This window comes from Nuphar pumila, chromosome 13 (genome assembly GCF_984573655.1).
Source record: "Nuphar pumila chromosome 13, dmNupPumi1.hap1.1, whole genome shotgun sequence".
Lineage (NCBI taxonomy): Eukaryota > Viridiplantae > Streptophyta > Magnoliopsida > Nymphaeales > Nymphaeaceae > Nuphar > Nuphar pumila.
The window spans coordinates 59,187,541-59,259,629 of NC_143261.1; the positions used below are offsets into that span (position 1 = coordinate 59,187,541).

Here is a 72,089-nt window from a genome sequence, read left to right on the forward strand (position 1 = left end):
AAAATTTTTCTTGTCTTCCCTTCCTTGCGAAAGGGAGAGGGAAACGCTTTCGCGATTCAAACTTGACCGGATTTTGGAAAATGTTTGAAATACTCGCCTCCGTTTTGAAAATTGCGGGAAAATCCATGGGATGGAGCTCGACCTGTCGGTACGAGGTTCGACCGTTCCTGCCGCCTTTAACAGGGGTAATCGAACCAAGGACCAAAATTGTGCTTGACTTAGTAAAATCATCGAAATGGTGTTCTATCCTAAATGCACAGAGAATTCAGGCATGTGCTATGCAATTTTGTAAAATGCAAGTTGGAAAATATGATGTATGCTTAGAGAACACTTGGAGTTGAAAAGCATTTCTCAGGAAAAAGATGGAAATCAATCTCTCAGAAAAACTCAGACGAAGAAGGTTTGAAATCTCGGGAAAGTTTATAAAGACTTAGAAAATTTTGAAGAAGTGAGAATCTTGAGAAAGTTTAAATGAGAATCTCGGGAAAATTTTGAGAAAGTTTATAAAGACTTAGAAAATTGAGAATCTCAGGACAATGTTGAGAAAGATTAGAAAGACTTGCAAAAATGAGAATCTCAGGAAAATTTTGAGAAAATTTATAAAACTTGGAAAACTATGAAGAAATGAGTATCTCAGGAAAATGGGAAGAATTCCTGAGAAAAGAGGATCATTTGAAAAGGAAAGCATTTGTCGGGATAACTCGGACTTTGAGAATTTTCTCAAGGAAATGATAGAAAATTTATAGAATTTTTTTTTTTTTGGAGAAAGAAATTCAAAACTTAGGAAGTTGAATTCCTGAGAATCTTGTCTTTGAAATGTTGGAAAATCAACTTGGGTTCTTGAGAAAGATGAAAAATTCCTTTTGAAAAGAATCTTAAGAAAATAACATTTTCAAGAAAAATCATAGGAAAACTTTGATTTGGAAAATCCAACTCCGAATATCATCATAGTTTCTTGAGAAAATCGATTCCATGAAGTGAAAATCTTTTGAGAAAATTATGAGAAAAATAAATGATGCAGATGATGTGAATGAATGAATGCACTTTTGAAAAGATTTCTGAAACTTTTGTTGGAAAAATGTGAATTAAGCCAAAGTAAATCCTTCATATATTCTGACTGTGGCCATGAATATATTCATAATTTATTTGAGTTAATTCACAATATTTTGAAAACATTGGAAATATGCGGTGCATTTTCAAGATAGCCTATGAGTGTAGGCTCAATGTGACTGGTAGAGAGATGATGGATCTGGGTCTCGTCCATATTCCGACTAGGGCCGTAAATATGGACTCCACCAAGTTCATCAACTCTCTAAGAGTTGGTGCACGTGTCATTCGTGTTCATCCACGGTGAATTTGGAAAATTGAGATATATGCATCATAGAATCAGGATATTACTGAAATCAAACTATATGAGATGCGGCCTAATCTAAGCAGTAAAAGTAAATCTTATTCCAAGGTTTACATTGGGTTGTTACATTGCATAACATAAAGTAAAAGAAAATTGAAATGGAGGCAAGGAATCAGCATCTTCTAGATTTTCCTGCAAAATGAGAGTTAGTACAAGATAACCAAGGAAATGGGTATATATATACTATATACAACAACAAAAAAATACTTGAATTGATGATGAATGATATATAATAATGAAGATATATTTACAAAAAGTAAAAGAAAAGAAAAATATATGTGATAACCAATGCACATGGAGGGATATATATATATATATATATATATATATATATATATATTATATATATATATAGATAGATATAGATATAAGTATATATATATGTATATATATACATATATATATACATATATACGTATACATATAGGTGGATATACATATATATCGATATATATATACCTATAATAAGAAAATATACATGTAAAGGCAAATTCCATATAATGGGTAAAATCAGAAAATACAGGTATATACAGTTTCTGTAGGGGATTTTACACAGCCGTATTTCCCAAATTACAAGATAATTTTCAATAAAAATGGATCTGGAGCTTCCCTATATATCAATAATAAAGTATGCAAAAGATGGTATAGAGATCATGAACGGATATAGATATATCCGTTCATGAAGGTGGCTGTTTATCAAGACTGGATACCTGCAGAAAAAAGAATGGTAAATACCTAACATAGATAATATGCAGAAATTGTGCTACAGAAGCACCATGGATTGGCTTTCAAGGGTGCTGTGAAAAATATAATGGAGATATGAAGATACTATGGAAAGTTTAGTGAGAATAAAGAAAAAGATGCAAGTGATGCTACAATAGGGTGATGTTATAACAAGTGGCAACAACAGGAGTGCAGGAAATTGTAATAGAAACCAAACAAAAAGAATAGGTAAGGGGCATAGATGCTGGATTTATCATGTACATGAGATGTTATGTGCAGATAATGAAAATATAACCCTGTCAGTGAAAAATATGTATAGATAACAGGTATTGTACATCAATTCAACGTGATGACGTTGTCTATATAACAACGTATGTCAGTGTCAATGGTGTACCTAGTGTAAGGTGTCATGGATATGGCTGAAAGCACTATGGAATGCACAGGGGAAAGCATTATATTACAAACCAAGAAAATATAATGGGAGGAAATGAATTGCTGCAGGTATGTAAAAAATAAGTTTATCAAGTCTCAAAGTCTGGACAGAAACATAAAAGAGGATATCCTCATATGATTGACATAATGTATACATAGGTGCCTGTTTGAGATCAAGATCTCCTTTAGTCATACAAATGATAAAATTATGCCTTGATTTGCATCTAGAGAGTAAAGGTCACAACATCCCCAAAACAGGAAATACAGAGTATATATTGTTCCTGCAAGTAGATACAGCTTAGTGATTTTGCTACAGCCGTATTAGCAATTCAGGGAACCCACGATAGAAACCCATTTCTAGGCGACTGAGTAGATAATGGATCAACATAAATACCTTCTGTTTCAAAAAAAAAAAATGCTCAAAAGGTAGTAAATTGGTATTCAAAACTAATGTGTAATCAAAAGAAACAAACAACCCTGAGTTGGATAATGCTTCAGAACATACAAAGAAAAGGGGTGAATGCTCTAATGCAAAGGAAGAAAAAAACGCAGGAATTCATTGATGTGCAAAGAAAAGAAATTTTTTTTTTTTTTGACTAATATGATGAATCAGAAATAGGGACGTTATCAAGGCATATGTGCAGAGTGTAGAAATGGTGCTGGATGACGTGAATGACTATGCCTAATAGGATGTTGAATGAAACATGAAAATCTACCTACAACTAATGCACGATGGAATGAAAATACAGAGTGCAGGAAAAAAAAAATTGGATAAAGTAATTTCATTGTGTAACCCAGCAGAAAATACAAAGGGAAATCACTATTGCATAATGCTAATCAGTGCTGCTATATGCAGACTGATATTGCATAGGATGCGTTAATGAATAGGGAACAGAGAATTCAAGGAAAAGGAGATGTTGATCAAGAAAGATCCTGATTCTTACTTTGGTTTTACTGAAGCTGAAAGCAGGGAAAGACTCCTTCTGGAACGCTATTGCTGCAGGAGTTATCTTCAGCCGATCAATGAGGGGAGGAAATCAAGGGAATACAAGAGGGAAGAAGAAGATCCCTCCCATTACAGGTCCGATTATGGGTTTTTGCCAAGAGAGCTTCAAGACTTCAAGGGGCCAGCAGTGTTCCGGAGATGGGATTCCAAGACATCAGATCCATTTCTAAAGAAATCGCAGATTCTCCTCTTCTCTTCGGCTGAAAGGAAATGGCTCCAAGCCTGGTGCCTCCTCTGCGATTAGGCTGAAGGTGGATGTGCGTTGGCTGGCCGTTGGATCTTTGGCTGGTGGATTGAAGGCAGATGGTGAACACGCTGGTGGCTGGGCTTTCCTACTGTGGCTGGATTGAAGATGGGGAAAACGGTGGTGGCTCTCCTGCGGCTGGGCTGGAGTGGTTGAAGGATGGCGCCGGTGGTGACTCTCCTCCCTCACGCTTCAGAGCCTCTCCTCTGCAAAATCCCCAAAACGAGATTTCAATCCCCCCTCTTTCGTGAATCCTTTGCCCCTTTTTAAAAAGAAACTTTCCCCTCTTAAAAAAAAACGCAGGTTTTCCTTTCCGTTACCCTTTTCTCTTCCCTTTTTTTTTTTTTTTTTTGAAAACTTTTTGAAAGTTTTGTAACCGAATTTTTAAAACTTGCTATTTTAAAAAAAAAAAACGCATCTTGGGTTTTTTCAAAACTTTGCTTCATTTACCTAAGTTTTAGGTAAATTTATTATATTATATATTTTTTTTTTTTTTGGAAGTTCGGTTGTGCCACTTTAAGGCTGCCTCTTTCTAAAAAAAAAAAAAAAATTTATTAAAACAAATAAAATAAAAAGGAAATAAATGAGAGGCTTTTATGGAAATGCCACCTCAATTCACTTTTAAAATCCTTTTGAAAATAAAGCTTTATTTTGTTTTTGCAAATCTTTTATTTTCAAGTGGGGTGCCACATGTGTGTGGGCCCACTAACTAAAAATGAATAATATTGAGAAAAATAAAAAAAAAAAGAAAATTTGCAAATTGGTATGGATTTCGGGTGGGTCCCGCTCCATTTATTTGAAGATACGAGATAAAAACCTTATTTGTTTTTTTTTTTTTTTTTTTTTTTCAAGAATTTGGAAAAATTGGGTTTTCAGGGCAAAAATATGGATAAATGTAAAAACAAAATTTGTAAAGAGATTTAAAATCTTTTGCAAAAACAGTTTTGAGATAAAATCTTTAAAATCAATATCCAAATATCCAGATTGTTTTGTTGAGAAAAATTTTGTAATTCAAAGTCCTGGGGGTAAAATGGGAAAATTTGGTAGTTTTGAATACCCAGGGTTTTAAAAATCAATAAAAAGTTTAAACATCAAATCTGGATGGATAATTTTGCAAATCAGGAGTTCTGGATCTCAAACTGATATGCTATGTAATGAAATGATGCAAAGTGTTCATGCAATGCGATGCAAAGACATGTTTCAGTGAAATGTCACTCTGAGCTCGGACTTGAAAATTCTAACTTTTGTCCAGAAAGAGGATTTTGAAATTTTGCAATTTGAAGATGTCTCTGAACCTAAATAAAGAAATTTTGAGGCTCAAGAATGAGATTTAGGACTTTCTTCAAGGTTCAATCTTGGAAAATGACTATTTTGCCCTTCATTGCTTCTGGAGAACTGACACGTGCCGATTGAGGGCGATGTCGAGAGGGTGAGTGAAAATTTGGGGTGTTTACAGATGCCCCTCTTTGCTACTAAGCCGGCTTATGGCCGAGCTTAGTGGCAAAGAAAACACACCAAATTTGGGCTATATAAAAAAAATGCCCCAGTTAGAAGGATCTGACTGGGTGTGAGGAAATTAGCCCGAGGAAAATGGTAGATATGAAGCGAAGAATGGAGAGAAAAGACTCACTCTGTGAGAGTGAAATTCAGGTTTATGCCCTTAACCTGGATGGGATAGAAATATCTCGTATGGAACAAAGCTCAGGTTTCAACCCTTGACCTGATTGGGGAATGGAATATCTCATCGAAGTGAGACTCAGGTTCGCACCCTTAACCTGATTGGGCGAAAAATGAAATACCTCTTTGAATGAGGCTCAGGTTTATACCCTTATCCTGATCGGGTGGAAAATGGAATACCTCCTTGAATGAGGCTCAGGTTTATACCCTTATCCTGATCGGGTGGAAAATGGATGGAATCCTCGAAAGAAGAGACCATGATGGAACCTTCGGATTTTGCACAATAAATCCGACAGGGGTTTTGCAAAAGGAAAGAAAATGGGGTCCCTAAAGCTTGAAAAAGGATTGATTTTGGGTGTCTCATTGCTGAGACTAAATAGCTTTTGAAATTACCTTTTGCGACAAATGATTGTTGGTTCGACCTCGAACCGAAATGGGACTGTCTATGATGGGACAGTGGGGACACAGGGAAGTGTGCAATCTGAGAGTTCATGCTCTCAAAGAAGGGAAGGAATCAAGTCCTTCAGAGGGATTAAAATTGGTGTCAGGATGCATCGAAAACGAACATCAAGCTCTCGCTTCACGTCAGGATGACTAGAAAATATTGTCAAAATGTTGGAAATTTTGCTGTTGATTCGAAATTTTTGAAAATGTTGCACATTGTTGCAAAGATATTCTTTCTTTTCTACCCAAAGTATTACCTCCAAACAAGGTTCACTTCGTAGAATCGAGACTTGAAATCCAAATTGCTTGCAATTGACCTTCTTCAAGGAAGCTATCAATTTCCTTGATATGAACAAGAAAGAGAATTTGATATTGTGAAAGCAGTTGATGAAAGAGTATTGATAATAGAATTTCACAAGATTAAAGAGGATTCTTGATAGATTTGGCAGTTTGATATCCTGAGAGCTTCTCTCTTGATAATCTTTCTGCACTCTTTTGGGCCTCTTTGGTGTTTTGGCTATATTCTTCTTCATTTTGGAGATGTTCTGACTTTCTCTCTGTCTCTTTTTCCTTTCTTGCTCTCTTTTGGGAAGGGTACGTCACAAACTCCTTCAACTTGGAGATGTTTCGATCCTTCTTTGACGATATTGGCTTCTTGGCTAGAGATCTTTGGATGATACCTGAAATTAAATATCTTTTAGGGATTGTCGAGAGGTTCATCGCATCTGCCTTCATCTTGACAGTGCTTTGGACCTTCCCTGGAAGGATCCGTCACAAACTCCGTCATCTTGGAGATGTTTCGAATCTTCTTTGGCCCCGGGGGTCTACTCGCCTAATTCGCCTTCATCTTGACGACAGGTGAGAGATCCCTTTTGCGGATACTTAATTGCAGCTTAGATGATTCTGAGGAGACAAGGCTTGGGTAAATGCTCTCTTTTCTAGCACTCAGGATATTTCAACTGCCTCGTCTTTACAAGAATAGCCTTTAAAGATGCGCCATTGACTGCGATCAATATCGATCATCCATGGCTTTGCAAAACATTGAATTTTCTTTGCTGGCCATATCGAGGATTTATCCTTCATCCTTTTGGCTGGCCGATAGAAAGAATTTGAGTTTTGAATCTCTTTTCGCGAAAGCTTCACTCTTTTGGAAATGATGCTGAAGGTAAACTGAAATAAAGATTTGTGCAATAAAGATTCTGAGATCAACAATTGATTGACAAATTGACAAAATTTTCTTGAAATCCTTGGTGAAAGTGAGTATTTAAAGTCCGGTTCAACACATCCGTGACGAAGATTCTCCTCTCTTTTTCCCCAAAAAGAGAGACTCAGGCTTGGCCCTTACCTGAATGGGAAATGGGAAATACTCCTCTCTTCCCTGAAGAGGAGGTGTTTGCAAAACGAACTTTCGAAGAGAAATTGAGCTTTCGTCAAAGCTCCCTAATATTAGGCTTCTCTTATGGAAAGGGGGCCGAAAATAGTGAGGTCTGAAAATTGGGTCATGAAAGGAACGAGTCCATCACACTCTCCCTGCAAAGAGGGTCTTTCATGACGAAAATGGCCTAGTATGAAATTGGGGGGGGTCACAAGAAAAGCGAGTCTCCGTCAAACCTCTCCCTTTAAAAGGGTTTCTTGTGTGAAATTGGAAATTGTTTTGCAAACGGTTCACAAAGACGCGAGTCCCTTCAAACTCTCCCTGAAAAGGGGCTAAGTGAACGAGTTGGATAGCATGCAAAAAGAATGAGCTCCCTCGAACTCTCCCTAAAAAGGGTCTCTCGCAAGAGAAAATGATTGAAATTAGATATTGATATTGATTGACCCGAAGGTCAAAGTTGGATGACCTGACGGTCGAAATTGAGAATTGGTTGACCAAAAGATCGAAATTATGTGACTCGAAGGTCGAAATTTGGAAATTGAGTGACCCGAAGGTCGAAATTTGAGAATTGGAATTTGAAATTGAAAATTGGGTGACTCTGGGGTCAAAATTGGGAATTGAATGACCTAACGGTCGAAATTGAGAATTGATTGACCCGAAGGTCGAAAATTTGGAATTGGTTAACCAAAAGGTCGAAATTTCGGAAATTGGGCGACCCAACAGATCAAAAATTGATTGACCCGAAAGTTGAAGGTAGGAAATTGATTGACCCGAAGGTCAAAATTGGAAATTGGTATTTGAAATTGAGAATTGAAAATTGGGTGACCCAGAGGTCGAAATTGGAGAATTGCCTGATTTGAATATTTAAATTGGAATTTAGAGGGCAAAACATCGAATTTTGAGCAACTAACAGACTCTGATGATCGAAATAACTTGGATAAACAAATGAGAATAATGAATTCGAGTCAAAGCTCGAATGAAATACAGAGATCACGAGTCGGAACCCGGATCAACCAATGAAAATGATTTGAAATAAAACCCGAGTCGGAACTCGGTTTTCTGAAAAATTGGGATTTTGAAAATGTGCCAGTTTGAGTATTGGATTTTGGAATAATACCAGTCCGAGCGCTGGGTTTTTGGTTCAGTATTGGTGATGACCTTTTGATTTTGAATCGTTAGGAATTGTGATGGGACTGTTTGTTGAAATCCCAATACTGACTGGATTGTTGTTCATGCAGTTGAATGCAAATGAATATGAATTGATGCCTATGAATGCACAAGTGCATGAAATGAGAAATTTGTTTATCCTGCCTGCATACAGAACAAAAATTTAAAAATGCCCCCAGTGTAACTGGGAAAGAAGGTTGGATCATTATCTGAAGGAAACAGGAAGGATTTACAAGAGAAGAATAAATGTTTCAAGTATAAAACTTTTTCAAATGTCGCGCGTTAATAGGATCTGGCAATTCTACCCCATCGGCATTGATGAGCCGATATGCGTTGCGGGGTAATGCTTCTTTGACGACATATGGGCCTTCCCAATTTGGCGACCATTTACCGCCAGGATGATGCTTGAGATAAGCTGTGGATCGAAGCACTAACTCATTGACTTTGAATCTTCTTTCGATGACCGACTTCGCATATTGCCTGGCTACTCTCTGGCGATAAGATTGAGCATGCTCTGCTGCTTTTAACCTTCTCTCGTCGAGTAAGTCTAACTGTACCAGTCGCTGCTGCTGGCATTGATCAAGGGGTAATTGCAGAAGCGATGCAAATTTCAAAGCGGGCTTTTGAACGTGTAGCGGCAACACTACTTCTGTTCCATAGACCAGTTCTGATGGGGTAGCATTCGTTGGTGTACGAATGGTGGTCCGATAGGCCCATAGTGCGTCGTGGATTTTCTCATGCCAGTCACGGCCTGTTTCCACAGTTCGCTCCAAAATACGAATTAAAATCTTGTTGGTGGCCTCTGCCTGACCATTCCCTTGAGGATAATATGGAGCGGAAAAATGGTGATAGATCTTGAATTTTGAGCAGAATGTTTTCATCTTTTCATTCTTGAAATGACTGCCATTGTCTGACACAATGTCATGTGGGATGCCGAAACGGCAAAGGATGTTCTTGTGAATAAAAGAGACCACGTGTCGGCCTTCTACTGTGCGAAGAGTGATAGCTTCTACCCACTTGGTGAAATATTCTGTTGCAGCAAGGAAATATTTATGGCCATTTGAAGCTGAAGGAGTGATGGGACCTACGACATCGAAGGCCCACATAGAAAATGGCCATGGAGAGACAACAGACTGTAAATAAGTTGCCGGAGCATGGATGGAAGGTGCGTGTATCTGGCATTGCACACACTTCTTCACATAATGATAACAGTCTTGTTGCATAGTCTTCCAGTAGTAACCTGCTCTGATGATTTGCTTGACAAGGGTTTGGTAACCGACGTGGCCACCACAAATGCCTTCGTGTGCTTCTCGCGCGACTTCTTTGGCTTCATCTTCGTCTAAACATCTGGAATACTCTGAACTGAATCCACGACGATAGAGGACATTGGCCAAAATAAAATATCGAGTAGACATACGCTGGATTGCTCGTTGCTCTTTCTTTTAGAGTTCTGGAGGAAATTCGCCAGTTTCTATGAAAGTTTTGATGTTGTAATACCAAGGCTTTTTCCTTTGCTCAGCTTGGTTTACTTGTTCCGCTGGAATGAAAGCAGGTTGGTCAAGTCTGCCAATTTCAAAAGAGCGACAAGATTCTCCATTTTTGAATGCTATAATGGAGCCTAAACTGGCGAGACTATCGGCTACTTGATTAAAATCTCTCTTGATGTGGAATAACTGAAATTCTTCAAACTTGCTGACAAGAGCTGAAACAATCTTTTGATAGGGAAACAACTTCTGATCTTTGACCTGCCATTCGGCTCGAACTTGATTGACAACAAGTAATGAGTCACCGTAGGCATGTACTCTCTTGACATTGAAGTTTAGTAGAATCTTTAGACCTTGAATTAGGGCTTCATATTCAGCCATATTATGAGTGCATTGAAAATCTAACTTGAGGGAAAATGGAATCATCTCCTTCTCAGGAGTGATTAATAAAATTTCGATGCCTATTCTGGCCATATTCTTAGAACCATCGAAAAATAGATTCCAGACTGGAGATTGCTGGATATTGCAAATTTGCTCATCAGGGAAGTCATCTTCGGCTTTCACCTCTTCTACTAGAGGAAAATCTGCCAATTGATCTGCAATTGCTTGGCCTTTGATTGATTGTTGTGAAACATATTCTAAGTCATACTGCATCAATAAGACTTGCCATTTGGCGACTCGTCCGCTGAGAAAAGGTTGCTCCAAGATGTATTTGAGAGGATTGAGTTTAGACAAGATTTTGACTTCTGATGCCAACAGGTAGTGTCTTAGCTTCTGACACATCCATACCAGAGCTAGGCAGGTCTTCTCTATATGAGAGTATTTCTTTTCATAATCTATGAAAGTCTTACTCACATAATAAATGGCGTGCTCTATCAGGCTGCCTTCTTTGTATTGTGCCAAGAATCCGCCACATGCGACTTGATTGACTGAGATGTATAACAGAAGAGGTTTTCCCAATTCTGGCGGCTTCAGGATTGGAGGATTGAGAAGATACTTCTTGATTCTATCGAACGATTGCTGACATTCTGGTCCCCATTCGAATTTCACTCCTTTTCTGAGCAAGTGGTTGAAAGGTTCACATCTCATCGCCAAGTTAGAAATAAATCACCGGATTGATTGCATGCGTCCCTGAAGACTACGCAACTCTTTGAGATTTTTCGGGGGTGGCATATCAATGATAGCCTTGGCTTTGGCCGGGTCAACTTCAATTCCCTTTTTACTGACCAGAAAACCCAACAGTTTGCCTGATTCGACTCCAAAGACACATTTTTGCGGGTTAAGCCTTAACTTGTAAAGAATGAGTCTCTTAAAGACTTGATCAAGGGCTTCGAGGTGATCTTCTCCCTCTTTAGATTTCACGAGAATATCATCAACATACGCATCCATGATTTTGCGCATTTGATCATGAAATATAACAGCCATTGCCCGTTGATATGTTGCTCCAGCATTCTTGAGCCCAAAAGGCATAACCGTATAGCAGAAAGTGCCCCAAGGCGTAGTAAAGGAAGTTTTAGATTGGTCGCGGGCGGCCAACTTAATCTGGTTGTAGCCGGAATATCCATCCATGAAGGAGAACATGGCGTGTCCTGCCGTGCTGTCAATCAAAAGATCAATGCTTGGCAGTGGATAGTCATCTTTCGGAGTTGCCTTATTGAGATCTCTGAAGTCTATACAAATCCTGACTTTGCCGCTTTTCTTTGGGACAACGACGATATTGGCTAACCAATCTGGATAGTCAATAGGTCGGATAAATCCTGCTTTGAGCAGATCTTCAAGTCCTTCTTTGACTTGTTGCTCTATTCTAGGATCCATTTTTCTCAGCTTTTGCTTAACTGGCTTAGCATCCGGCTTCAAAACGAGTCGATGTTCAACCAATTTGGGATCTAAACCCGGCATATCTTCATATGTCCATGCGAACACTTCTTCATACTGCTTGAGAAAATTTGTAAGTCTTTCTTTCTCTTCCGGACTTAGACTGATACCGATCTTGAGAATCTTGGGATATTCCTCTGAGCCGATATTGACATCTTCAGTAGGATCTTGTACTACAGCAGATGGTTCATCTTGCTTCTGAACTGAGGTGAATTCTGGTAATTCCTGAAGAGACGGGTCAAATTCTGCATAATCATCTAACTGCTTTGCAACCTTGCTGTCTCCTGTGCTTGCTTTGACTCGGTGAATTGCTGCCGATTTCTGGAAAACCTTTGGATTGATAACGAGTTTCTTGATTGCTCGGGAAGACATTCCTGAAATTTTGGATAAGAAATGTGATTCAGGAAAAATCGTCCATCATACGACAAACCCTCAAAAAGAATTATGCATAAAATGACATTGAGTTATAAAATGAGAATGTAGAGACAAAAGAGGCAGATGGCACCCAGATAAACAGAGAAAATTGACATTTTATTGATTTGAATTGATAAAAGACATGGAGACATTTATTTTGAAAGGAATAGAAGGAAATGCAACAACGATTCTCAATGTGCCCCTCTGACAAAAACAGTCTTCTTTGGTGAGTTTCCGCCGAAAAACCCTAATCCTGCTCTGTGGGGACGATGCTTTTGGATTATTGGCTCGACACGACCATCTTCATTTTTGCCCAGTCCTTTAAACGGTTGATAACCATGCTTCAGAAGTAAGTCAAATCCCTTTCTTGCTTTCATGAATTGTGGAAACAATGGATGATCTTTGACAGTGTTGTAGCTGACACGACCTCCAACTTTGAAGAACTTGGGACCTTTCCATCGGGTCATGGCTACAGTGTGCAAGGATAATTCTGATGTTGCCTGGAATATCTCCTGACTTTCTTTGAGACTGATTTCTTCATTCTCTCTGATGCTAGGAATATCTGCAGTAAATGATGGTCGAGGTATCATAGGCTGTGGGAGCCTTTCTTCTGGGTCCTCTCCGAGCACAGTTGTAATCATTCCACCTTTTGACCATTTTACGCATTGATGTAAGGTGGAAGGCACTGCATTTGCATTATGAATCCATGTCCTTCCGAGCAGCAAATTGTAGGTGGGTGGCACATTGACCACATGAAAAAGCACGGAATGTACCGAATAATTAATGAATACTTCCAGGAATATCTTCCCTTTAGCCGTCTGATCATGATTGTCAAACCCATAGATGGTAATAGGGTCTGGAATGTATTCTTCTTCCTTAATGCCTAGCGCCTTTGCGGTCATTTCAGGACATATATTGAGGCTGCTACCTCCATCTACTAGCACATGGGGTACTGTCATTCCCCTGACCCGAACGACGATGTAAAGAGCATTATTGTGAAAGGAATGAGGCTTTGGAAGGTCCTCATCTGAGAAAGTGATCGGCGCATTAGTCATGGCTGAATTCACAATTTGTGCCATGTCTTCAGGAGTGGTACTGGGCTTAACTTTGATTTTTCTGAGCAGATCGTCCAGTACTTGCTGATGCTTGCAGGAACTTTTGGCCAAGTCAAAAATGGAAATATTGGACAAAGCGGTCAGAGGCTTCTGACTTGAATTCCCCGGCTTGGGCTTGATGATTTGATTGAGAAAATCAGGAAGTCCCTTTGACTTGGGGACTGACTTTACCGATGCTTCGGAGACTTTCATCTCACCCAATGCTGAGATTAGATCCATTTTCTTAGAATCAGGAGTTGCTTGTCGAAGTACTGATACCTGATGTTGAACTTGAAGATCTTGTGCAGAACATGGCTTGATGCGCTCATGTGGCAGAAATGGTTGGGCAGATACTACTGCTGTGGTGTGTGAAGGAAAAGGCTGCTTAAGAATGTCCATTTTTTATTCTTCTTCTCCTTCTACCAATAGATTTTTATCGATAAGATCCTGCACAATGTTCTTGAGAACGAAACAATTCTCAGTGCTGTGTCCCACTGTTCTGTGGAACTTGCAGAATTGATCCTTCCATTTCCCCATAGGCACAGGGGGATCAGCCAACCTCGGTAATTTGACCATTTCCTTCGACAACATATACTCGAGCACATCTTCGAGTGATTGATCGAGAGGAGTGAATTTTCGATCATAACTCCATCCTTCATGTTTAACTTTTTCACGCAATTTAGGCCCTTGGTCTTGCTGAGAAGGCTTGCTGAACTGAGGAACAGGCTTCATTTTCTGATCTCCTTTATTGTTGGGATTGCCTGCGCCGTAACAGTAATCTTTCTTCTGCCTTTTGTACTGATTTCGGCTATTGTTGTTATTATTGTTGGCAGAGAAGGTGAAGTGAGCTTTCTTCTTCTGCTCACCTTGGGGGTTATTTTTGGAAAAAGTGAAGCCTTCATAGACTCCATTTTCTACGCTCAGCTCGAGCCATTCTGCTCGCTCAGTTAATTCAATGAAGGTCCTGGACGGTGCGGTAGAGATTAATCCTCTTAACGGCTGCGAAAAGTTATTGAGGATTAGGGACAGGGCGTGCCTTTCTGAAATGGGATCTCTCATTTTATTACAGGCTGACCTCCACCTGTGAATGAAATCCCGTGCTTTTTCATTCTCATTCTGCCTCAGACTGCAGAGATGACTTAATGTCGGCAGCGCTTCTGTATTGAACAAAAAGCGTTCAATAAATAAATTCACCACTTTATCGAACTCCTTGAGCTCGATGGGATTGATATGCTCAGCATACCATTTAGCTGCAACTCCTTCCAAGCTACGAGGGAAACACAGGAACAGTGCTCTGTTATTTCTCTTGAATCTTGAGCACTCTGCGAAGAAAGTGGCGAGATGGGCTTTCGGATCGCCAGAACCATCGAACTTGATAAATTTTCGGGGAAGATTTTCGAGATCGTCATCCCCTTCGAAGCCGTCATAGAAGTCCTCACTGGTGAAGACTTTCTTGCCCTTGTCGCGGGCTTGGAGATCCTTAACAACTCGGGCCATTTCCCTGAATTGTGACTGCAGAGGTTCTTCTGTGACTTGATTCTTTGCTTTGCGGCTCCTCTTTTGTTCTCGGCCACGTTTCTGAAATGCCGGAGGCACCTCATATTCTTCCTCAGTGTCTTCAGTTGATTCGGATTCATCTGAGATTTCTTCTGACTGAATCTGCTTTTTGGGAGCTTTCTCATTCTTATGTCCGTGGAACTTTTCTCTGAATTGATTTTTTTCTGCACTAGTTCCAGCCTGTTCATTCATCATTTTATTCATCATCTTTCGGAACATGGCGTACATTTGAGGGTCTATGCCATCATCCTCTCGTTGCTGCTCTTGACTCTTCTCGAATCGAGGAGAGCCCATCTCTTCTTCTGAGGCTGACGAGTATTGCGATGCCGTTGTTCTTTTGCCTGATCTTGTCTGAACCATCAAATGTTATGGATGCTCTCAGATTTTGCTGTGGATGCTCTCCTGTAGGGAAAAGACCTGATTAGATTATGAAGGAATTGGCTTTTGGAAAAATATGGTAAACAATTTGAAGAAGATATCCCATTGCGAGAATCACGACAATTGTGTTGTCAATTCTTGGCACGAGAAACAAACAACGAAAATATGCCTTGTTACCTAGGCGAGGTCATCAAGCCATAATAGAAAAAGAGAGAATCTTATTAAAATGAGAAAACATGATTTTATTGATCTTGACAAAGAGGTGGAGGACAGACAATTTGCCACCATTCACGATAATCAGCAGACACTCTAGGACCAGGAAAAATTTTAAGAGAGACAAAGGAATCCCAGCCGTAGCGGGCAGAATGATAGGCCCCGGACCATTGCGCGGAAGTGAGATCAAACTCTGCCACAACACCTGATAACAATCGGGCTTCGACGTACTGCTGTCTCTGGGAGAACTGCCGGACACACCTCTCTGGTTGGTAGTAAGTGCAGAAGAATGGGCCCAGTAACTTGAACCTCTTACCATAAGCATAGGTGTATCTAGGAGGAGATAGTTGTCGATCAAAATAGTCCCATACCACATCATCTTCTTGAATGTTGTTGATCATAGACCGGTACTGGGCCACTGGAAGGAGCTCTTGTCCATTGTATCTAAAAGAGCTTGCTCGGGCTGGAACATGCTGAAAGAACCAGGATTGAAGCGCATAGATACATCCTTCAACTAAGATAGATTCTCCAAGTGAGAATCGAGTCAGACCTCGATATAGGAAGGCGAGCGCTGCCATGGCTATAGAAAGACGATTGGTTTGCCGACTTCCCCATCTTCTCATAAGCTGGATTATTCTGATGTCTATGTAATTCTGTCCATCTGGGAAGAGGGATAATCCTACAGTGCACAGAACCATTGCATTCTGAATCCTTTCTCTGGCTGTTCTTGATAGCGAGCTGACTTCGACGAAGGTCCCGTACTGGCGGTATAACTCTAGTAGGTCCACATATTCATTTCCTTCTAACTGGATCAGGGGCCAAGATCGGCGGCCTGTCATACGAGCTAAGGAGTCTCGGGGGTCTAAACCCTTGACATTGATCAAGAATTGATGTTCTAATGGATCGCTTGGTTGACCGGTTGGTTCTGGCAACCCCATGATTTCTGAAAATTCATCCATTAAAACGGTCATCTCTCCCCATGGGAACCAGAAGGTGCACGTCCGAGGATTCCATCGCTCCGCCATTGCATGGATCAAGTTGCCATTGATGGTCTGCTTTCCGACTGCTGACGCCAGTTCTAATCCGCACTCGCTCAAATGGTCCGGGAACATTCGGGAAAAGCTCTTTAGCCAGGAATAATACCACCGGGGAATGAAAGTTCCGGTGCTAAGGGCTCGATGTTCAGGACGACCTTGTCGCACCTCGAAGGAGATGTGACCTTCAGGAAAGATAGGATCGACTTGACTGGATGCCATCGAACTGAAAACAGAGAAAGACTCAGAATGAGACTTAGGAAAATATGAGAAATTTTGAAAAATTTTGCAGGCAGGATAAAATGCAGCTAGAAATTTGAGATCCAGTGGAAAGGTAGAATGTAAAATCACCTGGAGTTTTGAAAAAAAATTGGATATTTGGGAAAATCTTCCAGGGTTTGAGAAAAAGACCTTGTGGAAAATAAGGATATTTTGAAAAAGACCTAATGAGTTGAAAAATATTGGGAAATATAAAGAATTGAAGAAATAACACCCATACAATCACATCCTGCACAAACATTTATGCGCATACAACATTCCCTAAAAGGCTGACTCTAGATGCATCAATTTGAAAATAGCTGTAGGACCTTAATCCTAACTCTAGGTTTAGATCATCTTCGTCCAATCCAGTTATGCCGATATACCCGAACCGAAATTCGAGGTATGTGGCATATAACTTCAACTCCGGTTCTAAGGTAAGGTTTTCCAACATCCTTGAGCGCCTACCGATATACTTCGGACTGTGGCCCGCGGTACGTGGTAGGGGGGTGTTAACCCAAATCATTGGCCCAGTTGTGAGGCTCTGTCCCGAACTAGGGTTCTGGAAGAGAGCCCAGCAACGTGAAGACCGGGTAATAATAGGTAATGGAGATTTTGAAAAAAATGATCACATGCAAGAAATAGAGGGCTCTAAATCCTAAAGAGATAGATTTTGAAAACTTTGAAGAAGCATACATCGTTTGCATTCAGATCCTAAATTGAGGAGGGTTGTATTTAGACCTAAGTCTATGTGAGCATGAAAATTTCTCCTCAATATGGTCCTACCAAACCATGCCTAAGCTATATGCAATCAATGTCAGCTAGGTCAGAATCTAGGCTCTTAGGCTCACATGATATTGAAAGTAAAAGAGCTGACATTTTGTGAACATAATTTCGATAATTGAACTAAGTCAAGCACAATTTTAGTCAGACAAGGACAGGTCCCATCACGGTCGCCAAACCTGTTATCGTCGCAAAATTTTTCTTGTCTTCCCTTCCTTGCGAAAGGGAGAGGGAAACGCTTTCGCGATTCAAACTTGACCGGATTTTGGAAAATGTTTGAAATACTCGCCTCCGTTTTGAAAATTGCGGGAAAATCCATGGGATGGAGCTCGACCTGTCGGTACGAGGTTCGACCGTTCCTGCCGCCTTTAACAGGGGTAATCGAACCAAGGACCAAAATTGTGCTTGACTTAGTAAAATCATCGAAATGGTGTTCTATCCTAAATGCACAGAGAATTCAGGCATGTGCTATGCAATTTTGTAAAATGCAAGTTGGAAAATATGATGTATGCTTAGAGAACACTTGGAGTTGAAAAGCATTTCTCAGGAAAAAGATGGAAATCAATCTCTCAGAAAAACTCAGACGAAGAAGGTTTGAAATCTCGGGAAAGTTTATAAAGACTTAGAAAATTTTGAAGAAGTGAGAATCTTGAGAAAGTTTAAATGAGAATCTCGGGAAAATTTTGAGAAAGTTTATAAAGACTTAGAAAATTGAGAATCTCAGGACAATGTTGAGAAAGATTAGAAAGACTTGCAAAAATGAGAATCTCAGGAAAATTTTGAGAAAATTTATAAAACTTGGAAAACTATGAAGAAATGAGTATCTCAGGAAAATGGGAAGAATTCCTGAGAAAAGAGGATCATTTGAAAAGGAAAGCATTTGTCGGGATAACTCGGACTTTGAGAATTTTCTCAAGGAAATGATAGAAAATTTATAGAATTTTTTTTTTTTTTGGAGAAAGAAATTCAAAACTTAGGAAGTTGAATTCCTGAGAATCTTGTCTTTGAAATGTTGGAAAATCAACTTGGGTTCTTGAGAAAGATGAAAAATTCCTTTTGAAAAGAATCTTAAGAAAATAACATTTTCAAGAAAAATCATAGGAAAACTTTGATTTGGAAAATTCAACTCCGAATATCATCATAGTTTCTTGAGAAAATCGATTCCATGAAGTGAAAATCTTTTGAGAAAATTATGAGAAAAATAAATGATGCAGATGATGTGAATGAATGAATGCACTTTTGAAAAGATTTCTGAAACTTTTGTTGGAAAAATGTGAATTAAGCCAAAGTAAATCCTTCATATATTCTGACTGTGGCCATGAATATATTCATAATTTATTTGAGTTAATTCACAATATTTTGAAAACATTGGAAATATGCGGTGCATTTTCAAGATAGCCTATGAGTGTAGGCTCAATGTGACTGGTAGAGAGATGATGGATCTGGGTCTCGTCCATATTCCGACTAGGGCCGTAAATATGGACTCCACCAAGTTCATCAACTCTCTAAGAGTTGGTGCACGTGTCATTCGTGTTCATCCACGGTGAATTTGGAAAATTGAGATATATGCATCATAGAATCAGGATATTACTGAAATCAAACTATATGAGATGCGGCCTAATCTAAGCAGTAAAAGTAAATCTTATTCCAAGGTTTACATTGGGTTGTTACATTGCATAACATAAAGTAAAAGAAAATTGAAATGGAGGCAAGGAATCAACATCTTCTAGATTTTCCTGCAAAATGAGAGTTAGTACAAGATAACCAAGGAAATGGGTATATATATACTATATACAACAACAAAAAAATACTTGAATTGATGATGAATGATATATAATAATGAAGATATATTTACAAAAAGTAAAAGAAAAGAAAAATATATGTGATAACCAATGCACATGGAGGGATATATATATATATATATATATAGATATAGATATAAGTATATGTATATGTATATATATACATATATATATACATATATACGTATACATATAGGTGGATATACATATATATCGATATATATATACCTATAATAAGAAAATATACATGTAAAGGCAAATTCCATATAATGGGTAAAATCAGAAAATACAGGTATATACAGTTTCTGTAGGGGATTTTACACAGCCGTATTTCCCAAATTACAAGATAATTTTCAATAAAAATGGATCTGGAGCTTCCCTATATATCAATAATAAAGTATGCAAAAGATGGTATAGAGATCATGAACGGATATAGATATATCCGTTCGTGAAGGTGGCTGTTTATCAAGACTGGATACCTGCAGAAAAGAGAATGGTAAATACCTAACATAGATAATATGCAGAAATTGTGCTACAGAAGCACCATGGATTGGCTTTCAAGGGTGCTGTGAAAAATATAATGGAGATATGAAGATACCATGGAAAGTTTAGTGAGAATAAAGGAAAAGATGCAAGTGATGCTACAATAGGGTGATGTTATAACAAGTGGCAACAACAGGAGTGCAGGAAATTGTAATAGAAACCAAACAAAAAGAATAGGTAAGGGGCATAGATGCTGGATTTATCATGTACATGAGATGTTATGTGCAGATAATGAAAATATAACCCTGTCAGTGAAAAATATGTATAGATAACAGGTATTGTACATCAATTCAACGTGATGACGTTGTCTATATAACAACGTATGTCAGTGTCAATGGTGTACCTAGTGTAAGGTGTCATGGATATGGCTGAAAGCACTATGGAATGCACAGGGGAAAGCATTATATTACAAACCAAGAAAATATAATGGGAGGAAATGAATTGCTGCAGGTATGTAAAAAATAAGTTTATCAAGTCTCAAAGTCTGGACAGAAACATAAAAGAGGATATCCTCATATGATTGACATAATGTATACATAGGTGCCTGTTTGAGATCAAGATCTCCTTTAGTCATACAAATGATAAAATTATGCCTTGATTTGCATCTAGAGAGTAAAGGTCACAACATCCCCAAAACAGGAAATACAGAGTATATATTGTTCCTGCAAGTAGATACAGCTTAGTGATTTTGCTACAGCCGTATTAGCAATTCAGGGAACCCACGATAGAAACCCATTTCTAGGCGACTGAGTAGATAATGGATCAACATAAATACCTTCTGTTTCAAAAAAAAAAAAAAAAAAATGCTCAAAAGGTAGTAAATTGGTATTCAAAACTAATGTGTAATCAAAAGAAACAAACAACCCTGAGTTGGATAATGCTTCAGAACATACAAAGAAAAGGGGTGAATGCTCTAATGCAAAGGAAGAAAAAAACGCAGGAATTCATTGATGTGCAAAGAAAAGAAATTTTTTTTTTTTTTTTGACTAATATGATGAATCAGAAATAGGGACGTTATCAAGGCATATGTGCAGAGTGTAGAAATGGTGCTGGATGACGTGAATGACTATGCCTAATAGGATGTTGAATGAAACATGAAAATCTACCTACAACTAATGCACGATGGAATGAAAATACAGAGTGCAGGAAAAAAAAAATTGGATAAAGTAATTTCATTGTGTAACCCAGCAGAAAATACAAAGGGAAATCACTATTGCATAATGCTAATCAGTGCTACTATATGCAGACTGATATTGCATAGGATGCGTTAATGAATAGGGAACAGAGAATTCAAGGAAAAGGAGATGTTGATCAAGAAAGATCCTGATTCTTACTTTGGTTTTACTGAAGCTGAAAGCAGGGAAAGACTCCTTCTGGAACGCTATTGCTGCAGGAGTTATCTTCAGCCGATCAATGAGGGGAGGAAATCAAGGGAATACAAGAGGGAAGAAGAAGATCCCTCCCATTACAGGTCCGATTATGGGTTTTTGCCAAGAGAGCTTCAAGACTTCAAGGGGCCAGCAGTGTTCCGGAGATGGGATTCCAAGACATCAGATCCATTTCTAAAGAAATCGCAGATTCTCCTCTTCTCTTCGGCTGAAAGGAAATGGCTCCAAGCCTGGTGCCTCCTCTGCGATTAGGCTGAAGGTGGATGTGCGTTGGCTGGCCGTTGGATCTTTGGCTGGTGGATTGAAGGCAGATGGTGAACACGCTGGTGGCTGGGCTTTCCTGCTGTGGCTGGATTGAAGATGGGGAAAACGGTGGTGGCTCTCCTGCGGCTGGGCTGGAGTGGTTGAAGGATGGCGCCGGTGGTGACTCTCCTCCCTCACGCTTCAGAGCCTCTCCTCTGCAAAATCCCCAAAACGAGATTTCAATCCCCCCTCTTTCGTGAATCCTTTGCCCCTTTTTAAAAAGAAACTTTCCCCTCTTAAAAAAAAACGCAGGTTTTCCTTTCCGTTACCCTTTTCTCTTCCCTTTTTTTTTTGAAAACTTTTTGAAAGTTTTGTAACCGAATTTTTAAAACTTGCTATTTTTTAAAAAAAAAACGCATCTTGGGTTTTTTCAAAACTTTGCTTCATTTACCTAAGTTTTAGGTAAATTTATTATATTATATTTTTTTTTTTTGGAAGTTCGGTTGTGCCACTTTAAGGCTGCCTCTTTCTAAAAAAAAAAAAAAAAATTATTAAAACAAATAAAATAAAAAGGAAATAAATGAGAGGCTTTTATGGAAATGCCACCTCAATTCACTTTTAAAATCCTTTTGAAAATAAAGCTTTATTTTGTTTTTGCAAATCTTTTATTTTCAAGTGGGGTGCCACATGTGTGTGGGCCCACTAACTAAAAATGAATAATATTGAGAAAAATAAAAAAAAAAAGAAAATTTGCAAATTGGTATGGATTTTGGGTGGGTCCCGCTCCATTTATTTGAAGATACGAGATAAAAACCTTATTTGTTTTTTTTTTGTTTTTTTTTTTTTTTTTTTTTTTCAAGAATTTGGAAAAATTGGGTTTTCAGGGCAAAAATATGGATAAATGTAAAAACAAAATTTGTAAAGAGATTTAAAATCTTTTGCAAAAACAGTTTTGAGATAAAATCTTTAAAATCAATATCCAAATATCCAGATTGTTTTGTTGAGAAAAATTTTGTAATTCAAAGTCCTGGGGGTAAAATGGGAAAATTTGGTAGTTTTGAATACCCAGGGTTTTAAAAATCAATAAAAAGTTTAAACATCAAATCTGGATGGATAATTTTGCAAATCAGGAGTTCTGGATCTCAAACTGATATGCTATGTAATGAAATGATGCAAAGTGTTCATGCAATGCGATGCAAAGACATGTTTCAGTGAAATGTCACTCTGAGCTCGGACTTGAAAATTCTAACTTTTGTCCAGAAAGAGGATTTTGAAATTTTGCAATTTGAAGATGTCTCTGAACCTAAATAAAGAAATTTTGAGGCTCAAGAATGAGATTTAGGACTTTCTTCAAGGTTCAATCTTGGAAAATGACTATTTTACCCTTCATTGCTTCTGGAGAACTGACACGTGCCGATTGAGGGCGATGTCGAGAGGGTGAGTGAAAATTTGGGGTGTTTACAAGCGGCTGGGTATGCAATGCCTTCAACTGATAGGGTTTTCTTTCTGGACCTTGTATGAACCATCGGGTATCACGAGTATTCTTTTAGATGTTGCTGATGCTCTCTGCAAGGTAGAACTGATGGTTAGGCTTTTGAAGGAAATTTGGTTGGAGAAGAATATTTGTTGAGAATTTTGGTAGACAATTGAAATAATATTCCATTACTAGGGATTGAGTCATCGCTGGAGTTTACGACAATTGCGCTGCTATTCTTTGCAAAATAAACAACTGAGAATATGCCTTGTTACCTAGGCGAGGTCGTCAAACCAAAGTGAAATGAAGATTAAAGGAACTTTATCAAAAATATGATTTTAATAATACACTTGACAGAGGGGAGGGGGACAGACAATTTTCCACCACTCCGGATAATCAGAAGACACACGAGGACCAGGAAAAATAGTAAGATTGACAAAGGAATCCTAGCCATGTCTGGCAGAATGGTATGCTCTGAACCATTGATCTGATGTGAGATCGAACTCTGGCAAGACCCCCGATAGTGGACGAATCTCTACATGTTTTTGTCTCTAAGAGAACTGTCTGACACACCACTCTGGATGGTAGTATGCGCAGAAGAATGGACTAAGTAGCCTGAACCGCTTGCCGTATGCATAAGTGTATCTAGGAGGTGATTCCTGACGATCAAAGTGGTCCCATACGACTTCTTCCTCCTAAAGGTTGTCGATCAAGAACCGGTATCGCGCAACTGGCAAAAGCTTTTTTTCATTATATCTGAATGAACTGGCTCGGACTGGCACATGCCGGAGGAACCAAGACTGCAAGGCATAGGTGCATCCTTCGACTAGGATCGACTCTCCTAGTGTGAAACGGGTCAACCCTCGGTATAGAAAGGCGAGTGCGGCCATGGCTATTGAGAGGTGGTTGGTCTGTCAACTTCCCCATCTCTTCATAAGCTGAACTATTCTGATATCCATGTAATTCCGTCCATCGGGAAAGAAAGCTAATCCCACCGTGCACAGAACCATCGCGTGCTGAATTCTCTCTCGAGTTGTCCTGGACAACGCGCTGACTTCTACGAATATCCCATGCTGTCTGTAGATTTTGAGTAGGTCCACATATTCATTTCCATCTTCTTTAATCAAAGGCCAAGACTTGCGCCCTGTCATGCGAGCTAAAGCATATTTAGGGTCCAGACCCTTGACATTAATCAAAAACTGTTTCTCCAATGGATCTCCAGGCTGACCGGCTGGCTCGGGCAATCCCATGATTTCTGAAAATTCATCCATCAGCAACGTCATTTCTCCCCACGGGAACCAGAAGGTAGAAGTGCTCGGATTCCACTGTTTTGCTAGTGCATGGATCAAGTTGTCGTTGACTGTCTGCTTTCCCACTGCGGACGCCAGTTCTAACCCACAATCGTCCAAGTGGTCCGGAAACATACGAGAGAAATTCTTGAACCATAAATAGTACCACCAGGGAAAGAAGGATCCGGTGTTGAGGACTCGATGTTCAGGAAGACTTTGTCGCACCTCGTAGGAGATGTGACCCTCAAGGAAGACTGAATCAAGCTGACTGGATGCCATCGGACTGGAAATCATGGAAAATTGGAATAAGACTTGGGAAAATACAAGAATTTTGAAAGAGAATTGCAGGCAGGATAAAATGAAGTAGAAATTCGAGATCCAGAAGAAAGTGAGGATGGAAAATCACCTGGAGTTTTGAAGGAAATCAAGGGAAATTTGGAAAATCGTCCAGGGTTTGATGAAAAATGGAAAATGAAGTATTTGAAAAATCGTCCAAGGTTTAAAACATGGACATAGATTGGGGAATTTTGAGAAAATCGTCCAGTATTTTAGAAAATTGGGGAAAATATGGAAAATAAAAAGGAAATAACACATTCAATCACATTGTGCATAAACAAGTATGCACATACATCATTCCCTAAAAGCTGACTCTAGATGTACAAATTTTGAAATAGCTGTAGGACCTTAATCCTAACTCTAAGGTTCAGATCAACTGTATCCAATCCAGTTATGCCTATATACTCAAGCCAAGGCTCGATGTACGTGGCATAAAATCAATTTCTCCGGTTCTAGGTTCAAGTTTTCCAACATCCTTGAGCACCTGCCGATATACGTTGGACTATGGCCCTTGGTACGTGGCAGGGGGGTTTTCACCCAAATAAGTGGCCCAGTTGTGAGGCTCTGTCCCGAACTATGGTTCTGGAAGAGAGCCCAGCAACGTGAAGACCGGGACAATATAGGTGGGGGTGGTTTTTGAAATATGAGCACATGCAATCAAATCAGAAGGCTCTAAGTCCTAAAGAGATAGAGATTTTGAAATATTTGAAGAAGCAAGCATTGTTTTCATACAATTCCTAAATTGAGGAGTGTTGTATTAGACCTAAGACTATGTGAGCATGAATAATTCTCCACAATATGGTCCTACCAAACCATACCTAGTCTATATGCACTCCATGTCAGCTGGGTTCAGGTCTAGGCTCCTAGGTTCACATGATATCATAAAGCAAAGCTGACATTCCATAGAAATCGATTTTGACAATTTGAACTAAGTAGAGCATTAGATTGATCAGGCGAAGACAGGTCCCATCACGGTCGCCAAACCTGTTATCATCGCAAAATTTTACTTTTGCAAATCAAACTGACCTTTGAAAAAGATTTTAAAAATAACTCGCCTCCGTTTTTAAAATGCAGGATAATTCCGAAGAATGGGACTCGCCTGTCGGTACGAGGTTCAACCATTCCTGGCGCCTTTACCAGGGGTAATTGAACCAAGGATCAATCAAATGCTTTGCTTTGTTCAACTTGCCTAAACCATATTCTAATTCCTAAATGCACAAAGAATCAGGCATGTGCTATGAATTTCTAAAAATGCACATTTGAAAACATGATGTTTGCTTCAAAGATTTGAAATACTTGGAAATTTTTTGGAAAAGATAACACTTGGAAAATCATGAATCATGGTTGAGATATTGTATCTGAGAAAGTGAAAATCGATTTCTGAAGAAATATAAGGATTTTGTGAAAATCGATTATGAGAAATGTGAAATAACTTTGGAAAACTTGATTTCTTTGAATTTAAAGTTTGAAGTTAAAAATCTAACTTAGAAAATCAAATTTGGAACTTGGGAAATACTTGAAATATCATTGGCAAATCCATATTTTGAGAAAATCGATTTTGAATAAGACTTTGGAAATTTTGAAGAATTTGATTCCTTTGACTTGGAATTTGAATTGGAATTGGAATTAGAAAATTCATGAAATGAATGAATATGATTTTGAGGAATTGGGAAAAACTCTTTGTATTTTTGAGAAATGCAGTGCATTTTGAAGTTAGCCTAAGAGTGTAGGCTGAATGTGGCTAATGTGAAGATCATAAATCTAGATATCCTTCATATTCTGACTATGGCCATAAATACGAATTTCACCAAGTTTATAAACTTCATAAAAGCTAGTGTATGTGCCATTCGTGTAGACCATAGTGAGTTTGAATATGCATGAATCATCACCCATCACACATTAACATTATTTAAAAAAAATAAACTATATGCAATGCTGCCTAAGCTAAGCATGAATTTAAATTCTTATTCAAAAGTTTACATTTAATTTACATCACTATTGAAATTTAAATACATGAAATTAAAATCTTCAATGTACCTGCAAAACTAGAAAACTTTTTAGTGAAAATATGTTGGCTTTTCTAGATTTATCCAGTAATATCTAGAAATTACTGGATTTTGCTAGATATAAGCCTTTTCCATGATTCCCTTAAATCAAAATGATAAAGTATGAAATAAAATTGAATAAATAAGGAAGATAAGATATGAAATTTCGAAATTGGGGTCAAAATGACCAAAATACCCCTAATAACAAGACTATGGCCTTGAAATCAGGGTTTTCAGAAAGATATTTGGTAAAATGCAAGTTTTGAAATTCAAATGCAAATAAACTAGGCTAAAATATGATATGACATACTTAAACACATGAAAACTAAGGTTAGGGATTTCGAAATTAAGGTCAAATGACCAAATTACCCCTGATACCAAGACTATGGCCTTGAAATCAGGGTTTTCTAAAATAAATTTTGGTAAAAACTTAGGTTTTATGCACTAAATGGAATCAAATGAGCATCAAATTAAACCTAAAGCATCCTAATATGATTATCAATATGATTAAACCCTAAAAATATATGCATATGCACGAAAATCCAAGAATATCACAAATTATGTGATTTTTGCAGTGTTTTTGGATCTTTCAGGGACCTTGTTTTGCAACATGCTTAATTCAGCCATCAATCGGATTCCAAAGTTCATCAAATTTGGTACCTGCACTTGTTATAACCCTAATATAAAATTAGAATTATCAAAATATTTTTTTGGCATTAAATTAATCCGAAAATAACATCAAACCCTAAAAATATGTTATTTTTGACCTAGTTCACCAACCAGTCTCAGTCCAAGACCCAAACCAGGGGTCAAACCTCCATGTAAATCTATGAAATTTTATAGAAAACAAATAGACAAAAAAACAGAAATTTTCCATTTTACAGATCTGAAAAAGCCTTTAAAACCAAGGAGATACCCATCCGACAATCCGGACTTGAATATATTGATTTTAACCTTGGTCCAAACTGATACTTTCAATTGCAAATTACAGGATAAATAGTAATACTCATTTAAAATATCTAAGATTTTAACATTGAATAGTTGACAAAAAAATAACAATACTCACTTTTTACAGATCATGAATCGGATCTGTAGTTTGGGATTTATAAACAACACAAGTCTGATTAGGGTTTTGGTAAACCCTAACGAGTTTTAAATTGAAAATCAGAGTTTATGACAGAGGAAAAATACTAAACAGTAATAAAAAATTCTGAATATTTCACAGTAGCTAGATCTAATCAATATGAATCCATGGCACTTTACAGATCTAAAATCGGATATAAGATGAGAAAAATATCATCACAAAAAGTTACCCTCTTGATTTTAACTTCGATTTTAAAGATTTAAAAATCTGATTTGATGTCTGATTTTTCTGACAGGGTTCCCGAAGTCCAAAAACTCTGATTTTTTTACAGTAGATCAATCACATATGCATGCATCACATATAAAAAAATCAGAAATAAACAACAAATATTTCAATCCAAAACAGCATGATTTTTACTGTTCTAAACTAAAAAACACACAGAAATCTAAGAAACTTAAGAAATCATGCATTAACTAATGAAAAATAATAAAATAAACCATAAAACAGTAAATAAAAATTATTTATATGCTGGAAAACGTGTAATAAATATGGATAAACAAATAAATAAATAAAATACAGGGAATCAATGGCTGGAATTTTCTTTCACCTTTGAAATCATGGATTTAACCCATTTAACGGGTAAATCTCACGTTTCGTCGGTTAAGAATATGAAAAACATACCTCTCATCGATTCTAATGGATTAGAATCCTTGAAATCACCCTCAAACTGAGTTAGATCATCTTCTTGGGTCGATTTTGGGGTTCTTGGATGAAATCCATGGTTAAATCCATGAACACAAGAGTTTCCATGGTGAAATCTATTGAAAAATCATAAAAACTAATAAAATAATATTAAATAAACTCACCTTGGGGCTGCAGCTGCAATGGAGGAAGGTAGAAGTGCTGGAGAGGAGAGAGAGGCCACGAAAATTTGAGAGAAAAGGAGCCTTTTTTGACCTCTTGAAGTCCCCTATTTATAGGTTTTCAAAACCTCCTTAATTAGGGTTAATTAAGGAGTTTAATTTTTTTAGAACTCTTTCTAATAAATCCAATAAAGGGGGCAACGATTTTTTGGAGAATTATAGCCTAGGTGGGACTCTAATTAATCCCTAATTAACCCCTAATTAAACCCTAGAAAGTCCAAATGTGATGCCACTTGGCATCTTCCACATTTGTTTTTTTTAAAACCTTTAAAAACACTAGTTTTAAAAACTAAACTTCAAAATGGGTTTTCAAAATGATATTAACTCTTCTAAACCCCTAACACTAACCAAGACACTGACTAACCCTAGTCTAGCCCTGACTTACTCGAATATGGCGCCACCCTGAGTGGGCCCTACTTGAGTTTTTCAAAAAACGATTTTAGAACTTGAAATTGAAGGACTTTTCAAAAGACTTTCAAAAGTAAACTTAAAATTAGAATTTTTGAAATGGCATAGAGTTCCAACTGGGTCAGAACTCCTCTGGATACGGCGCCAACGGGGTGGGCCCCACATTGAAGTTTTGAAAAACTTGAAATAAATACTAAAAATGGCTTTAAAAAATGGTTAAAATCAACAGTTGAAATTCAAACTTTTAAAAATAGAGTTCTAAGCAAACTGGATCTCTGGGCTAGAGTTCTGGATTTATAGGACTCTGAGATTTTGGTTTTTAAAAGCCAAATGAAGGAGTTTTTGAAAAGATTTAATCGAAAATGATGAAATAAGTCAGGAAACACAGTCAGGGTTAGACTCCTAACTCGACCGAACTCTAAAATAGAGTCCTGAACTAACTGGACTCTGTAAAATGACCTAAATTTTGAAAACAAATGGAAATAAATGATAATGGAATAAAAATAGACTTCAAAACAGACTCCTGACTCGACTAGGACTCCGGGACAGAGTTCTGATCGGACTGAAACTCTAGATTTTTTTGGTATTTTTCTAAAAAACAAATGAAAGAACTTGTGAAAGCAGTGAAAACAATAATAAATGTTGAAATAGAACAGAGTTCTGATTCAACTGAGACTCTTGGGACAGAGTCCTAATTGAACTAGGACTCTCAGATTTTTGGATTTTTTGAGAAAACAAATGAGAGAATTTTGAAAAACAGTTAAAAACAAGATGAAATCAAAGTTTTGGTTCAGAGTCCTGATCTAATTAGGACTCTGAGAAAGAGTCCTGATTCGATCAGAACTCTAAGAATTTTAGTTTTTCTGATAAGCAAATGATGAAATTTAAGCAAAGCTTTTTGAAAACTAGTGAAAATGAAGCGAGAAAATCAATTTTGGATAGCGTCCTGCTTCGATCAGGACTCTGGGGTAGAATCCTGATTGGATCAGAACTCTGGGATAAAACCTCAGAATTTTGAAATTCTTTGATAAAAGTGTAACAAATTTGATAAATGAAAAGAGTTTTGAAAGATTCTCTCAAAATTGAAATCAGGATCAGAATCCTGATCCAACTAGGACTCTCTGAATAGAGTCCTGCTTTGACTAAAAGTCTGAGTTTCTGACTCATTTTGAAAGATTTTGAAAGATTTGATTGAAAATGGATAAAATAGTTGTAAAAGATTAGAGTCCCAATCCAATTGAAACTCTGAAGAAGAGTCTTGATCTGACTGGACTCTTGAAGAAGAGTCCTGATCCAACTAGGACTCTGAAATTTTGGCCAAAACAGAAGATTTTGAAAGGTTTTCTTCAAAAACAGGTAAAAAGGTAGTGAAAAGTAGAGTTCTGATCCGACTGGACTCTGGAAAAAGAGTCCTGATCCAACTAGGACTCTAAAATTTTTGAGATTTTTGATAAGTAAAGGAATCCAGAAGCGACACCACCTAAATGGGTCTCATCTGAGAATTGAAATCAATTGAAATTGAGTTTGAAATGAATCCAGATTGTTTTCTAAGAAAGTATTTCAAAATATAAGGTCCCGGGGGTTGGAAAATGACAAAATGTTGATTAAAACCCCAGGTTTTTTAAAATTGTTTTTGAAAGAAAAGTTTTAAAAACCCGAATCTGGATTGAATATTTTAAAAACAGGAGTGCTGGATCTCGAAAATGAGATGTAATGACATGCAATGCTATGCAATGCGATGAAATGATATGCAAAAATGTATGCAATGATATGCAATGACACATGAAATGTAAGTACTGGATGAGGGTGAAAATTTGGGGTGTTTACAGTAGCCCATGCGAGCAAATGACTCACGCTACTAGGAATTCCTCGTTGGAGACCAACAATTGTAATGATCTGTCCCCATCACGATGTAGCTTCCAAAGATTTCCCGGGCCTGTCGGCCAAGGGTATAGGCTCGTGCACAAAGGGCAGGGGGCCATCGGCCCTGTTGGCAAAAAAGAAAGGCAGGGGCCGATGGCCCCTGCTGACAAAAAGAAGAAAGGCCGGGGCCGATGGCCCCTGATGGCAAAAAAGAAAGACAGGGGCCCATCGGCCCCAGCTGGCAACAAAAGAAAGGCAGGGGCCGATGGCCCCTGCTGGCAAAAGAAAGACAGGGGCCCATCAGCCCATGCTGGCAAGAAGGCAGGGGCCGATGGCCCCTGCTGGAAAACAGAAAAGCCGGGGCCATAAGCCCCTGCTGGCTAGCAAAAAGAGAGGCAGGGGGCCATCGGCCCCTGCTGGCAACAAGGCAGGGGCCGATGGCCCCTGCTGGCAACAAGAAAGGCAGGGGCCATAATCCCCTGCTGGCTCGCAAAAAGGAAGGCAGGGGCCCATCGGCCCCTGCTGGCACACGGAAAGGCAGGGGCCAATGGCCCCTGCTGGCGCAACTAAAAGGGACAGGGAGGAGGGGCTCGGCCCCTCCCCTGCCATAGCCAAGAACAGGGAGGAGGGGCTCGGCCCCTCCCTTACCATAACGGAAGCAAGGAGGGGGGCTCAGCCCTCTCCCCTACCATAACGGAGAGCAGGGAGGGGTGTCGGGCCCCTCCCTTGCAAAAAAGAGGGCACAGGGAGGGGGTTTGACCCCTCCCGTGGGCACACAGAGAAGTGAGGGAGAGAGAGAGAAGAGTCGGAGTGATGTCATTTAGATGTTATTTATTTTGATTTTAGGTTGATTAGTTTAAGTTATTTGATTTAGTATAGTGTAGAAGTGTGTGTGTAAATTGTGTTTGGTTTGTGTGGGTGATTTGTGAATTTGTGCTTAGTTGACTCGTAGTTATTTAGTATTTAACATATTCAATTAGAATTGCATTTCATTGAGTAGCTTAGTTGTATTTGCATCGTTAGTTAACGTATTTTTAGTCATAATTTGCTTATCGTGTTTTGTTCGTCATGCATTTAGCGTAATTGTAATATTCATCTGCATATACACTGTTATTCAGTGTCATTTAGATTACATTAGGTTTAATTTGCATTTTATAGTGTTTAAATAAATTCATAAAGTGAATAGTGCACTCAAAGAAAAACCCGATTTTTGCCCTGTCGCACAAGCGTTATTTTCTGTGTAAAAATTTCGTGTTTTCCAAAAAAAAAAATTCTGTTAACTTTAGTGGCGTGTTATCTGACTACAGACCAAATTTCAGCTCTTTCGGAGTTGATTTGGTCTGATTTTTAAGCGTTTTGCGAAAACCGCTTTTTCTAGATTTTAAATTACAGGACTTTCGATATCCTGATTTTTCTCAGATTTGAAACGCTTATATCTGGAGTTCCAGATATCATTTTTTCATTCTGTAAAAACTGTCTGATTGTTTAATCTGTCAGTTGCAGAACAGAACAAATTTTGGAAAAATCGGACCTCGTTTGCCTTGTCAAACAATGGTTTTCCGATAACTTATCATAAAACTATTTTGCACTAGTTAGGGGCAGTTTCGTAATTTCCTTAGTTTCAGCACTTTAGACCTGTTTTCAGTAATTTCTGCATTTTAGGAGCTGCATAATCATCATACAGCATTAGTAGAATTAATTTAGTTAATTTTAAGAATTAGTTTAGTATTTTATTTAATTATTGTCTCATAAGTAGCATTTGTTTTATTATTTTCGTAAAATTAGAATTAGTTTTAGTTATTGTTTGCATTGTTAGATTAGAATACTAACTTTGTATTTCTCTGCATTTTTAGGTTGAAAAGCATATTTAGTTTCCAAGGTTATTGTCCAAGTGCGAAGAGTGAATAATTGGCGAAAAGACGGAAATACCCTTGGTGTGGAGCAGAGGACTTAGTGCTGTTTCATTTTCAATTTAGTGATTAATTGTAGTTGTTTTAACTTTATAATTGTAGATTGACATTTGTAATTAATAAATTAAATTTCCTAGAAATATCTTGATTAATTTCTGTTCCCTGAGGATTCGACCCGTACTTACCACTTTGTGGAAAGTCGGATACTTGTTTTTAAAAATATCATTTCAAAATATCAACCAGGTTTGTTTTTTGTGCAATATAATCATAAATTGAAACGAAGGTATGAGGAGAGAATGAAAAAAAGGAGATCTTGACCCCATTGTCTTAAGAGAAGTCAATGATAATCTTTGAAAATGACACATCACTTACATGAGATCTTGTTGATAAGGCATCCAGAGCGTTAAGGCATAGGGTGGGGGTAAAAATACGTGTAACTAATGTCCTAAGAAAGAAAATGTTTGAAAAAGGAAAGAAGGTGGTGAGGGTGGAAGAAGAAGAGGAATAAGCTAACTCTGCAAATAAAACTGAAGAAGAAGAGCAATATATCAAAGAAGATGATGATAGACTTTCAAGTTCATCTAAGGATTAAATCTAAGTTGTTATTATAAACTTATTGGTTTTTTTTTACTATTTTATACTTAAATACAGTTAAAGTTAATTATGTTATGTGTGTAGATTTGTTAAATGTCTGTATGCTTATATTTTTATTTGGTGATTAATTGGTTATGTTTTAATTTTTTGCATTGGTTATCAGTTGCATGGTTTATTTATTCCATTGTTCTTTGTTTCATTTTTTAACATGGTTATCAGTTACATTATTTTACATCTTTGTAGTGATTAGATTTATTAATTCGTGTTCTAGTAAGTCGATGGAGGGTAGAGGTCTTGGAGGATGCCTCTCAAAGAAACCTGCATTGAAATATTGTACACTATTGACTTAGAGATGCCAAAGAAATAGTGAAGTGTAATTTTTGTGATTTTATAATGCATGAAGGATTGTATAGATTTAAATATCATGTTGTGGGACATATTAACTCCACTGTGAAATTATGTAAACATAGCATTCCTTCTGATATTTGTGTTGAGCTTCTTACTAGTCTTAAAAAAGATGATGAGAGAAAGGCACAAGTACCTGCAACATTTGTGGGACAGAAATTGTATGAAGATGATCTGCCATCATCATCTCAAGCCACTAAAAGATGCAATAAATGAAGGAAATCGTTGAAATGAAGTTTGATACTGAAGAATAAAGATGACTTTTATATATAGACATATGTTTCAGAATTCTATGTTTAGTTAAATGTATTGTGTTGTTAAATGTTTTGTGTTGGACAATGTATTGAGAAGGTTATTTAATATAATTATCTTATAGTGTATGACGACATATTTTATTTTGTCTATTGCTTATTGTTGTTTGATTTTATGTTGTATACATATTTGTTATTAATTTTAGTAGTTTGTTTACATATTTGTATATATTTTTTTTGTTTTTTTATTTGGGGTACTGCCTAGACTGCCTAGGCTTTTTAGGGGCTCACTGCCTAGGCTCCGCCTAGCGCCTATGACAACTAAGAACAAAACCACCTAAATTCACTGCAAAGTTATCAAAAATGATGAGAAGAACGTTAAAATTGGGTGATCTAATCAATGGATTGGTCCAACCAGACACTTGCCACTTTATACTAATCTGACTCAACTTGACTCTAAAATTGATTCCCACTGGTATGGATAATCTATAGAATCAATCAGGATTGGTTAGTTGGACCCAATCTGGCCTGATTTGAGCACACCAATCTGGAATAGACACACACCAGAAAAAAAAACAAAAGAAAAAGGGTGAAGGAAAAAAGAACAGAGAAGAGTAGGCTTGATAACATGACTACCAACATGACATACAACCTAAGAAGACAACCATTTATGGCATCAGAATTTTTTAATATCAATAGGAGTCCTACCAATGACAAAATGATAATAGAATGTCGAAAGCCAGTACAATGATGGCCATGTGGAAACTGGAAAGTGATGGACGTCTTACTTTTTCTTCATTGCTTGCAGCTTGAAGCTCCAAACTATGCTTTTCCAGAAACTCACCAAAATTTGGGTCCTGGTGAAACAATGAAGCAAACATAACCTTATTAATATTTCAAGCATCCAGAAATAATGTCGTACTGAAAGAAGTATGAAGAGTTGTCTATATCACAAAAGATGTACTTGTTTTCTTTTTATGAGCAAACACAAAAGCAAAAATAAAAAACAAAAAGCACTTCTATTGCTTTAAATATGCTCTTCATACTTAAGAATACAACATTTCAAGGGTCATAACATGAAAATCTTTCTGAGCATTAGCCAGGGCAGTAAACTGAAAATATTCAGTTGAGATCTAGGTCTTAGTGAATCTGACCTATCCGGATCTAGCTTAATCAAATTTAGAGTTGGATGGAAAAGGCAATATTGAACTTGTACTCGGTTAGCTAATCAGATATATTTTATAAGGAATTGGGTTGGATTACCCTTGGATCCAGATTCAAATGAAAATCTGAAAACTGCATCCGAATCTGATTATTAATCAGATTCATTTGCTATACTGATTCAACTAATCAGATTTGTACTTTTCAGATACCTGACTCAAACGTGATCGATTGACATCCCTAGCATTAGTTCATTTTGGGTAAAACTAAGTGCATTACAATGATGAATGTGAGCCATCAATTTTTTTGTCTTCAAAATAGGAGAGAATTTTTTTAAAACAAACCCTACATGTTTATATTAGTTAGACATACCATCATGTTGAGCTTCATATCTATGGTCATTTCAAGGTCTTAATTAAGTACAAGGTCGTTCTTACCTTTTTCTTCAGCCGATCTAACTTACTTTTCTGCTTCACGAGTTCCACCTGAATTGTCTTGTTCTGCTCAGATAGAGCAGTATGGTAGCTTTCATCTACAGCAACAGCAATTATATTGAAAAATATCCTCTTGCGATTTTACTAAAACAAAAATTTAGGATATTTCAAACACCAAATTTCACTGTTGTAATTATGTTCCAACCTGAATTATCATCACTTCCATCTTTAACAAGATAAGAACCATTCAAATCCTGAAACTAATATCAGAATTCAGAACTCTTTCATAAATAAATAAGGAATTAGAAAAAGATGAGGCCGGATTTTTAGAAGAGCGTGACATTACCTCAGAAAGAAGACCATCACTTTCCGAATCTGAATCTATAACTGAATCATTGTCAACATCATTACCAAAAGTATCTGCAAAAATGTCGTCGAGCGCCTGATTTACAATACCTTCAGGATATCTGACAACAATGATGAGCATAACTATATATGAACATAAACACTTGCATTTCAAGTTAAATCGTTAATTAATTGCCTCACCTTAAGACAACTATACAAAATGGAACAAATGTATGCGCACAGATAATTCCATAATACATTGAAAGATATTACGCCCATAATCTAGCAAAATTCTCAGTAAAAAAATTTCGCTACTTTCTGGAAACTGAAAAAGCATCACTACCTCCTGAATAATCATGTCATATAAACTTGCAATATATGACTCAGACTATTTGGAAAACTCAATTGCATTTAACAATTAACCAATGGAAACAATGAAGCTCCTGAATAACATACATGAATGTGGAAAGAACTTAGTAAATTGTGAAATGCTTGACAATTAATCAGTGGGCGAAAGTGAAATTGTGTGATGCTCTCCAAAGTCGAGCATCGGTATCTTTACGATCAAGAATAATACCCACTCCACTAGAATCAACACAAAATTTCAACTGATACACTAGAAATTATTCTAAAAAGAATATCGGCATCGATTATGTCATTTAATCAACACCTAGGAAGAAGAAAATGGTTTGAATTACTCATGCAAGCAGGAATTATGTTAACAATGACCTCCTAAGGCTCCTAAGAAGCGCACCCCCAAAATTATTTTATCATTGAACATAATAGACCTTGTGAAAAATTTTAAAAAGGGAAGATAAGGGCAAATTGGCAGCACACATTAGTCTTGTACTAGATTCTCTATGTTGATCCTAGTATGCTCTAAAATGCATAATAGCAGCATAGCACTAAATATTTACTCTTACAAGAACATCTCTTCTGGAAACATTGAGCTGTAATAGAGACTCGCAAATTTTTGTGTATGCATGTGTGCACATGTATGTGTGTGGGTTTTAACAAGAATATATGTTGACATCAATCTGATTGCAACAGTCCCTAACAAGGCCCAAGCAATCATTTTTCTCAAGTAATAAAGAAAATAAGCACAAAAAACAGCATATAGGAATTAAGTGCATAGGATCAATTTAAGACCTCAAAAATAAAAAACAATGTCATCCTACTCTGTGCTGTCTAACTAGGGATTGGCTCTGGGAGGATTAGGCGAACACAAGTAGGGTAGGCAGTACCAGTTGACTAGGTAACCACGTATCACTTTTGACAACATAGTTTGCAACTAAACAAAAGTTAGCAGCTATCAATGGTGATTACAAGTATGTAAGGATAAAACTCAAGTAATGCAGCTGTTTTTCATAAAAACATAAAATTGAATTTTGCAGTAAAAGAAAACTAAGGCAATGGAAGAAGGTATAAGCACAGTCACGAATATCATGATATTTTAAAAAAATATTATGTTATCTTTTCATCAGTTCTAACATTTAAAATATCACGATATTTTTCAAAATGTTGTGATAATTTAAAATTAAAATATCATAATTTATGTTTCATAAATGATTTTAAAAAACTTTGGCTGATAATCCTATTTTATCATTCACATCTCTCTCATTCTTTTTCTCCTAACTAATTAATGGCAATAAATACTGAATGTAACTTAATCCTAAGCAAGAAAGTATTTATTTCGGCCTCTGGACTCTCCCATCTTTCATTTCTTTTTTATTTTTAAAACATTGGATGAGACATATTTATTGCTTTTGGCATTTGAGTAATTTTTTTACATATTTTTAACTTCAGTTTATAAATTTTTTAAAAATTATTCATTTTGCCAAGATTTTTTTAATAAAAGTGTGGGAGAACACAGATTATCAATATATGCCATTTACCATTTAATGGCAGATTTTATTTTGAAAATATAAATAGAAGGTAATAAATTAATATACCCAAGTTACACAATAGCACAGAGAAAACACAAGAATACAACCGCTACACGACAAAAATGAACAAGAAGCCACAGACAACAGAAGCAAAAGAATAAATGTTATAAAAGTTTTATTTTGTCTCCTTTCAAAGAGGAGCTTAAGACAGTTTTCAAATGTATATAAAATGAGGCTAATTGGATGCTATTGACAACAAACAGAAAAAGCAGCCAACTAGAATCCATCATAAATAGACAGATATATTACATATAAAATGCAGTGGCTGCACCATAGTTGGCAAACCCAGAGAGCTGACTCGAGAATCGCCCGAGTCAACCCAAATCGGATCCCAACTGGGTCACTGATTCAGGACCACCTATCTGCATGCCACTTATGTGTCTTTTGTCATGCATTTCATGGTTTTAGTGCATAATGCTTATAAAAGGATAATTTTTACAAAGAATCATCTATTTTTAAATCATAATATCAACAATTATGTATAGTTGAATACTTATATAGCTTAGTCATTGATGTCATGTACTAAATTTAGTGATTATACAGTTTGGAGTTTGATTTTTTCCATATCTTAACACTAAAAAAATCATGTCCTAACTCGTCCAAATTACCGAGTCAACCTGCTGACTCACAAGTCAAGGGTCAGGAAATCCGGATCCAAGTCACGAGTTTGTCAACTATCGGCTGCACAAGAAAAGGCAAATTGCACAGGTGCCACTTTGATTCTTGGCAAACTTCAATCTTACATCATGTATTAAGCAGTAGAAGTGTATAGTTTTATCCTAATATAAAGAAAAGTAACTGCAAAGGCGGAACCAAACAAGAAAAACACAGAAAAACAATCTTACAAGGGATGTAAATTTTGATGGGAATTAACATTCAATATTGGCATGTCTAACAATTTAAAGCAAGTTGATGTCAGAAAAATAATCTAAAGCAAGTGATAGCAAAGAAAATAAATAGTGGCATTTTCTTACTCTTCTACAGGTTGTGCATCTGAGGAGATTGGATGGTTCACATATACAACACCTTTATCTCCTGCAATAACAGAACCAACCATAGAGCTTAAATGTGGTGGCCTAATCAATGCTTGCAAATAAACAAAAAGTCTAGTTAAAAACTATACAAACTTGGAAACATTTTGTTACACAATCCACTCAGTGAACAAAAGCGCAAACACAAACCAAGCAGGGCAACTTAGATGTAGAGATAAGTTCCTAATAAACGATGTCTTATGAAGCAACTGCCTATGAACACTACAAAAAGAAGGCAATAGCGCAGGCAGTTAGATTAGCAAAAATATTGTTGGCCTCATGCAACATGACACTTGCGGAATTATCATTTATTTTCTGGAAAAAATATTTGTAGCTACTAAAATAATAATATAAATGTTTAAACATCTAATGAACTACTAAAGACGTTATATGTAAGCTCATTCAATGTATGGTATCAATCCTCAAGGCACTCTCTGCTTGGCTTCCCATTGAGGGCCTGAGCCAATCATGAAGACTGAAAAGGAGGTAGAAAGATTACATCAGGGGGGGCATGAAAAAGACACATAAACCTTAATCAAGTTGCTGCTAATCTTCAACTTCAAGCAACCATAACCCGTGGGCTAAAAGGATATCAATGAGGTGTGATATCATCCAGAAAGGGATTTTGTCCAGAATACCTAAAGAGCAGAGACAATGGAGTCACTTTGAGGCAGACTATACTTGTTTATGTCATACACTGTTATCATTGCCCACATTGATCAATCGGCCAAAAAACTTAACCATTCTTTAGATGGTTTAATATCCAAACGGCCTTTAGATTGCTCCCACTTGAAAATCGCAAACTTCAAAGCATTCAAATTTACAATGCAAAATTAAACACTGGTTTTATGCATAGTAACAAATATCAACAATATTTTGAAAAGATCATGAGTGGTTTGGACCAGAGTTGCTAGTCGAGGAAGCGATTCGAGAAGCAAAAGCGAGAAGCGAGGCATTTTCAAAATTTTAGGAAGCGGGAAAAGCAGGACGACTTAGAAGCGAATCAGGAATCGTCTTGGAAGAAAACTAGGAAGCAAACCGAAAGCGACCTAGGAAGTGAGGGGGAAGCAAAAAAAAAGAAAAATAAAAACACAAAAAAATGAAAAAATAAGGGAAAATGAGCTTCCCCTAAATTGGGAAGCGCGCTTCCCACTCCCTAAATTTTTTTGGCACTTCCCAGCACGTTTCAGAAGCGCCATGTTTCACGCTTACAAAACACGCTTCCCCATGCCCTATGGCACTTCTGATAACTCTGGTTTGGACATACAAGCATGAATTTTTCAATTTTGAAATTTCAATACATTGTGAACCATAAAATTTGAAACCCTTAAAGGATCTACCTATATAATTGATCGGACGATCTAAAACTTGCTTTTGACTGAACAAACCATATGGATCATATCCATAGGGCTTGGTCCACAAAAAAATCAATTAATCCAATAAAGGCATTTTTTAAAAAATTTATGTCTTTCTTTATGTTTTTATATATTTTTATAGTCTTAATTGGTTTTAACTTTTATCATAGTTACAAATATTGGCAATATTTTGTAAACATGGCAGCGTTTACAAAATCTGCTATACTATAAAAAGTCGCAATATTTCCAATAATGGTCTTATCATGATATCAACATAATAAATCATTTTTAAATTATATATATATATATTGCCCATATTTCTAACTTTTTACACATGCTAATATTTCCTAGAGTTTTTCCAAAAAATAAAAAATTTAATTTATCATGACATTTTTCCTCACCAAGAGTTTCCTGGTACCAAGTTTTTTTATGTTGGCTTTATCCTATGTCACATGGGTGCGGGTGCGGGTGCGGCACTTTTAAAAAACTTGGGTGCGGGGGTGCGGCAAAATATATATATATATATATATATATATATATATATATAATTTGTGCAGGGAAGGGGTCGACCCCCCTCCCTGCGCCCTCTTTGTGCAGGGGAGGGGTCGAGCGGATGAGTTGTGGAGCTTGATTCAGAGTTTTTGCCCTTGCAGAAAGGGAGGGGGGCGGGGGCTCCCCCCGGCCAATTTTTTTTTAATAAAAAAATTGGACACATTTTTTTATTTAATAAAAAAATTGGACACAAATGACCCTGGGTGCGGTCAACACACCCAGGGTCGGGTTGACCGCACCCGCGTCGAGTCGCGTCGACGCGAGTGCGGCACCCTGCTAGCCGAATCCCTGTGACATAGGCTTTATCCTATTGGTCCAAGGATAAACACCTATGTTTTTACACGCTCCCAGCAAAGTTCAAGGATCTGAAGTTTCTTTGCTTCAAGATGGAAGAGGGAAATGTTCCACAATTTTATCTGAAATTGTTGGCAAATATTCAAACTGGTAACATTTGTTACTTTCAGTCTGCCGTCCAAAATTTAATGAAGCTTTTAACTGCCAGACCTGAGCTACTTGTAAGCAGCTTGACCCACCATATCCCAACAAGCTCAGAGCTTTGCAATAGAAAATTTCTTGTGTTAAACCTATTCAACCATATTAAAGATCCTAATCAAATTTTCTTTCATTAGAAAAGGTAATTACTGATTCAAAAACCTTATAAGATTTCTCCGGTTGATCATGGAATACATGCAGTGAGAAAAGTACTAGATATTGAATAATCAAATGGGTGACTTAGTTCTCTTATTTGGAAGGCAAAATTAAATTGAGTGTGTGATTCACCAAAGCTAGTCATGGTTATCTTGTATATCAGTAGTTTTAACATCCATGATGAGAGATGAGAGAAAGTATCCTGAATAAAAACCAAAAGAGCAAATTCATTCAACCTTGAATAGCTTAAAGAAGACATGAAGGGGGGATTTTGGATTTATGAGCCTTACTAAAAGCCCTTCTTGTCCTGAAAGAATTCCTGATAGCATTCTGTTTCCGCTTTTTCTTGAGCACAGATTGAAGATTCTTACGAGCAAATTTCCGTGCTTTCTTGCCAAGTTTACCCATTTCCTGGCAAAACAAATGAGAACAATACATCATAACGTCAAGAAGACTCAAAACCAGAGCTAAATCAAATGAAGAACCAAATCTAATGCATTGTAATAACACATCCATGCACTTACAGAAATGAACAAATTAAAAAAGAAAAAAAAACTGAAGCAACTATTGATTCTTAGAAAAACTACTGCTGCAATATTTTTATTGAGTGAATAGCAAGAAGCAAATATTAACTTTCAGAAAAAATGATGTAATATATTTAACAAGTGAAGCAAGAAACAAAGCATACAGGTCAAAACTGCAAAGGGTCCCTAGTGCACCTGAGAACTCAAACACGAAATGCTTGAGATTCCATGACAAAACGCTTGTAATGCATAAAGAAAATGAAGATTCATTCAATAAAAGACAAGATCTATCTCCTTGAATTCACAACCAGATAAGATATTCTTTTTCAATTTTTCTTGGTTGCAACTTTACCTACATAAGAAACAACCTTCCCATAACTACTCTATCAGTGTTCGACATGTGGAATTGAAAGCTAATTCCAAGGAATCAAGATTTTTTCAGGCAAAATTTTCATTATAAATGGAACACATAATCTACAAAATATGAGGTGCAGACATTCTTAGGCATTATTTAAGAGCAGCACTATTCTCTTTTTTGGCATACATCCCTACAATGAATTCAAAAAAAAAGTTCCAATTGGATCTATTTTGCTTTCAATTGCACAAACAAACTGGTGACCTTAAGGGCATGTTTGGATGCAAAATTCATAAATTCACTTTTCTGGATTTTCTGCTTTTCAATTTTTTAAATATTCTGGAAAAATAGTGTTTGGATGCATTTCATATATATATATATATATATATATATATATATATATATATATATATATATATATAGAGAGAGAGAGAGAGAGAGAGAGAGAGAGAGAGAGAGAGATGGGAACATGCTAAATGGGCACAATGCTAAATGAAACATGCAATTGGATTTCCATTGTTTTTTTTCAAAATTCCAACCCCATAGATGTGTTCAGCATGATTGATTTACTAGAAATCCTAATTTGGATCAAGCATTTTGGATGGAAAAAAATGGTATTTGGAGGCTCGAAAATTTATGAAAAATTGTAGGCTATTGATTTTTGAAACCTTATAAAAACCTATTCATGCATCGGAGTCAAATGCTCTAAGAAGTGATTCCTATAAAAACAAGCATATAGATCACATCAGTACAGTCAAAATTTCGAAAAGCACCAAAAATCTAAGAGCATGTTTCATTTAGCACTGTGTCCATTTAGTAGGTTCCCATCTCTCTCTCTCTCTCTCTCTCTCTATATATATATATATATATATCATAGATTTTAAATTTTTCACAGTTAGGTTGTCCCATTTATTAAATCTGACTGATTTCGAATCTTAATGCATAATCAAGAGTCCAAATTTACCTTCAGCCTTATGATTTTATCAATGTTGTGAATAGTGTTGAGGCTTAAGACCCACTCATGAAGCGAGGCGTAAGATTCATAAAAAATATTAAAAATTTGACCAAATAAAAAAACAAAATAAAGCATCATTTATGTACTATTAATATATAATTAGATATTAAGTGGACAATCTAAACTAAATTATAAAACTAATTCAAAGAAATGACCACAATGCAATAATTTAACTGATCCAACAAAGAAGATGTGATTATTTAACCAAGGAACAAGACCAAAAATCACAATAACTAGCAAGAACCACTCTACATATTTGTATAAAGGACAACATAATGCTATACACCACACGTAGTTATACTTAGCAAACACAATTATATAATACAAATAGCATGCAGCTAATAAATAAGCAACAAACCAATGAATTACTAAATCAATATATAATTAATTAATTAATTAACAAGAACAAAGTAATTTTCTGATTAACAGGCCCGATTGTTCAAGAAAAACAGAGGAAGGGAAGAAGAAAAACGAGGAGGAAAGAAGGGGGAGAAGAAGAAAAGGAAGTAGGAGGGAAGAAGAAAAAGAATATCAGAAGAACAATAAGAAGGGGAAGAAAAACAGAAGAAGAAGAAGTTGGGCAGAGGAAGAAGGAGAAGAACGAAAGAAGAAAACAGAGAGACCTAAACAATCGAGCCTCCCTTATTTTTTTAACCTGAGGAGAAGAAGATCTGCAGAAGGAAGGAGAAGAAGATCATCATAGGAAGAATAAGAAGGAGGAGGAGAAGAAAAGAAGAAGAAGAAGAAGAAGAAGAAGAAGAAGAAGAAGAAGAAGAGACGAAGGAGAGAGAGGGGTACGTACCGAATGGACCCTCCTTCTTCTTCTTCCTTTCGACAGAGGCGAGAGAGAGACCTCCGGCTTCCTCCTCCTTCCTTTCGGCAGAGAGAGAGAGAGAGGGCCTTCTTCCTCTTCTTCTTGAAAGAACACGAGAGGGTTCTTCTTCTTCCTTTCGGCAGAGGCGAGAGAGACCTAAACAATCGGGCCTCTCTCTTCTTTCAAAAATCGAGAGCCTATTGCCTGATGGCACTTGCGCTTCATTAACGCGCCTCAAGGCAAAAGCGCACCTTTTACGCTATCCATCAAAAACTTCAAATTAGTCTACCTGAAAGCTGAACACGTTCCATTCGACCAGTGATCCTAAAACAATGACTAAGAGAATAAGCACTCTCCCAAATAACCATACCAACAATGATTCAGACATAGAACACTATATAAGATGATCACAACAAAATTACTTTTCCCACAAAATAACCATATAAACATCGATCAATTGACACCATCTTCACAGAAACAATGATGTAAACCATGTTGTGAAAAGCGATGGGGCGTAGAGAAGGGTTCCACTAAAATATGAAGAGAGGAGTAAAGCACAAGCCTTAAAAACACATTTTTAAAAACTTAAAAAAAATATATATCTAAAAACACAAATAAATAAAAGAAATAACAATGAGAAATAAAAAAAACTCAAATAAATACCGAAAGATATGAGAATAATATGTAAAAACAACATTAATGCAGCACCTTGATCTTTGTAAGTATCTAACAAATAAACTATCTATTTAAGGTTATGTCCACGAATGTGGATACAATATGGGCATGAGGCATGCATACATGGTTTTTATGAAAATTAGGACAGGACGTCTTCTCTTGAAAGCTTAATTTATAAAAACACAATACGCAACAAATTTATATACATAAACATAATTACTACGAGATTCGATTAATCAAGGAATATACAACTTAAGTTTAAAACCAAATAATTAAGTAAAACTCAAAGAAGAAGAGGAAGGAGAAGAAGAAGAACGAAGAGAAGAAGAAGATGGAGAACGGAAGAAGAAGAAGAGACAAAGAAGAGAGAGAGTACCTGGGTGGGGGGATAGCCTCCTCTTCCTTCTTCTTTCGGCAGAAAGACAGAGAGAGAGAAAGAGATTTTGGTGGGGATTCGTAGGGAAACGCGATGCTGGGGTTTAGGGTTCTTTTTATCACAGTTCACAGATCGTTGTTCATAGGGTGTGAACCAGTGTTGTTAAAATCGGTTTCTCAAGAAAAAAACTCTTAATGAAATCGAATCGGATTGAATCCGTACTTTTCACCACTGGATGAGACGTGTTATTAAAATATTTAAAATGTTAAAAATCTATTAAGAATACTAAAACAGAGTTTGAAATGATAGGTAAATCGGCCTCTTTGAATTGAATTGACTGAGAACGGATTCCATATGAATCAGGCTGAATCTGACATTGGTGCAAACGGGTAGAACTGGGCTTAGATCTTTTAGGATCCGAATCTGAATCCAAATTTAAACAGTAGATTCAAATTCAAATTCAAATTCAAATACGATGAGGTAAAGTTGAATCCAAATCCAAAATACATGTGGTGATACTAGATCCCGAAAGATAGAACAAAAAGAAGTTATTTATATGCAAGACATAATCTGGTCAGATTTTGCATTGGATCAATTTGAGATCCGAATGCAAAAGTAAATTGATTGAAAATATCAGAATCCCATTATGAATGTACATTTGAATCTTACTTAAAGGGTCCATATATGGAGAAAACATGTCTGACTCATATCGTATATTTAACCCTATCCGATCTTCAACCCTAAATTATTTTGATCTTTATTCAAACATACACCACTAAGATCTGATGTTATGGTGGAGATCTGATTCATGTCTATACTTAGGTAAGAACTACAACTGGTTTGCATCCATAGACATGGCCAAACCCATCATGTTGGATCCTGGTTTTGGATCAAGTGTTGCTATAGGGTCTTATTATAAAACATGATTATATAGCTTTATGAGTTTCATTTAACCAAAAATTGGTTATGTAGGGGGGATTACTGGAATTTATGGGGGCACTATCTCTAATTAGTGGTGAATTAAATTTAATCTTATGGAACACCTATAAATGAAGACCATGGTTATGGCAGCTCATATGATAGAGCATTTTATGCTCAGTAAGAGGATTGTGGAGAGCCCCACGGTTAGAGATTGACTTAAATAGCTCAATTGAGAGAACATGTGTTACTACAAGAAAATAGGTTATTAGCGACGGAAATTAGCGATAGAATTATTTCATCGCTAGTTAGCGACAGTTTACCGAGCGAAACACATCCGTCGCTATAATCGCTGAAATTTACGAAAATAGTGATGAACTATATCCCGTCGCAAAATCCGTCGCTAATTAGCAGTGGATTTTGCGACGGAATATTTGGTCGTAACGGACGCAGCGTTTGGCGACGGTGTTTGCGACAGACAATTTACCGTCGCGACGTAGCGACGGACTTGGCGACAGAATATATTCCGTCACCATTTACTTGTTTTTGATTTACGGCGGCTTAGCGACGGAATTACTTCGTCGCTAAGTGTCGCATAACCCTATCCCAGCCCTCTTTTCCTTTTCTTCTTTTGTTGTTGTCGCTCCCGCCAGCCGTTCGTCGTTCCTGGTTCACCGTCCCCCGCCAGACGTCGTTTGCCGATCGTCGTTTGTCGATCGTCGCCGCCCGAAGACAGGTTCGCCAGCCGTCCCCGCCGTTCGTCATTTCTGGCAGGGGGTTTAACCCCCTGCCGTGTCGGAAACGCGGGGATTTAACCCCTGCGTTTCCGGCATGGGGGGTCGACCCCCTGCCGTGCCGGAAACGCAGGGGTTTAACCCCCTGCATTTCCGACAGGGGGTCGACCCCCTGCCTTTACAGCAAACGCAGGGGGTTTAACCCCTGCATTTCCGGCATGGGGGGTCGACCCCCTGCCTTTCTGGCATGCCGGAACAGGCAGAGGGTTAACCCCTTGCGTTTCAGGCAGGTGGTCGACCCCCCCTGCCTTTCCGGCAGGTCGACCCCGGTAGGGGGTTAACCCCATGCCAGAACAGGCAGGGGGTTAACCCCTTGCATTTCCGGCAGGCGGTCGACCCCCCCCCCCCCGTGCCTTTCCGGCAGGTCGACCCTGGCAGGGGGTTGACCCCCTGCCGGAAAGGCAGGGGGTTTAACCCCTGCTGGAAACACAGGGGTTAAACCCCCTGCCTTTTCGGCTGGGTTCGACCCCCCCTACCGGAAACGCAGGGGGTCGACCCCCCCTGCCGGAAACGACGAACGGTGGGGACGGATGGCGAACCTGTCTTCGGGCGGCGGCGATCGACAAACGACGATCGGCAAACGACGTCTGGCGGGGGACGGCGAACCAGGAACGACGAACGACTGGCGGGATCTACAGCAGCAAAAGAAGAAAAGGAAAAGAGGGGTGGGATAGGGTTATGCGACACTTAGCGACGGAGTAATTTCCGTCGCTAATAACCTATTTTCTTGTAGTGACACATGTTATCTCAATTGAGCTATTTAAGTCAATCTCTAACCGTGGGGCTCTCCACAATCCTCTTACTGAGCACAAAATGCTCTATCATATGAGCTGCCATAACCATGGTCTTCATTTATAGGTGTTCCATAAGATTAAATTTAATTCACCACTAATTAGAGATAGTGCCCCCATAAATTCCAGTAATCCCCCCTACATAACCAATTTTTGGTTACATGAAACTCATAAAGCTATATAATCATGTTTTATAATAAGACCCTATAGCAACACTTGATCCAAAACCAGGATCCAACATGATGGGTTTGGCCATGTCTATGGATGCAAACCAGTTGTAGTTCTTACCTAAGTATAGACATGAATCAGATCTCCACCATAACATCAGATCTTAGTGGTGTATGTTTGAATAAAGATCAGAATAATTTAGGGTTGAAGATCGGATAGGGTCAAATATACGATATGAGTCAGACATGTTTTCTCCATATATGGATCCTTTAAGTAAGATTCAAATGTACATTCATAATGGGATTCTGATATTTTCAATCAGTTTACTTTTGCATTCGGATCTCAAATTGATCCAATGCAAAATCTGACCAGATTATGTCTTGCATATAAATAACTTCTTTTTGTTCTATGTTTCGGGATATAGTATCACCACATGTATTTTGGATTTGGATTCAACTTTACCTCATCGTATCTGAATTTGAATTTGAATTTGAATCTACTGTTTAAATTTGGATTCAGATTCGGATCCTAAAAGATCTAAGCCCAGTTCTACCCGTTTGCACCAATGTCAGATTCGGCCTGATTCATATGGAATCCTTTCTCAGTCAATTCAATTCAAAGAGGCCGATTTACCTATCATTTCAAACTCTGTTTTAGTATTCTTAATAGATTTTTAACATTTTAAATATTTTAATAACACGTGTCATCCAGTGGTGAAAAGTACAGATTCAATCCGATTCGATTTCATTAAGAGTTTTTTTCTTGAGAAACCGATTTTAACAACACTGGTTCGCACCCTATGAACAACGATCTGTGAACTGTGATAAAAAGAACCCTAAACCCCAGCATTGCGTTTCCCTACGAATCCCTGCCAAAATCTCTTTCTCTCTCTCTGTCTTTCTGCCGAAAGAAGAAGGAAGAGGAGGCTGTCCCCCCACCCAGGTACTCTCTCTCTTCTTTGTCTCTTCTTCTTCTTCCGTTCTCCATCTTCTTCTTCTCTTCGTTCTTCTTCTTCTCCTTCCTCTTCTTCTTTGAGTTTTACTTAATTATTTGGTTTTAAACTTTAGTTGTATATTCCTTGATTAATCGAATCTCGTAGTAATTATGTTTATGTATAAAAATTTGTTGCGTATTGTGTTTTTATAAATTAAGCTTTCAAGAGAAGACGTCCTGTCCTAATTTTCATAAAAACCATGTATGCATGCCTCATGCCCATATTGTATCCACGTTCGTGGACATAACCTTAAATAGATAGTTTATTTGTTAGATACTTACAAAGATCAAGGTGCTGCATTAATGTTGTTTTTACATATTATTCTCATATCTTTCGGTATTTATTTGAGTTTTTTTATTTCTCATTGTTATTTCTTTTATTTATTTGTGTTTTTAGATATATATTTTTTTTAAGTTTTTAAAAATGTGTTTTTAAGGCTTGTGCTTTACTCCTCTCTTCATATTTTAGTGGAACCCTTCTCTACGCCCCATCGCTTTTCACAACATGGTTTACATCATTGTTTCTGTGAAGATGGTGTCAATTGATCGATGTTTATATGGTTATTCTGTGGGAAAAGTAATTTTGTTGTGATCATCTTATATAGTGTTCTATGTCTGAATCATTGTTGGTATGGTTATTTGGGAGAGTGCTTATTCTCTTAGTCATTGTTTTAGGATCACTGGTCGAATGGAACGTGTTCAGCTTTCAGGTAGACTAATTTGAAGTTTTTGATGGATAGCGTAAAAGGTGCGCTTTTGCCTTGAGGCGCGTTAATGAAGCGCAAGTGCCATCAGGCAATAGGCTCTCGATTTTTGAAAGAAGAGAGAGGCCCGATTGTTTAGGGCTCTCTCGCCTCTGCCGAAAGGAAGAAGAAGAACCCTCTCGTGTTCTTTCAAGAAGAAGAGGAAGAAGGCCCTCTCTCTCTCTCTCTGCCGAAAGGAAGGAGGAGGAAGCCGGAGGTCTCTCTCTCGCCTCTGTCGAAAGGAAGAAGAAGAAGGAGGGTCCATTCGGTACGTACCCCTCTCTCTCCTTCGTCTCTTCTTCTTCTTCTTCTTCTTTTCTTCTCCTCCTCCTTATTCTTCCTATGCTGGTCTTCTTCTCCTTCCTTCTGCAGATCTTATTCTCCTCAGGTTAAAAAAACAAGGGAGGCTCGATTGTTTAGGTCTCTCTGTTTTCTTCTTCCGTTCTTCTCCTTCTTCCTCTGCCCAACTTCTTCTTCTTCTGTTTTTCTTCCCCTTCTTATTGTTCTTCTGATATTCTTTTTCTTCTTCCCTCCTACTTCCTTTTCTTCTTCTCCCCCTTCTTTCCTCCTCGTTTTTCTTCTTCCCTTCCTCTGTTCTTCTTGAACAATCGGGCCAGTTAATTAGAAAATTACTTTGTTCTTGTTAATTAATTAATTAATTAATTATTGATTTAGTAATTCATTGATTTGTTGCTTATTTATTAGCTGCATGCTATTTGTATTATATAATTGTGTTTGCTAAGTATAACTATGTGTGGTGTATAGCATTATGTTGTCCTTTATACAAATATGTAGAGTGGTTCTTGCTAGTTATTGTGATTTTTGGTCTTGTTCCTTGGTTAAATAATCACATCTTCTTTGTTGGATCAGTTAAATTATTGCATTGTAGTCATTTCTTTGAATTAGTTTTATAATTTAGTTTAGATTGTCCACTTAATATCTAATTATATATTAATAGTACATAAATGATGCTTTATTTTGTTTTTTTATTTGGTCAAATTTTTAATATTTTTTGTGAATCTTACATCACTAGCTTTTTATCCCTTTTGTCACAAGCCTCCAAAGTGGTTGAGAAACTTCTAATTCAGAGTTAAACTTGAACCAACTCTATTGACACCACTAGAACTCACCATTATATCTGAAAAGTGAATAGAAAATATGTAAATAAAGTTAATAAACACTTCAAAAAAATAGTAACAAGAGCTCCACCCCTCTAACTGTGTGCCTGATAGAAAATAACAAAGGCAGGGGTTGAGGCAGGGGGGAGAGCCCCCTATCAGAAAACATATCTGAGGCGGGCTCCCCCCCCTGCCGGAAAACAGATCTGAGGCAGGGGGCAGCCCCCTGCCGAAAAACAGATTTGAGGCAGGGGAGCCCCCTGTCGGAAAATAAACTGAGACAGGGGCCTCCACCCCCTGTTGGAAAACACGAACGAGGTAGGGGGCCCTGCCAAAAAATAAACTGAGGCAGGGGCCGAAGTCCCCTAACGGAAAACAGATCCGACGCAGGGGGCAGCCCCCTGCCGGAAAATAGATCTAACGCAGGGGGCGGAGCCCCCTACCGGAAAACAGATCTGATGCAGGGGGCAGCCCCCTGTCGAAAAACAAATCTGAGGCACGGGAGCCCCCTACTGAAAAATAAACTCAAGCAGGGGCCTCCATCCCCTGCCGGAAAACACGAACGAGGCAGGGGGATCCGCCCCCTACCGGACGAAGGGGAAGAAGAACGGAAGAGGGAGGAGTGCATACCTGAGAGAACCGGTGGCTGGGGTGGCCGATGGCTGGCTGCGGCTACGATCGTCGGAGTCTGGGTCGCCGGCGAGACTGAACGGGACGAAGAGCGAGGGACGGCTAGGGGAGAGGGAAAGATCAGCGGGGAGGGGTCTGTCGTAAGCCCCTCCCCTTGCGTAGCCTCTTTAGGGTTCGGCCCCGACCCCGATAAACATTTTGGATCCGGATCGGACCCGACCCGAGTCCAAAATAAATTTTAAATATGGACAACAATAGGCTCGGTCAAATTTGACCGAGTCTATAAAGTGGACGGACTCGGCCCCGATGCATTGACCGAGTCCAACACTTGTTGACCGAGTCTGCCCCGTGTCTGAAGCCGCACTCGTGTCGGGGCGTGTCGACACGGGTGCATCGACCTCCTAACCGAGTCCATGTGACATCGGTTATACCCAATTATGCCTACATTGAAACCACATCCAACCCAGTTACATCCCTAGATGTGTCTATATCTTGATCATGTGGCTTGATCAAATTGCAAATTCTGCAGTCCAATCTACAGAATTGGAAGTGTCAATGACTCTTAAGGAAATGAGAAGGTTTGTTTGTTACATACATAAGGTTCATAATTTCGCAAGGTTGAGGTTCAATCGACTACACTGTACAAGTATTATAAATTGTGCTTTTGTTCTTTCAGATTTTTTTTTTCTTTTTTTGGATATTAAGTATTATTAGGAGTTTCCCATTATCAAAGAAGGCACCAAACAAGGGCCTAGCAAGTTTCACAGAGAGAGAAAGTGAAGGAGTGGGGCGAGATGGTTTACTAGATCTGAGGAATTTTCTTTATATTGTAACATCATATTTCATATATATAGGTTCTACATAAATATTTCCTCTTGAAAGGCTAAGCTTTTTGATATACTATAACCAAAAAGGGTACCAAAACATCCAATAATGCATAATATTACAATATTCAATAACCTAAAATCTTAGACTTTTTAATATATTCAATAACTGCAATATTCTACATTATGCATAGATGGACAAGCAGGAACAATTAGACACGATAACTAGCAAACTAATTTGGCTTTTAAAATTGTGATATGCATGAGCTGAAAAACTGACCTCCGTCTTGGTTTTGAGGGCATGCTGCAAAACCTTGGAAAGGTGCTGTATAAGGATGGATGCCTTCTGGGAAGACTTAGCAATATCTAGTGAGTACAACTCCACAACAGAATCAGCAAGAAACTGGATATGTTTTATGTTTTTCGGTTCAACAAATTTGGAGTGTGCCAAAAATGTTCTGTACATGTTCGTTAGGAAGGAATCATAGCAATCTGAATTTAACTGCAGAACCATGCTTCGGATGAGTAAGAATGCTGCCAAAGAGACTCTCCCTCCTCCAGTTGCCCATAGGTGGATGGCAATCTGCAATCACCTCACATATGAGATAATAAAAATCCATTAAGTGATAAGTTATTAGACATTCATCACAAGAATGCCCTTGCAATAGCCGAGTGTAACAACAACGGTTCAAATCAATCTCATGTATAATGATAATAAGTTAACTGTAGGGGTTACAATCTATGTGACCTCCGGGCAGATTAAGTACACCTCTTCCCATGTGATGGACAAGCACTTTGAGACAAACAAGGAAAAAACCTTTCTCAAAATATGAATTATTATGAAATAATAGATGCAAACACCTAAAAAGGGTTTTCCATCTGCAATAAATGAATTTTGTGAAATAACCACATTTGCTCATTAAAAAATTTAGCACTGAAACCCCTTGTTCCCTACGTCTTTCCTCATAAAGAAAACTTTTCTCCCAAAGAAATACCAAATATATCCTTTCTGCTGTAGCAGAAGGATCATGCAATATAGATCCTGAAAACTTCATTACATTTAAAAGAAGTCTCACGATTTTGCCGTAGAAATGGCCTAATGTAATGAACAAAGCATAAAACTAAAAAACAAATATGTTTTTTGGAAAAACACAGACATGACCACGTCAGCACACAAATACAAGCATGCACATGGATAGCATGGGGCACATCCGTGCATGTTTACGCATACATATGCATATCTTTTGCTTCTCAATAGATTCTAGCTTGTTCAACAACAGTTACCTTGCTAAGCCTTTGTAGCAAAACTGGAAATGCAACTAAAAATATAACTGAATCACTGAGTCGAGAAAGGATGAAGACAATTATCTGTGTATCTGTAGCCTGAGTCAGAAGATACAATGTACTTTTGATGTAAGACTTAACCTGTAAAGCCCGTGAAAAAAAAAATCACATCCGACTCGTGTCAGACACGTGCCCGACACGTGTCGGACACGAGTCAGGGTCTGACTCCTGTGTCGGGGCCGGACCCGAGATCAACCCGGACCCGGGTTCTCGAACTCATGAGAACCTGCGTCTTTTTAAAAGACGCAGGTGTCTCGGGCGAGGGGTAAAACCCTCTCCCCTTCTCTCTCTCCTCTGCTCCGATCTCCCGCCTCTCATGCTGCCGCCGGCGATCAGAGACGCCGGCGAGCGTTCCCGTCAGGCTGCCTCCCCGACGATCGACGATCCCTGGGCGTCGAGGACTCCCGGTCCTCGACGCCGCGGCCTGCGACCTTGGTTTCCTCGGTGGCCACCCGTGACCCAGTCAACTGCGCGAGAGCCCCCGCCGTCGGAGCTTTTCGCCGCTTGCGTCCCCAGCGACCTCGAGCACCGACGAATCGCCGGCGACCTTCGAGCCTTGCCGACCACCCCTCTTCCCCTTGTTGTCTCCCCTTCAGCCGGCATCCTCGCCGCCGACGACCGGCGATCCTCCCTGCGGCCACCTCTTCGCCTCCCCTCGGAGTTTCGGGCGACCCAGTGGCCTCCGAGCACCGACGACTCGCCGTCAGCCGCGGCCACCGTCCTTGGTGCTGCAGCCGCCGGCGATCGTCGCCTCCCCCTTGTTCTGCTCCCGTGAGGCCCCTTTCCCCCTTCAGTCGCCAACGTTTCGGCAGCTGGCAGCGCCGGCCGCCCCTTCGCTGTCTCCCCTTTCTGTCGCCGACGACTCGCAGCCAGCGCTCCCAGCGACCAGCAACTTCTCCTGTTGCCGTGGTCGTTCGAGGTATAACCCCTCTCCCTTCTTCTTTTGTTTTGGGTGGATCGACAGGAAGGCTGAGCCCCCTGTCATCACCTCTTGTTGGCAGGGGGCTAAACCCACCTGCCTCCCTTTGTTTTTGGTCGACAGGGGGCTGCAGGGGGCTCCGCCCCCTGTGACTCCTTCCTGTTTGTTGTGGGTCGACAGGGGGGATGAGCCCCCTATCGCTTGTCTTGGCAGGGGGTTACCCCCCCCCCCCCCTGCCTCTTTGCTGGTGGGTCGGCAGGGACCGAGTCCCTGCCACCACCTTGGGCTTTCGGGGTGTGTCGGCAGGGACCGATCGAGCCCTGTCACCCCCCATCTCTTCTCGCTTGTTTGGGTTGGCAGGGGGCTCCGCTTCCCCCTGCCATTTGTTTTGTTGACATTCCTCTCCCCCTGTCCCTTTTTGGTGTTTACCTACAGGGGGCAAGGCTCCCCCCCCTGCATTTGTTTTCGGGCAGGGGGCGAGCCCCCCTGCTCCCTTGTTGGGTCTCAGTAGGGGGAGGGCCCCCCCTGCCTTTGTGTTGCTTGCCGGCAAGGGGTTAGCCCCTCTGCCTTTAGTTATTTTCCTCTGCAGGGGGCGGAGCCCCCCTGCACTCTTTGTTGTTCCTTGGCAGGGGGTTCTATCCCCCTGCCTCTTGCTTTGTGCCGGCAGGGGGCGAGGCCCCCCTGTCTCCTGCGTTGTGCCAGCAGGGGGCGAAGCCCCCCTGCTTTCTTGTTTTCGAGCAGGGGCTTGCCCCCTGCATCTCTGTGTTTTCTGGCAAGGGGCTTTGCCCCCTTGCCTTGTTCTTGCGGCCGGCAGGGGGATGCGCCCCTGTCTCGTGTTATGACAGGGGGTGTTTTCCCTCTGCCTTGTTGTAGCAGGTGTGGCAGGGAGCCCCTGCTCCCTCCCCTGCCTTTCCTTGTGCTAGCAGACAGGGAGCTCCTGCTCCCTGCTTCTGCTATTGTTGCCAAGCAGGGCTGAGGCCCCTGTCTCTGGCACCCTTGTCTGCAGGATGCAGAGCTCCTGCCTCTGCCTTCTGCAGGCAGGAGACCTTGTTGTGTTTACTTCTCTTTTCTTATATGGCATATACTAATGATCTAAGCTCTCCAGGTTGAACGGTGGATCCAGCTCGCCCTCTGTGGCTCGAGCTCTTGCTTGCCTACACTGCATGCGTACGAGGACCCGCAACCCCTTAAGGTAGGGGATTCTTGCGTGAAAGGATAATGAACTGATAAATGCTAAAATAAGAAAGATAACTAAAAGAGGACGATATATGTATACGTATAATATATAAACGTATGTCTTTACCTTCAAGGACGCGGTTTCGCGATCCTTGTCCTTTTTACTTTCCTGCACTTTCCTTTCTGTCGCCGCCACGCTATATATGCCTAGGCTTTTCATTCCTGTCTTTACATTCCATGTCTTTTAACTCAAGGACGCGGTTTCGCGATCCTTGTCCTCCTTACTTTCTTGCACTTTACTTTCCTGCTGCCCCGCGCTTTGCGCCTTGGCATTTACTTGCTTACGTTTGCCTTGTTCTCCAGGATGCCCGGTCCTCCTTTACGTTCTAGCACCTTACTTCCTGTATTTACTTGTTGCCCCGTGCTTTATGCGCCATGGCTTTGCTTCTGCTATACTCTTCGTATTTTACTTTCTTGTGCTGACGTGCTTGCTCTTGCACTTACGTTTTGTATGTATTCGTCTTTACCTTGTTGCTGCGTTTCGTGCATATGCCTTGTTCGTGCATGTATCCTATCTCTGTCGCATGCTCCTTTTCTCTGCTTGCACTTATTGATCTATCGAGGTGCAACCCCATGCCTCATGAGTCGTCCTTTACACTCGCGTGGTCAGTATAGGATCTCCTACCTCACGAGTCGCTTGCGTAGTTGCCTGCTTGTGCGTTACGATGATCGAGGTATGATCTCATACCTCGTGTGGAGCTTTAGCGTTCTACCCTCGCGGTGCGGCTTCGCCCACCAAGTCTTGTCCCTCGTTTTGCCTTTGTATTAGTATGTGCATGAGTTTGCCTCTTGTCAGCTTGCACTCTCTGAGTGCAGCTTCGAATGTATAGTGTATATCGTTTCACTTGGCTTACAAGCCACGACACACACTTATGCACTTCAGTTCTCAAAAGACATCGTCTTAGGTGCAAACCTATTTTCAAGATGTATAGCTGGTAAAACAGAGGTAGCGGTCGGACCTCCCAAATTGACGTATTTGGGATAGATGTGTTACAATCTTAGTTTGCCTATTCGATATGACTCAGATAACCTTGTTTGGGATCCTGTGCACGAGTAGAGCAGGGATCCTAGCGATGTACTTGCGCCATGCGTTACCTCACCTCTGATGCGAGACCTAGTTTCTAGGCTTTCTGGTTCAACCATGATTGTGGCGCCTTCATTCGTGAAGGTATTGTTGGATCTCTTACGAGGGATCCATGTTCCTCCTCTAGTAGCTGTACCCTTAGTCACGTACGATATGTTTGGACTACAAGAGCAGATCGAGAGGTCTATAGTAACCTCTAAGCGTGTATTGACACATTAAGCTAATCCTGTTATGTTGCTTTCGCCTAATAGACATTTTGCTCGTGATTGTCTAAAGGACCCGAGCACGATCAGTTGGAACTGGAATGAGTTCACTGCGGGCTTCTATAAAGTAGAAGCATTGGGGATTTCCTGCGAGAGATCCATACCTCTCTTATCATGGTTGTACTTTTAAACAGGTATGTTGCGTACTACGATGAGTAGGATGAGAGGTTTATGTCTGCCTCGAACATGCAATGGCATGTGTTTGAGATCACAAGAGTGATGTTTCTACCCTCACTAGGGATTGACCTCTTTCAACGTGATTATACGTTGAATAGGTACGATGCATACTATGGTGAGTAGGATGTGAATTGTGTGCTTGCCTCGAACGGGCAATGGCGCGTATAACTCACTTAAATAATAATCATGCGCCTTCACAGGCAAGATGCTTGATTGGGTTGAGAGACCAACGCATGAGAATGGGATGGCGGTTAAGAAACCCTCCGTCGTGCTCATTCGGAACGGTTCATCAAGAGAGAGGATGGATGGTACAAAACTCCGATGGACAGTCATATATGGTAACCTCGGGCAAAGATCCGACCTTCCCCAGTCATCGGAGGTTAGGGGAAATCCTTTGGGCCACTTCTGCAGAAGTACGGATGCGCATCCATTGGGCCTTTGTTTGCCTTTGGGGATTTACTCTCTTGGTCACAGACCATCCTCTTAGGAAGCGGACTCAGTCAGTCATTCGGGGTATAATAAAATACATAGCATAATGGACCCCCGAATCGATCTCGGTTGTTTCTACGTTTTGCCTTGTGCGTACCCACAACGACCTGCTCAGTAATGAGACAAGATATAACTTATACACATGTTGTGACGTGCTTTGCTTACTTGCTTGTTAGCTCGGTAGTTCAGTATGCTATTCGTTGAGCTAGGTACGCCCGTCGAGGCGTTACCCTTGTTGGTTAAACTGCTTACGCAGTTCCTTGCTTGGTAATGACTAGCTTCTCATACTAGTTGATTGCTTATCTGGTATTGCTTAGGAATTGCTTGTGATGTAATAGCGTGTGCCTCACAATTAATGTAATCACTTGTCGATGGACTGAGTCATCCTATGATACTTGAATGTATTACGAGTGTTGTTATGAATACCTGTCTTATGAAATTGCTTTGCTTGGCTGGTGGATAGAGTTAGTTACTCTTCATCCATTATATTTGTGATATTGCTATAGTTGTCTGTTCAGCACTCTGATCCTTCCTGCTTTTTTTACGTAGCTGTCTACTTTACTAGAGCTTTGCTTACTCCACAGCACATTTGGTTAGATCTGCTAGTCTTGCTTGTTTCTGCTTGAGCTAGCGTTTATCTTACTTATTGCAGCTTCTGCTCTTTCTTGTCCTTTGCACCCCTACTAGTCTGTTGTGTGACTGACCCATTTTCATGGGCAGGTGGTGAACAGGTTGAGATAGCTTGCGATGGCATGATGATGCGATGAATTCAAGGCAATGCCCTTTCCTGACGTTGCGCTCCTAGGAACTCTTTTGATAGATGGTACAAGGTTTCTTTGGAAGTATCTCTTTCGATTATAACTCTGCATTTCTAAAACTGTATTACCAAAATGTGGTTCTTCTTTAATTTCAATAAAATATCTATTTGAACTGCAAATCGGATTGTAAGGGGGAAACTGCTTTTTGGTTGTAATGTGCCCAAGGTCTAGGGACTTGTTGTTTTGAACCTGATCTTCAGCTGAACTTCTGTTTTAAACTCTAATAAATGATTGATTTCAAAGCTTTCAACCTTTTTCATAAAAGGTTTCAAGTCCACGATTTTGGGGCGTTACATAACCAGTGGTTTCACTGAGGCCCATTTTGAAGTATTTTGCAAGCTCAGTACAGTGTCCTTGCAACCAGAGCTTGACATTCCCAATAATCTTCAGAATATATTGTCTGCTTCATGAAGCACAATTAACAAAACCTTGCAGAAAGCTGCTCTTGTCTGAATCTTGTATAATAGAGCATCAGAGTTATCACTTCCATAATGGCATGCAACCCAGAATCCATTTAACAGATTAGGAAGCACAGAGATGTTTTGTTGATTCATGATCTGTTGGCACCATGAATCAATGGAGAAACTTGTGAGGATTTTATGTTCAAATAAACTTGAATTTTCCCCGGTTTTGTTGCTGCTGCTCTCATTTGGTTAACCTTCATCATCTGAAAGCTGTCATGTGAAGGCTAACAAAGTAAGCAACACATAAAAGTTGAGAATAAGTGAACACAGGAAAGAAAGAATCAAGAAATAGCCCAAATAATGGCATCAAACAGAATAAACAATATTTTAGAAATTTTTATATCACAGTAGTATAAAATATAAATCAATGATCAACAAGCAATAAAATAGGTAGACATGCATTATATAAATATAAAAAATATATATTATCATAGTCACAAATATCGGTCTCGGACATATCTTAGAAAGGCAATTTCTCTAGGTTTGGTTGATAAATATAAAAAATATATATTATCATAGTCACAAATATCGGTCTCGGACATATCTTAGCAAGGCAATTTCTCTAGGTTTGGTTGATAAATATAAACTTGGTGCTTAAAAAATTTTTAAAAACAGTAGCAATAAGTGAGAAAAGCAACACATAATACAAAAAATAAGTAAAAAAACAAAAGAAAGAAGAAAAACATAGTTAAGATATAATAAAAAGTAAAAGGCAACTTATAATATCATGATATTATCACGATAATATCATGACATATATAAATTTATGATATTTTTAAAATATTGTGATATTTTGCCTTTAATATCGTTTTATGAATTTACAGCTATATTCTCCCTTCTTATGTTAAATCACATATGAGACTTATGTATCATATGTGTATTACATTTAGTGTGGTACCCCCTCTTTGTATTTATGTGTACATTTCATTTTTTCAGGGGTACTTATGGATTTTAGCATTAGTTAGTGGTAAGCTTAGTTGTCAAAGGTGGTGCCTAGGTATAAGCCTAGGTCAGTATTTTTTTTTTCCGTTGACTGTTATCAACATGTATAAAAGGGGGAAAAGGGTCATTTTTCCCCTTTTTTCGCTCCACTCTCTCTCGCTCCGTTCTCTCTCCTTTCTCTCGCTAGGGTAGAGCCGAAGAAGGTCAACCTTCTCCTCCCTCTACAGGTACCACTACCTCTCTCTCTCTCTCTCTTAAAAGTTGTACTCTCCATATGAACCTTATAAACAAAGGTAAGTGAAGAAAAAGAATTAAAGTATTCTAATAATGTGTTCAGTGTTTCAAGCTGTTGGTGCCACAGTTTTCTTCATCATATTTTGGGACATTATTTGGTAGCATTTTGTTTAACATTTCACATTTTGTTTAACATTTTTAAACTGTCCTTTTGAGTTCACACTTCACAGTTTGGGCTGGCTCCGTGGTGTGATTCCAATGATGTGAGTGTGATATATTTGATTAGAATATAAATCTAGAAAGATCAAATGCTCAGTGATGGCTTGCCTATAAAAAAAAAAGAGTGATAAAGCAAACTGTTGGGTGTCATATTTGTACTAAATAGACATTATCGGTTTATTAGGATCACTTTATACCAAGGTTGCCAGACTAGGAAACGGAAGCGGGAAACGATACAGAAAGCGAAAGCGAGAAGCGAGAAGCAATGCATTTTAAAATATATAGGAAGCGGGAAGCGAAGAATAAATAAAAGAAATATATGAATTGAATGAAAATCAAAATGAAACACAAATAAAAACTAAAATAAAAGTGACGAATATTAAATTTCATGTTTTTTTAGTGTAAGAATTAAATGTATAACAAAATCTAAAAATGATGACTACCAATTTAGAGAAAGCACATGGAAGTGAGTGAGAAAAGTGAGAGAAAACACATAAAACACAAGAAAAGTTGAGTAAGAGAACATATAAGAAGAATAGATGAGGCGTGTGGAAAGCATAGGAGAAGCATGGGGGAATCGAGGTTCTCATCAAGTTTCGGAAGCGAGGAGTATCACGCTTCTGAAGCGAGCTTCCCACCTATCTAAGAAGCTTCTGGTAGCTCTGCTTTATACACCAGTGTAAAGAGTATCTCCATGAAATTGGGATCAATGCTGCCATGAATAATATTTTCATCTATGTTGTGGCAGTTATGTTTTTCTCTTTTTTTTCCTCTTATAAACCAAACATTTTTGCTTGTTGGCTTTTGTAAATTTCCTTTTGACTTTTTCTCTAAATTACTGATTCTATGAAAGAAAACCAATCATTTTTTGAAAATCCCCTACAAATTCCCGTGCGGACAAGTTAGAAATTCTTCTAAAAAGATTTACTGTGATTCGAACAAATATCAGCCACACTCCAATTTTTGTTACTGGCTATTTCCAATGTTGCATGTGTGGGCACAGATATACATTTGTTAGGGTATAAGTGCACAGATAAACATTTGTTTGGGTATAAGTTCACAGATCTCATCTTGGGCAGTCAATGGGCCAGATCCATGTCTAGTATCTGACTGAGCCCAAACCCAAACATCAGGATAGGCATAAAATAATGACCAGAACCCAACTCAAATTAGGTTTAACTATGTTTTTTGGGGGACATTTAAAAAAAAACACCGAAATTTTGGTTGATTATAAAAAACACATCTAAGTTTTCAATATTGTTAAAAACACACCTAAACTTTTTTATAGTTAATAAAAAACCTAGGGTTTGCTCCTGTTAAAGTTGTCATTAAATGTGTGCTGCAATTACAAAAAAAAACTTAAGGGTTTTTTTATTATGAATTCATATTTTGCTGATATGTTATTTGTTGCTTACTCCTTTTTATTTAGCAAATTTAGATGTTGCCTTTTTTTAGATTCTTATCATTTTTTAGAACAATGGAAGGGGGCTTCATCTGCAAGTGCTAGTGGGTCCACATTTTCAAATTTGGAACATATTCAGAACTTTAAGAGAAAATCAGGTGATCCAGCATGGGAGTGGGCCTATATTAAGGATAAACAAGATCTGAATTCTGTGACATACCTTAAATGTTGAACTTATAAAGGATTTATATAAAATAAAACGACATCTACTTGGGATTGGAAGAAAAGTGAAGGCTTATGATAAAACAATTGCAGAAATCAAGCAAGTACTTTCTAAGTACATGGAGGAATCAAAGAAGAATAGAGATGAAAAAAATAAGAGAGAGACAGTTAATATATATGAAAGAAATGAAAGTTTATTCTCAGCTTCCGATTATGGCAAAGGACGTGAATGCAGTTTCATAGATGGAGGGGAGTAGTACATTCGGCTTTAGACCAAAAGGGCTATGGATCTATACTTTCAAAGTGATTCAACAGAGAAAGGAAGGCAAGCAAACAAACAAACTATGTTTGAAAATTGCTTCAAAAAGGAAAAAAGAGAAACAGTGTACGAGTACATTAATAGGTGATTTTATGACGGTGGAATACCTTTTAATACAGCGAAGTTGCCTTCATTTTACAGTATGATTGAAGCTATAGGCCAATTTGAACCAGGGATGAAGCCTCCATCATATCACGAGTTGCGAGAACTACTTTTGAATAAAGAAATGAAGAAAATGAAGGAGTTCTTGGACCAATACAAAGTGCATTGGTCCAAACATGGCTACAAAAGGGTGTACACTCATTAATTTTTTTGTTAATTTCCTTTTGGGAACAATGTTTTTGAAATCAGTTGATGCATCAAATGAAGTAAAAGATGCAAATTTGCTTTTTGCATTGTTGAATGATATTGTTGAAGTTTGGGAGGAAAATATGGTTCAAGTTGTTATTGATAATACCTCAAACTATGTGAAAGCAGGTAAATTATTTATGGATAAGAGAAAGCATTTAGTTTGGACTCTTTGTGCTGCACATTGTATAGATATGATGTTGGAATATATAGGATAATTGAAAGAGTTGAAGAACATTTCTGGAAAAGCAAGGCAATTGGTGGTATTCATTACAAACATTCTCAAGTGTTGAGTATGATGAGAGCACACACACAAAAAGACTTACATAGGCCTGCAGTGACAAAATTTGCCATTTTTTTACTCTAGAAAGCATATATAATTGGAAAAAATGCCTAAAGTTCATATTTCTTAGAGATGATTAGGAAAAGAATAGTTTTTCAAAAACGTCAGTTGGTAAAAGATGTGAAAGCATGATTTTGAGTTCAAAATTTTAGAAGAGAGTGAGTTGTGCTCTGAAAACAATGGCCCCCTTGTTTGACATGCTTCGATTGGTTAATAGCGATGAAAAGCCTGCTATGGGTTACATCTACAAGAAAATGGATCGTGGAAAGGAACAAATAAAAGTATAATTATAAATTAATTTTTTTGTATTCTACTAATTGTAAATTACATTTTATCTTAGCTTCTATAATGGTTACTTTCAATTCTTTTACTTAGTAGGTAAATGTGTGTGATGATAAACAAATATACGGATGGGTTTGGGAGATAATCAATAAAAGGTGGAGCAATCAATTGCACAAACCTTTGCATGCAACAAACCTATATTTGAATCCAGCCATATATTATAAGTATAAAAATATCGAGTCCAATGAGGAGATAATGAATGACTTATATGATTGTGTCAATCGTCTTGTTCAAAGCGAAGAGGATCGAGACACACTACTAGACCAACTCATAAGATATAGAACTGCTATTGAGCCTTTTGGAATGGAGTTAGCAAAGAGGAAGAAGAAAGTGTAAACCAGAGTTACCGAAAGCGCCTAGATAAAAGGGGAAGCGCACTTCTGAAGCACGAAACGTCGCACTTCCGAAATGTGTGGGGAAGCATCCCCCTTTTTGGGGAAGCGCGCTTCTCCCTCGCTTCCCCATTTTTTCATTTTTTTGGCTTCCCCCTCGCTTTCGGTTCGCTTCCTAGGTCGCTTCTGGTTCGCTTCCTTGGTCGCTTCCGAGACGGTTCGTAATTTTCTTCTTAGTGGTCCCACGTTTCCCCGCTTCCTAAATTTTTGAAAGTGTCTCGCTTCCAGCTCCCGCTTCTCGTATCGTTTCCCGCTCCCGCTTCCTTGACTGGTAACTCTGGTGTAAACCCTAGGTAAGATGATTAAATTTCATATAACCCCTTTTGCATTATTTTTATAACTTATATACAGTTGAGAGTTATTATCGTGAGGGGTTTATTGGAAATCAGAAAAGTTATCAGTTGGTCTTGTTTATATTTTAACTTTTAGTGGTCTCTTTTGTAATTTTCTTTATTGACCCTAATCACTACTTAAGGGTGATTAGGGCTAATCGTGAAGGTACTTTTCTATCTTTTCTCAAACCAAGTTTCAACATGGTATCAAAGCCTCTCATTCTTGGGAGAATCTAACGCCTAGGCTTAATTTCTTTCTTCCCTCTTTATCATAGTTTTTTTCTTTCTTCTTCTCTCCTCCTAGCCTATATCTAGTTTGTTCGATCTTCTTTCTGATCGAACCCTAGGTTCTTTCCTCAGTCTCACGACCTGGGATCTGACTAGTTCTACACAATATGCAGATCTGATCAGACACCCTAGATCGTGTGTTCCTCTTTTGCTCCTTGTTGATGACGCCTCAGTAATATTGATGGATCGTGGTGCATCAGATCTACCATCATGTGGAGATTGCGTGGAGCAGATCTGACATCATGATCGTGTTGCATCAGATCAGCAATCATTTTGTGATTGGGTGGAGCAGATCTGAGATCGTGCAGTAATTGGATGTCGTGTAGCGTGGAGCGTTGATGTTGGATCAGATCTCAATGGTGTGGCTGACTGACTGTTGCTCATATCAGAGTCGTGTTGATGTGGTAGGTGTTAAATCTGTAGTGCTTGTTGTCGTTGGAATCAGATTTGCTCGTATCAGAGTCGTGTTGATGTGGTAGGCGTTAAATCTGTAGTGCTTGCTGTTGTTGGAATCAGATTTAATCAGATCTGATTAATTTTTGTTGAAGTTCAGATGTGAAATCAATTTTTGTCATCTAAAATTAATTTTTATAGTGGTGATCAGATTTATTATCTTGCTGGTGTTGTCTGTGATATATATATATATATATATATATATATTGCAAGACAAGGATTTTATTTCAGCTGGAATCTATTTCTTTACTATCAGTTTGCTCGTGATTACTTTCTGGTTATTATTATTATCCGGCTCATTAGCTAGCTACTGTCAGCAGTGAAATACCATGGCTGAAATAAAGTCCAGTGATGGTGAACAAAGGTTTGAAGTGTCTGCAGAGTGCAAAGCTTTTGCTAATCCCTTCTCTTATGGGTCGTTCGTAAAGCTGGACGACAATAATTATAAAAGGTGGTCGAGGACTTTTATGATGTCTGTGTCTGGACATCGTCGAAAACATATTTTGTTAAAAAAGGAACCAACAGAGAAAACTGGGAAATATGCCACATGGCAGGAAGATAATGACATTGTTATGTCTTGGATTATGAACAGTGTTCAGCCACATATTGCAGACGGCTTAATTTACTACTCTACTGCAAAGGAGATGTGGGATTCATTACGTGACACGTACTCTCAAGACAAAAATGTCAGTAGAATTTTGTAAGTTGAGCAAGAGATATTTCAGTTGCAGCACACTACAAGAAAATGCGTTGTTAGCGACGGACGTTAGCGACGAAAAGATTCTGTCGCTAGTTAGCGACGGTTTGGCGAGCGACAAATATTCATCGCTATAATTACTGAATCTTATGAAAATAGCGACGGAAGATAGTCCGTCGCCTAGTCCGTCGCTAATTAGCGACGGATGTTGCGACAGACTGTTTTGTCGGTACGATCGCACCATTTACCGACGACGTTAGTGACGGAACCTAGTCCGTCGCTAAATAGCGACGGATGTGGCGACAGAATATAATCCGTCGCTATTTTCGTGAATTCGATTTTACGTTGGCTTAGCGACGGAATTAATCTGTCGCTAACTTTCGAATAACCCTAATCCCAGGCAGCTTTTCCTTTTCTTCTTTCGTTGCTCCTGCCGTTCGCCGCTCCCGCCATTCGTCGTTCGCCGGTCCCGCTCCCGCCGTTCGCCGGTCCCACCGTCCGCCGGTCCCACCGTTCGCCGCCCGGAGAAAGGTAACGCCCTCCCGTTTTCGGCAGGGGGTTAACCCCTTGCCGTTTCCGGCAGGGGGTTAACCCCTTGCCGTTTCCGGCAGGGGGTTAACACCCATTTTCACGCAGGGGGTTAACCCCCTCCCGGTTCACACAGGGGGTTAACCCCCTGCCGTTTCCGGCAGGAGGTTAACCCCTCCCGGTTCACGCAGGGGGTTAATCCCCATTTTCACGCAGGGGGTTAACCCCCTGTCGTTTCTGGCAGGGGGTTAACCCCCTCCCGGTTCACGCAGGGGGTTAACCCCCTGCCGGAAAACGCAAGGGATTAACCCCCTGCATCCCTTGCCATTTCCGGCAGGGGGTTAACCCCCTTCCGGAAAACGGAGGGGGTTAACCCCCGCGTTTTTCGGTAGAGGGTTAACCCCCGTGTTTTTCGGTAGAGGGTTAACCCCCGCGTTTTCCGGAAGTGGTTTAACCCCCTGCGTTTCTTGCAGAGGGCTAACCCCCTGCATTTTTCGGCAGGGGACCCTTGCCCCCTGCCTTTCCGGTAGGGGGTCGACCCGGGCAGGGGGTCGACCCCGACAGGGGGTCGACCCCGGCAGGGGGTTAACCACCTGCCATAACAGGCTGGGGGTCGACCCGCTGCCCGAACAGGGGGTCAGTTAACTCCCTACGTTCCGTAAGGGGGTTAACCCCCTATGTTCCGTAAGGGGGTCGACCCCTTGCCAGAACAGTTTTTTTTCCGTGGTGACTTCATTTTAAAACAGTGTTTTTTTGTGCAGATTTTTCAATGGAACTCGCTTGTGCCCCGCCACCTGTGGTAAGTAAGTGACAAAAACAATGCAAATCGGGTAAATACCCGTGGTGAGTAAGTGATGCAAGCGCATCACATGTTATTTAATTTATTGAATGTAACACTTTATTGTTTACACACTCACTTAGTTGTTGATATCTAGGACTGCTTTGTTGGAGTTCGGAGATCATGCTGAGCATGATTTTAATGTATGAATATGGAAGTATTCTTATTTTTAGAGTACGGAGTCCATGCTAGGCATGGTAGTAGTTAGTGGGATATTGAAGTGTGTTTGCTGCAGGTACATGTTTGAGATTTGTTTGATATGAATTATTTCAATGTATTGTAATGTTTGATGTGATTGTATCCATGCTTACATGTAGTTACTTTCAATTTGATTATGTCTACCATGTGAAATTGTATACTGAAAGCATGCTTCAAATGAATGTATCGTGTCATGAATAGTTTGCACATGAAAATATTAAGTTATCAATGCATGTATCATAATTCTTGTAATTGTATGACATCATATATTGCATGATAAATTTGATATTTTCTTCATCATAGCATTCTGATGGTTCTCTTTTAACTAGTTAGGATACTATTCGCAACATCATACGACAAAATGTCTACAAACCGTGAATGGATGTACCGTAGGATAGTGGACAATGAGTTATCGCATGAATATATGGATGGTGTTGACAGTTTTATTGAATTTGCAACGGCAAGTGTCAGTACAGTAGATCCCACAGGTCGGATTAGGTGTCCCTGCAAGATTTGTAAGAATAATCGATTTGTAGAACCTCATGGCGTTAGACATCACCTATACAGGAAGGGTTTTGTGAGTGATTATCAGAACTGGACGTTTCATGGAGAAGAATTTAGAAACGATTTTGATGCACGGGTGAATGTGGTGCACGATAATCCATATACGAATTTGATATTTGATGCCGCAGGAACAGAACTGGGTTCTGCTATGAGTTCTAGTGATGTAAGAACTGCCATAGATGAAGAATCACCAAACGATGCAGCTAGTAGATTTTATGATTTACTTAGAGATGCTGATGAGCTACTTTGGAACGGTTCTGAGAGTCACACTATCTTGTCTGTAGTTCTTTAACTAATGAATTTGAAGTCTGAGTATAATTTGAGTCAATCATGTTTTGACCGTTTGTGCATGATTGTGAAGAGTATGTTGCCTAAAGATGGGAAATTGCCACAAAATTTCTATCGTACGAAAGTTATGGTCAACGCTCTAGGTATGGGTTACAAAAAGATTGATGTTTGTCCAAATCACTGCATGTTGTATTTCAAGGAGCAGGAAAATGACATATCATGCCCGTCATGTGGGCATCCTCGGTTCAAGCCAAAGACAAGAGGCAATGGTAGCACGAGATCAAAGGAAGTTTCATACAAGTCGCTCCGCTACTTTCCTATTACTCCTAGATTGCAGCGATTGTATATGTCTTTAAGGACAGCTAAACACATGAGATGGCATGCAAAAAAAGTTCGACACGATGAAAACAAGATCACGCATCCTGTTGACGCTGAAGCTTGGAAGCACTTTGATCGTACTCATCAGAACTTCGCAATGGAAGTGCGAAATGTTAGACTCGGTCTATGTACAGATGGATTTAATCCATTTGGGGGTAGATCAACTCCATACTCATGTTGGCCAGTATTTGTTACTCCATACAACCTTCCACCAAGCTTGTGTATGAAACGCCCAAATCTTTTCTTGTCTCTGTTGATCCCTGGTCCGACCTCACCTGGCCAAAATCTTGATGTATATCTAAGGCCATTGATTGATGAATTAAAAGTACTGTGGGATGACGGTGTTACCACGTATGATGCCCACAAAAAACAAAATTTCAACATAAAGGTCGTTGTTCTATAGACAATCAGTGACTTCCCTGCATATGGTATGTTATCTGGTTGGAGCACACATGGGAGGTTGGCTTGTCCGTACTGCATGGAGGATTCCAAAGCTTTTAGATTGAGGCATGGAAGGAAGCCTTGCTGGTTTGAGTGTCATCGTCGATTCCTACCCAGCGATCATCCGTTCCGACGTCAAAAGAATGCATTTAAAGCAGGCACAACTGAAACAGAAGGTCCATCCTCAAGATTGTCCGGCATAGAGATTCTAAGAAGATTGCGATACTTTCTAGATATATTAACAGATGCCCGCAGTCCTACACCCTTTCGTGGATTTGGGAAGGATCACAATTGGACGAAAAAATCTATTTTTTGGGAACTACCGTATTGGCCGACCCTATTGATACGACATAATTTGGATGTGATGCATGTAGAGAAAAATGTGTTTGATAATGTGTTCAATACAATAATGAATATTAAAGGAAAAACGAAGGATAATCCGAAGGCCCGTATGGATTTAAAATTAATATGTAAAAGACCAGAATTGAAACTCAAAGAGTATAATGGTAAAGTACTGAAACCAAAGGCGAAGTACGTGCTCGGACTTGATCAAATAAAACATGTATGTCAATGGTTGAGACAACTGAGATTTCCAGATGGATATGTCTCTAACATTGCTCGGGCTGTGAAGATTGACGATGGACAGTTATATGGGTTGAAGAGCCATGATTGTCATATCTTTATGCAATGATTGATACCCCTAGCATTCCATGATATGTTAGACAAACCTATATGGGGGGTATTGTCTGAGTTGAGTGGATTTTTCAGAACATTGTGCGCATCGGAGGTCGTTGTATCAGATGTAAAGAATCTCGAGGACTCTGTCATCACCACTGTTTGTCAGTTAGAAAAGATATTTCCGTCAGCATTTTTTGATGTTATGGAACATTTGATCATACATCTGTCATATGAACTAAGGGTTGGTGGCCCTGTGCAATATCGATGGATGTACCCATTTGAAAGGTATTTGTTTTTTTATATTTGTCTCTTTAATGACAGATATTTAAAATTTGAAATGTATATTCTTGTCAGATGCATGTTCGACCTAAAAAAAAAAGGTTCGTAATAAAGCAAGAGTAGAAGGCTCTATTTGTGAGGCGTACACTTTAGAAGAGATTTCAAATTTCTCATCTATGTACTTCGAACCTCATATTCCAACACGTTACACATGCCCGCCCCGTAACGATGATGGAGAACAAGTAACTGTAGCTGACAAACTGTCGATATTTCAACCACTTGGGCATGCATTTGGTAGTTGCCGATCAAGGCTATTGACAGATCGAGAGCAAGATGCAGCACACATCTATATTCTTTTTAATTGCTCAGCGATCAACCCATACATCGAGTAAGTATATGTATATGCAACTCAATTATAAATCCTTTTATGTTCTATATGTGGATACATGGCTCGGTAATATAAGTATTTGTGGTTTGCAGACGATTTGATCTGGAGTTGCAAAGCGAAGTTTCACATCTCACTGATGCTGAAGTACAAAAAGAACGTGAAACTAAGTTTGTGGAGTGGTTGAAACAGTTGGTAAAGAAGCTAACATAAATTTTGCACTTATAAACAACACTAAGTTACTTAATTGATCGTGGTCACAATAATTATTTATGTTTGTGCGTAGGTTCGCCATGGTGATGTTAAAGATCAAGAAATATGTGATTTAGAAAATGGTCCGACCAAAGTTGTGCAATGCTACAACGGGTATATCATAAATGATTATCGATTCCATACAAAAGACTACGATATAAACAAATCAACGATAAATAGTGGCGTGTGTGTCAAGGGTAGCAGCTACGGTGAAAATGAACATGATTACTACGGTGTTATAGAGGAAATAATGGAGTTGACTTACTTAGGCATGAATAACAGGGTTTCGATATTCAAGTGTCATTGGTTTGATCCAACTGCAACAAGACTCGACAAAGCTTCAGGCATTGTGGAGGTGAATCATAAATCCAGGTTTGGAACATATGAACCATTCATATTAGCCTCGCAAGCTCAACAAGTTTATTATACTTCATATCCGAGTATAAAAAAGTCATATAGAAATGAATGGTGGGCAGTTTGCAAGGTGAAATCCAAACTATACCCCGAGTATGATCAGTTACAGGAAGATGAGTTAGCTGAAGACAGTGATTACTATCAATCAGATGATGTCTATGACTTCGCTTATTTTCACGATGTTGCGCATGATATGCATGTCATATCTCCATTGGCCGATGAAACATTCATAGAGGAATGTGATCCAAATGATGTACCAAGTGGATAGGCAAACAATGAAGAAGAAGAAGAAGAAGAAGAAAGTCAAACTAGTGACGAGAAAGAATTCTCAAGCTAGTGAGCAAAATCTTATACTACAAACCTCTATTTAAATGCATTGTAATACTTGATGTGAGTTGTATTGCAATACTTGGTGTGAATGATTAAAAATTTTATTTGAATGTATATTAATACTTGATACGAATGATTCGAATGCATTGTAATACTTGATGTGAATGATTTCAATTATCTGAATGTATTATAATTTATGCAATTAACGAATGATTTGAATTAGTGCAATACTTGATGTGAATGATTTGAATTATTTGAATGCATTGCAATGCTTGATGTGAATGACTTGAATGCATTGTAATACTTGATGTGAATTATTTGAATGTATTGTATGACATATGTTATTTGTTAGAATATGGTTCGTGGAGGTTATAGTGGTTGCTCATCCAGTAGTAGCCAGGCTCAGCCTTCATCTTCACGGGCTCCTGTGATAGGTATATCATATAACTAATTGGATGCTTGATTAGTTCAAATGCGCATTCTGAGAATTTCTAATGTATTTTTTTACAGATGATGTTGCGCCTGTACACGACCCACCTACACCAGTTGATCGCACAAGTCAATAGCCAACACAGGAAACAGGGTCTTCTCAGGCTGGCACAGGAAGACTCATTCGAATAGTGTATATCGATAATCGACCGTAAGTATTTTGTTTTCAATTATTGCATATCTTTTAAATATTTTATATTGATATTTATTGTGTAACAATTCATGTGCAGCACGAGGTTTGAGCCACAAGAAGTAGTACGGGAGATTAGGAATTCACTTCTTCAACATCTACCAGGACCAGTTGCTCAATGGAAAGAGTACCCAAAGGAGGTGTTAGACAGATTGTGGTCCTCATTCATGGTA

The 72,089-nt window shown here is 38.7% G+C and overlaps 1 protein-coding gene across 1 annotated transcript; it reads right to left on the minus strand.

Moving 5' to 3' along the window:
• Positions 1-21,739: 21,739 nt before the first annotated feature.
• Positions 21,740-42,007, minus strand: LOC149818490 (uncharacterized). Its single transcript, XM_089986225.1, has 7 exons — positions 41,890-42,007; positions 38,988-39,048; positions 36,069-36,189; positions 35,928-35,976; positions 35,726-35,820; positions 34,916-34,984; positions 21,740-21,760 (listed from the first exon to the last, which is right to left on the minus strand). The coding sequence occupies exons 1-7, from the start codon at positions 42,005-42,007 to the stop codon at positions 21,740-21,742; spliced, it is 534 nt and encodes a 177-aa protein (XP_089842351.1).
• Positions 42,008-72,089: the final 30,082 nt, after the last annotated feature.

Excerpts from the sequence above, each read along its gene's own strand:
- LOC149818490 (XM_089986225.1), bottom strand. The coding sequence starts at position 42,007 with ATGGGTAAACTTGGCAAGAAAGCACGGAAATTTGCTCGTAAGAATCTT. Across the intron at positions 35,821-35,927 it reads TGGAAGTGATGATAATTCAG|ATGAAAGCTACCATACTGCT; the intron begins GTTGGAACATAA and ends CTGTTGCTGTAG. Across the intron at positions 34,985-35,725 it reads TAGATCGGCTGAAGAAAAAG|GACCCAAATTTTGGTGAGTT; the intron begins GTAAGAACGACC and ends TTGTTTCACCAG.